The sequence below is a fragment of the Colossoma macropomum genome, unplaced genomic scaffold (genome assembly GCF_904425465.1).
Source record: "Colossoma macropomum unplaced genomic scaffold, Colossoma_macropomum, whole genome shotgun sequence".
NCBI classification, from domain to species: domain Eukaryota; kingdom Metazoa; phylum Chordata; class Actinopteri; order Characiformes; family Serrasalmidae; genus Colossoma; species Colossoma macropomum.
In genome coordinates, this window is record NW_023494793.1 from 19,629,393 (window position 1) to 19,701,481 (window position 72,089).

Consider the following 72,089-nt stretch of genomic DNA (forward strand, 5'->3'; position numbering starts at 1 on the left):
CACACACACACACACACACACTCACACCCACTGTTAGCCTCAGGGACCAAATCTAACAGTCCAGCAAACAGCATTCCATCATGCTCATGCACACACACACACACACACACACACACAGACACACACACACCTAATTATTGACACTCTGTTGCTTAATAATTCTATTTCTTAATGCTGGGATAATTGTTTGGAGCTGGGCACACTTATGAATCACACAAACGCACACACACACACCTACAACAAAGATGGGGACTCGAGTGACACTTGAGTCGCATGTTAACTGACTCAAAACTTGGAGTTACAGCTTGTGAAATTTCAGCCTGAGAAAAAAACACAAATGAAACTCTCTTATTGCCTGCAGCTGATGATGAAAGTGAAGCTCTCTACTAAAAACTGTTTTACCTGTCAGTTTTGCTGTAGCCATGGATTACTGCAGTGCCATTCTCCCACAGCTCACAGTGGCATCAGGGCATCAAATAATGAGTCTTTCCTTATGGAAAACCTTTCAGCCAGGGCACACTGACAGGCCTAAAGTTTTACTATACACTTCTATAACCTAGGAATAACTTAGCTAGTCTACATTGCAGTCTGTTTAGTTACTGAATAATAAGTCTTTGTATATCACAAGGCTGAGATTTTAAGGAGTTAAAGGAAAGATGAAAAGCAACTTGGTAACATGTTGTTTGGATGGCAAGTTAGCACTAACTAGCCAGCTCAGTAGTTATTATAGCTGAAGTTTTTCAGCTAACGTACTAAAACTTTAACTGGATTAGCGATTGCAGCATTGGCTAGCTAGCATAGACTATATAAACTACAAATTAACTAACTATTTTGAGTCATTTTGCTTTCTTCCAGACTGAATGTTTTTCTATAAAGAAGAGCTTATTATTTTAAGCCATGTCAAACCTGACAGGTGCTTAGTCGGGGTTTACTTCTGTAATTTGTACTGCCTGTGATGAAGAAAGTAAAGTTCTCTACTAAAAACTCGAGACTTGACTCGCTCATGAGCATCTCGGACACACAGTACACAGGCCCTGTGCCTGTTACTCATAACAAGCCAGTGAGTGTGTGATAAACAGCACTTGCACATGTGGATGGTGTGAAAAGAATGTGAGTGTATTTGAGCTCAGAGACAAACACAGCAGAGCCTGAACAGCAACATGCAAAATGGGGTTCAACTGCAGTTTTACACAACTACTAAACCACACTTACAATGAAATTACATCTCTTTTTTTCAAATGTTTAAACACAACTATAAAAATCTGCTACATTTGTCAAAATCCATCTCTGTGGCTAAATAAATAAATAAATAAAGCCTTTAAAGAGTAACTAGACCCAAAGACCTTTTTTTCATTAACAGCTGAAATGCACAGCTCTGTAATAATAAAATATACCAGCCTTGCTTAAAATGTGAACACAAACCCTATTATTAGGTTATAGAAGTGTGTAATAAAACTTGGTGCCCAATAGTGGGCCTTGGCCATTTAAGGGGTTAAAAAATTAGTTATGTTTCATAGTCAATAACATTATGGCAGCACAATATTAATATTTTTTTATTAAAAAAAAAACATTTTTAGTTGGTTTAAGCTTAACCTCGTAAATGAAATGAGATATTAATTTCAGCTAAAATAGGCCACCTTATGAACTGACCTTAAGTAGGCATTTTTATGGTTCTTAGTAAAAATTTATTAAAATTTTTTAAAATTATTTGATTGAAAATATTTGACTGAAAATTCAAGTGTAGATACGTCATACTTATATTAGATAAATATATATACGCTCATAAATATACACTCATTCATATGCAGTCATGCACACAACAATGTTTATTAAACAATGTTTATTGACAATGTTTATTAAATTAATTACATTTTTTTTCACGGTTTTATTTTTGCATTATTGCTGTTGTATTTTAATGTTATTCCTGTTTGGTAGACTATATATATTATTGATATTGATGATCTTACAGTAAAGGTTCACTGGCACAAAGCCCATTTTACCTGATGACAGTGAGGTTGTGTTGAAGGTGGACATCTGGTATTTAAATGGCTGCAGGACTTAGAAATGTTTCTTCTAATATATTTTCAACATAAACCGAAAAATAAATCCTGTCTGAATAATTTAACACACACCTGAATGTGATGCATTTAAAAATTACCTGACTTCACCTTTCATACACTTGCCAGGTTGCTAGGTCACAAATCAGGCAGTAGCCCAGCATGTGGTTTAATATGACGCTAAGGCATAAACTAATTAACTGACACACAAAACATCATAGCTAGAATAACAAAATATTTAAAATGCTTCAATCATATGTTAAGACAGAAAAATCATGAGAAGTGAAATGAACTGTAGATGAAGAAATAAAAGTTTATCAACCAGATTTAACAAAACCACAATGAATACAATGATGCTCCGCCCTCAGGTTTGACAATATTCAGAGACAGGCTGGTCAAAGTACCAGTCACTTTCCCAATATGCTTTGCAAATAACCATTAATTAGTGTAAAATCCAACAGGAAGCTTGATATTTATCTCCCATAATGCATCATTCTTCATATCACCCTTCCACATTTAAAGAATACAATAGATTGCTGCAATGTTTCTGCTATAAAGGAACATAAGAACTTCAGTTCTTTACAGTGTACAGTTTAAAGAACACAAGGTTCCTTTGGTTCCATGCACTCCACTGTATGCATTCACTGCATGGATCTGTTAAATTCCATCAGCAGGTCACCTGATTTAAATGAAACAGTAATTCATTAGTTGAAGCAGGTACTGGACAGTAACTGTAAATAGCGAACTTCCTCGAGAAATGTTTTGAAAACTAAGCTAACATACAATCACAATGTATTGTTTATTGTTTATTTGCATTTATTATGGTAGTGTTTGAAGATGTGCTTACAGCCCAGATGAATGACTTTACATATTTACTCTGAGCTATGCACAACATTGCACACTTAAAGAAGAAGGTTCTTCATGGGTTCTTTAAAAAAGGTAATGGTTCCATTTAGAACCATGAGTTCTATTTAGAACTATTTCGTGCTTACGTTCTCTATAGAACCATATACAACACATTCTCCATCAGTCTGAAGAACCATTTCACCATGCAAAGAACCATTTAGGCATGAAATTGTTCTATATGGAACTTTATTGAAGAACCCTTAATAAATGTGTGTACATTTAAAACAAACAAACAAACAAAAAGCATAACGTATTTCGTTGCAGCGACTACAGCTTTGTATATTGAATGGAGACACTTTCTGCATGACAACATTTTGCTTTGTCCTTCCAGTTCAAGAAAAACTATCTAGGAAATATGCAATATGTTTATATCAGGAGTTTCTTTGTGTAACTGCGTAAAAGATCTGAGAAATTTTACGTGCTAGATATTGAAAAAAAAACTAAGAGAGCCTTTTACTGATTGACAACAAACAGATCCTCTCTCTGTATCCTCCTCTCCCCCTCCTCTCCCCTCTTGAGCCCCCTCCCCCCATTGTGTCGCTCCATCCTGAAGTAGTGCAGGTATTGTTTTATCCAGATGGTGTGATCATGCTGCTCTCTGTCTTCCTCTTTCCATTTGCTCAGCCTGCTATTAATAACTCTCATCCTTCACTTCTCTGTCAACAAGAGTGACACGCGCAAAACATCCAGGCCCCAAGCAGACAGAGAGGGGGAACAGGGGATCCCCTAAAAGAAGAACAACAGGATGGAAGTGAGAATGATTTACAGTAGGCAAGAGAGGGGATTTCTCCTTGGGAAGGTGAAGAGAAGAGAAGAGAAGAGAAGAGAAGAGAAGAGAAGAGAAGAGAAGAGAAGAGAAGAGAATAGAAGAGAAGAGAAGAGAAGAGAAGTTCCTTTAGTGGAGATTCCAACAGCAGTGTAATTTACTACAGAGGAAGCACAGGTTTACAGCTGTGTGCTTCAACCATTTGTGACCTACAAATGGGCCTCAGAGGAAGCCAAGGACTTCAGAGAGAGAGGGGGGGGGGCACAAGTGAGATATGACAAGGGTAAGACATATAGAAGGGAAAGAGTGAATAACAGATCCACATACTTATGTACTTACTACATCTGTACTGATGTAGTAACATAACTAAAGCATTGGGCATAAACTGTAAGTGTAAACTTTCATGTATAATTATTGGCTTATCCCTGTTATCAATGCCAAAAGAAAACACCACCCTTGCTGCACATTAACTTAAAAACATGAACATAAAAATCTTTAATGGCCAGGACCCCTACAGGACCACCACAGAGCAGGTATAATTTGGATTGTGGATAATTCTCAGCACTGCAGTGACACTGATGTGTTGGTAGTGTATTAGTGTGTGTTGTGCTGGTACAACTAGATCAAACACAGAGTTTTTAAACACTGTGTCCACTCACTGTCAACTCTATTAGACACTCCTACATTGTCGGTCCACCTTGTAGATGTAAAGTCAGAGACAGTAGCTCATCTGTTGTTGCACAGTTTGTGTTAGTCATCCTCTAATCCTTCACCAGTGTCCACAGGATGCTGATGGCTGGATATTTGTGGTTGGTGGACTATTCTCCGTCCAGCAGTGACACTGAGGTGTTTAAAAATGTGTCTTGCTACTCTGTGCTCACCAACCAGTATATGCAGAGTCTCCTGAAGCCTTGAAGACCAAATTAGTCCAGCTGTGCTGAAGGCAAACGATTAGTATGACCCCACCTTGTGGACAAATGCTAGGACTGCATGTCTAGGCTTTTTTTTTTAGCAGAATCTGGTCCAGGGGTTCTCAGTCTCAGTCCTGGCACATTTTTTGCTTTGTCTGATTTAACTCATTAACCAATTTACATGCTCCTTGTGGGCTTGGTCAAGTTTGTAGAGAAGGGAAAATATAGCACAGAGCATGGGGTTGCCAGGCCTGGGTTTGGGGACCCTTGCTCTTGTCTGTTCCTAAGCTTGTTCCCCAGTTCAGAAAAATCATGAAGTTTAACCTGTCTCTGCATCTGAGCACAGTGCAAATTCTGGCAACCATAGTATGGCATCAAAATGATGAAGCAGGTTAGGCCTACTTGCGGTTGGACTTTGAACACTGGTAAGCAGTCACTGAAAAACAACTAAACATCCCCATCTAGGGCTTGATTTAAGTATTACTCCATATGTATTTGTCTCACACAGACTTGCTGAAAGAACTCTGGATAGGTTAACAAAAGTTATGCTCATATTCCTCCTTCAAATGAACACTAAAAGTGCCAGCTAGAGCAACAGTGGCTCTGCTTACCTGGAACATCAGAAATGTAGTTACCAAGTTTGGCAACCTAACAAGTTATTCCTTTGGTATTAATAACTCACTGGAGTTAGTATCATATTTAGTGAAAACAAATTAAATTTATGTGAAGCTATACAACTCGGTTTAAAAAATCTAAGCTGGGTTAGTGAAGAACCAAGTGTTTGAAATCACTTGTCATATTAACCATTTTTGTTATTTTATGTACAATAACAACATATACAATGTGGATTGACCCCTTAAAATCCCAGGCTTGTTACATACTAAGGCTTATTATTCAGTAACTACAGGGACTTCAGTACAAACTGGTTGAGATATTCTTAAGTTATAGAAGTGTGTAATAAAGCTTTGGGCCTGCTGGTGGGCACAATTTAAGGGGTTAAAATATTACAAACTACCAGCCAAAAAGTATTTTTAGATGTTTTGTTCATGATTTCAGCAATTCTGTGAGCTGTACTGTACACAGAATACTGTAATGATCTATTTACATTTTTTTTGCCTTGGTCAGTTTTGGTCATATAGCTTTTTCAATAATTTTACAATCTTCTCCTTTCATCATTCTGGACACATTTAGAATGCCTTAATTTTTATTTCTTCTATCTTCTACTGTCCTACTCATTATTTAATTATTTGAATGTGAAGTTACAGAGGACTAGCATTTAATAATTACTGTTGAAATATTATCTGTAATCAAATTTTATGGTTTTATATTATTGAAACCAGTGATTCCAAACTGTTGAATAGTGATTCCAAACTTTTCAACACTACACTGTTAGAAAATAAAGAAAGGACATACATAGCAAAGTTGTATTGAAAGCAAAGACTAGCAAAGACACTGAAATCACAAATAAAATCTGCTTTTAGATAGATATTCAATACGAAATATTCTCTGTGTTAAAAAGGCACAATACAATTTACTTGCTACACAACCGCAACTAACTGGCGCCCATTTGACTAACAGCTTTTAACCTTCAAACCAAGAGGTGCATCTTGCCTAAGACAACAGACATCATTTTTACAAAACATATAGAACTACCAAAGCAGCAGTGTAGCCATAAAATATTCACTATGATCATACCGTAGCTAAAATAACCAAGTTTAGTCAGACAAAATAACTTCAAGAGCAATTCATTATGATTTTTTTGCCTTAAAATAATGAATACATAAATACATTTGTCCTAAAATACTGTAGATTTTGCTTTTTTTTAGAATAAAGTTGTTTTCAACATATAGCTCATCTGAAAATGCGTGTTTAGGCTCGAAATACTCACAAGACTCTAACAATCACAAAAATGGGCACAACTTTTCTGTAAGGGGGGAATTCATGGCTAATGTTTGGTGAAATGGGCAGAATTTCCCGCTTGTGTGAATGAGGCTCTGTTGTCTGCTTGAGGTGAATGAATCCCCCCTCCCACTCACCGAAACCACGGACACGGCGGCTGTCGGCTTCACTGTCCAGAGCCGTTGTATGAGGAGCCTGGCCTTTTCCTATTTCCCCATTATGAACAACTAGGACTGCATAACGCCAGAGGGCGCCCGCGAGCGAGTCCTCAATGAATCTCAATGAACGGACGTGAGTGGAGCTGAACGGCTTAAAACGACAAGTTAAATAGTTTTAACAGAGCCTTCCTTTAATTTTAGAAAGTTTAAGGATGTATTTCACTGAAAAAGTACAGAAAACCTATATGTTTTGGGCAGGAAGGCGACTTTACTGCTGCTGAGTGCTGATTGGTTGGCGAACGGAGCAGCTCGTAGGTGCCGTTTTAAACCCCTGTAACTGGAGTTCGTTCAAAAATATAACAGCGGTATTAAAGTGATTTATGCTGTTCTGTGTTTAGGAAATGAATGTATTAAGTATTTATCAACCATGTTTTTGCTCAAATGCTCCATCTTAACCCTTTAATTTTGGACTTGCTTGGGAGCGTTTGAGACACCCGGAAGACATTACAGAGTGGTAATTCTCCCTTCTTCTGGTCCCCTGATCAGCTCTGGTCAGACGCTGCGAATAAGAAGCCGAACTTTATTCGCCACAAAGGAAGATAGACAAATAGGAAACGGCGAATAGCCACGTCCTGATGACGCGGCGAACAGTGAACAGTCTCCTGACCAGTTTCACTTTGAATGTTTCCTGCTTCTCTTTTTTTAAATACAGGGCTGTTCGTGAGTAAAGTGAAGAAAACAACGAAAATGCAACAATATTTCAGTAAGTAAGCAACCCACTGTCGTGTAGGCTGTGTCCTACCTCACTGTGTTCATTGTGTACACCCTGCAGCAGAAAAAAAACTATTTAAAGTTTCTTTCGGTTTCTCTTGGTGTCTAATAGCCACTAATGATATTTTGTTGTTAATACCTACTGAAAAAAGTGCAGTTTAGTCAGGTTTGAGCAGAGGCATAGCTAGAACTTTTAGTTTGGGAGGGAGGTCAGACCCTGAGATTTTACTGGGGCAGCACACTGCTAAGACAAAAAAAATGAAAGAAAGAAAACAAATAAAATAGCGTTACTGCATTTAAACGACATATAAACTGATTCCTTCTCTGTACAAAGCTAAGCCTGTCCATCATTTCTACATTAATAAAAATTATATCAATATAACTTTAGACAGTAGGCTGAAAGACGAAACTGTGATGACATAACATGTTTTAGTCACTCATGAGGAAATGATGTGTGTGATTCAAATGAATCATGTGCACCACTTCTTTCAATACCCAACGAAAATCCTTTCACATAGACAGACAATAGAAGTTCTTAATGTAGGTTGCAGTCACTACACAGGGTATGCATGAGTCTAATGATTAGAAAACTAGTCAGACAGCACTTTATTAGGTAATGTATTCAACTGTAAAAAGTAATTCGTTAAAATGATCAATTATTATAGGTGACTTATTTTTGATAGTTATCTTACCATCGGATAGACCACTTCACAATGTAGCTCTCAGAGCAGCACTGCTGAAGGGACCCAGTGCGCATACACTTATCTGTTTGGTGAGTAAATTAGCCAATCACAGCAGGATATGCTAATTATTAAGCGTGGCATCATCAGACTCTCATAACTGATTGGTAACTACCCTGATGGCAGATTTCTCCTGAAGAATAATTGATGCTTTACTGCTGATGCCTGACTGTTTGCATAAGTGGGGTGGCCAGAAGGCTGTCCGTGCCTCATTCTTGGGTGGCACTGGCTACACCTCTGTGTTTAAGATCGGTTCCTCAGCCGAACATGTTTTCTTTGTGTCCTTACAGTGCTGCTTTTCATTATGCTGCTACCTCAGCTGTCTCTCTCTTTACAAATCCCATGCCAAGCTCAGTTGGAACAAGGGGTCCAGTATCGTAAAATATTTTGGTATAAGGTCAGTAAGTTACATTGTATGTCAGCAGTAAATAATCAACCAACACAATAACAAACTTGCACTGCATTATTCTGTTTCCAGGTAACAGAGTCTAACTCGGTTGTAGGTCTCGTCATGAAAGACCTCCGCAAAAATACCACATCTCTTTACAAACATGCTAATCACTCGTATCAAATCGGGGACGATTTGTCTTTGCTGCTTCTGTCCGAGCCCAGAGAGAAGAGGGAGACAAAGTGTGAAACTTACCGCTGCTCTGTATGGCCACCTGCAGGTTATCACATTCAGGAGAGTGATTATAGCCTCCCACAAGGTCAGAACTGATGTACCATGCTGTAAAACGTACACTATTTCAGATTTTATCATTTTATCACACTCTGACGCACTGATTTTGTTTTCTCCTGTGTGCAGGTTGCCAAAACAGTTCTGAAATGATGCCAGAATTTGCCAGTCATGCAATGGGCATAAAGATGACCTCTGTGTCACATACTCATATTTTAATTCCAGTTGGAGTTCTATTTGTGGTTCTTCTGTGTTGTTTTGCACTGCTGTACAAACAGAGAGAAAAATACACCAAAGTTTCTGTGTGAACAGCACACATACCTGGACAGTGGGTCCTCAAGACTGGAGCTTGGAGCCCTGATGATTTAGCTTGCTGTTATTTTGTGAAATACATATAAAAAAAACAGTCACACTTTATTTTGAAAGTCCTGTGTAGATTATCTAAAGATGTTGTCTACAGATAACTATCTGATGACACTCAGCAGGGTTAGGGTCAGGTTTAAGATTATGCTTAGGTTGTGGGTTGAAGTTAAAATCTATTAAATTCAGTGTAAAGTGGCATTTAATAGATATTTAGTTGGTTGTTAGTCAAAAACAAGTTGAATGTCTATAAAGAAAAACTGTCTCTGTACATGTTTGAATGAAAGTAAATAAATAAATCAATAACTCAAAGAAAGAATAACTGACTGTTTTGTGTACAGTACTGTGCAACGGCACCTAAGCAAACTGTTTAAACTTATTTATCTTAGCAATAAGTGTGTTCTGCTTGGAAAAACATAATATTCAAACCAACATTAATGCAGGAAGAAAAAACTTATTGTATTCAAAAAAGTTGTTGAACTGGTTAGAAGAACAAAGGTTCTGGATTTCTCTGTAATATATACATATATATATATATATATACAACCCCATTTCCAAAAAAGAAAGTTGGGATGCTGTGCAGAATGTAAATAAAAATAGAATGCGATGATATGCAAATCATGTAAACCATATTTTTAAAGGAAAATACTACAAGGACAACATATCAAATATTGAAACTGAGAAATTTTGTTCTTTTTTGAAAAATATATGCCCATTTTCAATTTGATGCCAACAACATGTTCCAAAAAAGTTGGGACAAACAAAAAAAAACATTTGATATGTTGTCTTTGTGCTATTTTTAATGAAATATTAGCTGTTCAAGGTGAAAATAAGTATTTCATACTTCTATTTATTTGCTGACATATTTTAAACATATTTTTCCCGATTAAACAGTAATTGTGCGTTAAAATGAAATGCACAGAAATGTGTTCACTATAGAGGATGTGAACTTATTTTAACTTAAAAAATTAGTAATTTAACCAGGGTGACCTGGGGCTCAACCTTTGCATATGACTTTGTATTTTCAGTTATATACATATATAAGTGCACGTTCCATATACAAGAAATGATCTATACCACCTTTATTAGAGAAATAAAAATGGATTTTCCATGATACTTTAGCTGGTTCTCTTTTCAAAAATACATTATTTCTAAAATGATCACAAATAAATATACATCATTTGGAATGGAACTCTTCATTTGTATTTATTCTAATGATATTACATATAAAAGCTTGTGCTAATAAATGCTTACTGCCTAGTTCAATAGCGTGTTAAATCTCATTTTGTGTTTGGACAAGTGGCCTCTGAGTAAAGAGAATGCATTCTGTGTTTCCTTTTTTAGCTATAGATCATAATCTGATGCATAATGCATACTGTTGCACAATTGTGCTCGTAGGACGAAACTTACAACAAAGGAAGTTATTCAAGTGTTTGTAGTTGTTGCTGTCGATTATACAGTCTGACTTTTGTTGTGGGTTGTTGTTGGCAGGAACAGCGATTTACAGCAGTGCTTTTCATTATAAGTTTAGGAAACTTATCAGTGCTGCACGGTAAGTGGTTTTCTTTGCTCCAGCACACCTGAAACAGGTGATCTATATAATATATATAATACTCCTACTTGTATGTTGCACACAATATATTTATTTATTATGTATTACCCTTAGCATTTCCACACAACAGACTGTTCACTGTATATTGAATATAACTGCTTACTCTAACAGTACGTAACCTACCATATATATTGTGTTCATATGAATATAATATTCATAGATATATTTGTAATTGTGTATTTATTGTTCATATTTTTATATATTTCGTAGGTAAGTTATATTTATGCCTATTATTGCACATTTGCACTGTCTATTTTGCACGATTGCTTTCTGTTAAAGCAGGGGAGTTTGGACTTCCAGTACTGAGACTGAAGAACTTCTAGGTTTAAACAATTAAACCTAAATCTGGTGCATTTGGCCACTAGAGGGGCCTGTTGGGGGGCCAAGGGAATACATTTTTTTTGGTGTTTTAATATGGGAGGTCCTTCAGTACATATTGGCTTTCAGTAAAACAACCCACTCACATTATTTAACACCACCAAATTGTCTATGGGTGCTAAAATGACAGTGAATATATGAACAAAATGTAGTTTCCTTCTTCTAATCTACCCTTTTTTTTGCTATCACAAAGAAAGGTCACCTCGGGACATCTCGCATATGAGAAAATCTCAAGATGCATGAAGGATTTTGGGGTAAGTTAACAGCTGAACAGCAGTATTTCGTCTGGTAAGCAGTGACTTTTAGTGTACACTTATTGTGTACAGTAAAAGTCTTACCATGTACAGAAAAATGTAATTGTGCTAATCATGTTATTTTTTCTATTATGTAACATATTTATTTAGTACTGACATATCTAACATCAACAGAAAACCATGTTCAAGGAGGAACTCCTGTCTTAGGTTGTACTAATACTGTAAAGTTGAACTTTTCCAGAAACAAGAGGGGGACTGTTCATATATAGCTAGACTGTGCGGTCAAATCGGGAATTTCTTCACAACTCAGGCTCCAGGCTCCATTCACAGAATGACAAACTAGTCTGCCTGTAATTTATTAGTTTATGAAAAAATAAGGAAGGATGAGATTCTAAGGAAGCAATACTGAAATATGCAAGTTCCCTTCTACTTTTGGGGAATTTGTTCAAAACAAAACTATCATTAAACAACAGGAGCTACCACAATAAACCTGTAACCACTATTTCAGTATTTAATTTATATTCAATATTTTGCAAGAATTCATTGTGTGCACACTCACTATGCATATATATGTTCACAGACAGGCACATGCAAAAGTTTGGGCATCCCGGTCAAATGACTTTTTGTTGAAGTGAAAATAAGTTAATTTCATATTACAATTTACAATTTGTATTTATTGGCTGAGTTTAATATATTTGAAACATATTTTTCCCAATTAAACAGTAATTGTGCATTAAAATGAAAGAAGTGTGTTCTCTGTAGGATGGATACTGACCAGGGTGTTCACTGGTCTAACAAACTCAATAATGTACTGATCAACACTGTTTTATTTTTTTCTTTAAAAACGCATATAAACAAAGTGGTAGTGGTCAATAGTGGTCAGTGGTCAAATGTCCCCAAAATGAAGATCCAAAGAGCAACTTCACAGTTATCTTGAAAAAGTCTTATTCAAATCCTTATTAAAAACATTTGATGTAGCAATTACTTCTTTTCTATTATTTTTAAAAGGTAATGTTGACAGTGGGCCTTTTAACCCAGACATAATCACCTCAGTAGATGATTCTTTTTGTACAAAACTGTCAATTTAGCTGCCGGCAGTAAGTGGAGTATTTCTTCTAAGATTGTTCTAGTAACCGTTTGTTCATAGGTTTATGGGTCTAACATAATCACATCACATAGAAAAGTTTTGAAAATGTTTGTAAGTGCTCTGGCTCTGATAATGAGGAATAATTTCATGAAGTGCACTTCTAAAACTAAAAGTGCCTAAAGTTTTTGGGTTGTATGAGCAGTTATTTGAAAACCTAAATAATATAGATACCTCACATTTTTGGAAGTCTTTTAATCTTTATAAAAAGTTCTTCACAATCGTGCGTCTCATTTACAAAAACTATCATTCGAAGAACCACCCACTGAAAGGTACTTAAAAAGTAAGCCTGTTTGGCATCGCTCCAAAGACCCCTTTTGGTACCTTTATTTTTTAGGGGGGTTTCCATCCGTCTTTCAAAAGTTCTTTGTTCTTTCAATTGTTTGAGTCTAGAGCAGTGGTTTTCAACCTGTGGGCTGCGGTAGTACTGTTTGGTGGCCATGGCCTCTTGTTTGTTCCCTGCAATTTTGTTTAACAATAAGTAGACATTTAACCAAATTTTATTTTAAATATAACTAATTATTTGCAAAAATAGAACATATTTGTTTACATTTTCAGTGCAAGCCAAAGAAAAACATTTCTCTTTTTGTTCGTATGTAATTCCTTCAGTATGAATTAGTGGTTACAAACAGGGTATTTCAAAAAGAAAGATTCTGAGGCTGGGCAATCTACAAATGAAACAGCCACCACATCTCAGACTGAGAAAACCAAGAAAACATAATATAAACCGAAACGAAGAAACACTTTTTGTAGCCAGCTAGGAGTCTTTGTATCCTTTTTTTTTAGGAATTTTCACCCACTCTTCCTTGCAGAGCGTTTTCATTTATGTGATATTCTTGGACTGTCTTGCGTGCACAGCATGTTTAAGATCTACCCTCTTTTCAATGATGTTCAAGTCAGGGACCATGTGGACAATTCCAAAAGCTTCAGCTTGCATTTTCTGAAGTAGTTCATGGTGGATTTTAAGGTATGTTTTGGATCATTGTCCTGTTCAGAAGCCAGCCTCTTTTCAGTTTCACTTTCTTGATTGTGTCACATTTGCTTCCAGAATTTTTGGATATTTAGTGGAATCTATTCCACCATCTACTCAATAAATTGTTTGTGACACTGGCTGCCACACAACCCCGAAGTGTAATAGATCTGTCCCATACTTAACAGTTAGCAAGGTGTTCTTTTCTTCAAATGCTTCTCCTTTTACCTTATACTTTTGGTGATCATGGCCCAAAAGTTTCATTTTTACTTCATCAGCCCACAGCACGTGTTTGTAAAATGGCTCTGGCTTTTCTAGTTGTCACACTTCAGAGGTTGACTTTTGAGAATGACAGAATTATGGTTTCCTTCTGATGACTCTTCCATGCATTTGATGCTAGTGTGAGCATCACTGGTTAAGGTTAAGTGTCAGCTTAACCTTTCTGCAGGTCCTTTGCTGTGGGAGTTTTGCTTTACCTTGCTGGCCAGCATATAAGCAGTACTATCTGAGTTTTCTTGGCCTTCATGTTCAAAGGTTTGAAGAGTCAGAGAATTGTATTATGTTCTGGAATTGTCATCAGCTGACAATTCCTAATGACAATTCTTGGCCTGCCTAACTAGTCCTAATTGGTCAGTGAGTACCTAGCAAGTTAAATACGTCCTGAGACTTCACAACTGGACAGATGTGCACATGTTAGCGCACGGTACGGTTTCTTAAAGTTATCAAAAATGAAGTCAATGAGTACTTACATTTGCAGAAAAAGCTGTGATTTTTTTTAAATACTCAAAAAAATTAGCATTAAGTACAGATTGTACTTAATTCTTTTTCTCTTCAAAAATTAATTCTCTTCAAAAATCAATTCTGTTCAAAAATCAGTTCTCTTCGAAAAATTGACAAAATATGTCATTTGGCCAAGGGTGCCAAAAACTTTGCATACAAATGTAAGTTGCCTGATGCCTGAGACATTATTTTATGATATTCAGGCATGTGAAGGTTCGCTGTTCATATTGGATAACAAATAAAAATGCTGTATTTGTGTTGTACACATTGGGACATCTAATTCCAAATACCACCATTGTAAACTGCAGTTGCATTGTTTTCATTAATTAAAAATAACTCAACCTATGTAGGGAAAAGGGAGCTATTTGATATTCTGCCTTAAACAGTTTGCAGCAGTGTTGCATCACCTGACCCGAATTCATCAGGTTCTGCTCGAGAATAAAACTGCTGTTTGACTGTTTCTGCTGTAAAACATGAACTTCCAATGCCTTGGCAACGGACAATAACAGATTTTGTGATAAAACCTATGTAGAGTTCCGAATGTGCTATGTGTTAAGAATAACTCACAACAGTCAGCTTGTTTTTTTAAAGGATGTTGTTTATCTTTTTTCAAACAAACTTTTCATATATACCATCTTTAAAATAAACACCATCAATGGTTATATATTAGCCATTTTAAGATCAGCGTACAAAAAGACATACTTGAAAGAAGAACAACTTCCTTACAAAGACTGAAGTTCCTCCTAAGGCCTGAGTAGACTGATAAATCAAAATGATGTAACACTCATTCATCTCAGTCTTAGTAAACTCCCTTGAGGGATGTTTGAACTGAACAGTCTCCTCAGTAGTGGCTGTGTTCACAAGTGATAATCTTAGCATCTGTGTTATACGGGACTCATGCATGTGTTTCATGACAAGTTACATACATGCCATAAAAGGCAAACCATAGCTACCCATATTATAGTCAAAATTGTAAGATATTGTTATTGGGATATGGTGAATTGTTTGCTAAGTTTAGGAGAAGGCAGTCTGATTATCAGAGCAGCAGTGGACTGAAGCAGGTGATGAGAGCCAAAATAATGTTTGAAGTTTATAACTTTGTTTAAATAGGTACATTTTTCATGAAACATATCAACAAAAGAATCACATGAAGAAATCAATCAACAGCAAGGAACAGTGTGGATTAAATAAAGTGCCTATGTGCTAATCAATATGCATTCTAAATGTATTCTAATTGTATCTTGAATACAATACTTTTTATGCATTGTAACTGAATTTGTTATTGAATCCATTTAGGACAGTGTGTTCAGTATTCAGCCATCACTACCTTTTCAAAGCATCGTTCTCATCCCTGACTGTGAAGAACTGTGAATAGGTTTCTCTAGAACAAAAAAAAATATGCTAGAATTCCCCTTTAAGAATGTACACAGAAAGGTTTCGTAATAATGGCTCATGCAGTTTCTGTGAAACACAACCTGATTTCAGTGAAATGCAGCAGCTCATGTAGAACTGAAAAGAAGTTGTGGTCAGTCATTCAGTTAGTGCTTTTTTTAAACTCACCTTCTGCTTTCTTTGTTTATACATATTGAAAGTTAGTTACTAACACCTACAGGAGGGGCTCCTGACCTGAGGCCCCCTGCTCTGCACAATTTAGTGTTTCACTTCTGGAATATCACTCACTTCAACTAATGAAGAAGTGAATAAGCTGATTAGTTTGATCAGGTGTGCTGAAGCAGGAAAAACACTAGGGCAGGGCCTCCTGGACCAGGGATAAAAAACACTGAACTAAAGTATGTGCAGTGGTGTGTGTCATTTAGGGTTGCTGTTGTCTTTTTGTCTTTTTGGTAGTATTTAATAAGTGAAAGTTAAAGGAAAAGTTCACAGGATTTTGTAAATTTTCACATAATTCAGTTGCTAAGATTATAAGTGAACAAAGTCATTCTGAGTGGTTTGATATGAAATGGCTCATTGTAGAGAAGATGATTCCTATTTTTTTATAGTGGTGGTGATAGGAACTAGGGGCATGCCCAATCTCAAAACATAGTGCACGGTTTTGCTACGGTTACTGGGTTGATCAACATATTTTGTCGAATTGGTGCGAAACGGTGTGCAAAGGGCTTTGAGGTACCTTGTCTCTCATTTGATGGGTGTGTCAGAGGTGTTACCCAATCAGCAGCAATGTGTATATAGACTCTGCCATATTTAAAAAGGCAGTGCACACAATGGATTCTAATGAAGTCCTTTACAAATGAGGCCGCTGCAGCTTGGTGTACGCAACAGTTGAAGACATTAGAATATTTATATAAAGTATTAAACACATATTTAAACCCATTTCATCAGGCTCTGAAAATTCTTTGAAAAGAACCCTGGGAGTCATCATGCAGGCCAGCCCACCCCAAACTCGACATAAAGTGGGGAAGTGAACTTCGTAGATGGGCCAATCTACAGGCCATTCTACAGAACACTCTGCATCCACTTTTCTATCTTTCCATAGGTGTCACTGGTGTTACCAATCCTCTTTGGTGTTACATATGAGAAAGGTAACACCAGAGACATTTTGATGAAAAATGCATTTTACAGAATGGCTGCCACAGAGCATCAAACCACATGTCATCAATCATGGAATATCCACTAAAATATGTAATTTAATCCATTTGTATTCTATTTTTTCACAGTTGTCCAAGAATAAAGTGTGCCACATCAGTGACGTCAACTAAAAGCTTCATATAAAATCATGAGCTAAACGAGAAAATTTCTGATAACTGAAAAGGCACAGTGGACTTACCATGTGCTTTTTTCATGGATCCTCAGAAAATAAGTAAAAGGAAGTCAAGTGATGTCATCAGTGTGATTTCTAAAGTATTCAGTAGTATTCTAAAACTTCCATGGTGATACTAAACAATAGCAATCAACCAGAAAGCTGAAATCACATAAACACAACAAACACTGCAGAACCTTCATCAGATAAGATGATAAAATTAAGTTATAATCAGAGGGTTGAGATGCACAATGATCAGGACAAACAACACAACAAACTTCAAAACCTAAAATTAATTATTGTGGGTAAAAGCATATTGCCACAAAGGACATGAAACATGGTTATGGTCCATTTATGTCTTACTTTTACTGTTAGACATTTGCTTTGCCATTTTCACAACTCACATGCCAGCTTTTATTGTAGAAGAGTTTTGTAATGCCAAATTCACAGAAAACCGATGACGACAACGTTGTTTACCATTTGTTTTCAGCTTTGAATGGGTAGAAAATTACATACTATAAGAGACAAATGTTCCTTTAAATGTCCCAGTTACATCTTTTAACCGCAACTGGCACTTCGATTCCAAAAACGGGCATGTGATAACAAACTGACAGGTTTAAACAAATGTAAGAAATTGTTGTGTCAGCCAGTACCAGGTTGGATAATATTGCAGCCAGATTCACACAGTCATGCTGAATTTGATACTCTAATCTCTGGAGTCTGATGTTAGCTTCTTATTCTAATTTCTGTTCCACCTTAAATATTGCAGCAATTGCAAATGCAGTTATAGCACCCGTCCAACCGTCTGAACATAACTGCTGCATCATAAAAGGCAGAAAGGGGAGAGAATGAGAAGCTAACTTCACCTTCATCATGTCACATCAAGCATCTCTGAATGACCTTGTTTACATCTTAATGTTTATGCAGATAATTCTTTAAAATGCGTAAAAAGTTCCAGAAGGAGTTCTTTGCATTATGCCATAGAAGAAACATTTTTGGTTCTCTAAAAAAAACTTTCAGTGTATGTTTTTTTTTCTTTCTAATTGAAATGTATGAGTGTGAAAAACCTGTTTAAAGTTGAAAGAACCTCCACATAATGGAAAGGTTCAAGTTAGAACATCTAAACTGGTAAAGCACCTTTGTATTATGTGATGGTTCTTTAAGCCTTTAAAAGGTCCTTCACACTCACAAATCTTTTTTTTTCAAACATTGTTCTTTAGGGAACCAAAAGTGGTTATTCCTTGGCATCTCTCAAGTTTTAAATAATCTATGGAAATCCCTCTTCAAGGGCTTCATCATCTCTCCTGTGTATTAAATGTCTGTTTTGTTGTTATATTTTAGCATGGCTTATGGTGCTTGCTTTGCACTCTGGGATAGTGGAGTGTGGCGACTCTGTCCGGGCAAGCTGCAATGATGATGTTACACTGCCCTGTGCAGTAAGGGAACAACAAAACAAGTATCGGTACATTGTCTGGTATAGGCAGAACATTGCCATCATTAAAAGGAAGAACAATGAGGTGACATTTTATAACAAGTCCTCTCCTGCATCTCTGGGAGTACGCGAGGCCCTGGTGTTGCAGCAAGTGCAGCCCAATGACTCTGGACAATACCAGTGTTTCTTGGCTGCAGATATTGGTGAGAAAGACGCAGAATCGTATGTCTCACTCAATGTGTCAGGTATGTGAGCTCTCCATTATTGTGTCCCAGATCTAATCCCTGAGTTAATGCACCAAATCCAGTCAAGCAGCTGAACAATGCAATTTAATTAATTAAGTGGTATTGCTCTTGTTTATTATTATGTATTAGGTTTATTTCATATTTATTCTGCCTCCATGACTGTACATGCATAGACATTACAGGTTTCTGGATTGACCTGTAATGTTAACATATTAGAAATAATAATCACATTCTCTGTTTTTCAGAGTGTGCGACTGTGCATCCAACCTGGCCCACCACACCAAACCAGTGCCTTTTTGAAGTGGTGGAAATTCCTGCTCTCTGGGCCGTGCTGCCGTTTATTCTTCTCTGTCTGGTTAAAGTCGGCATTTGCTTCATAACTATTCTTGTAAGTACAGCCTAGCCGCTCACTTCATCTGTGGTCAGTTTCTGTGGCTCTGTGGTCAGTTTATTATTAGTTTCTGACCTATTTTAGTTTGGATTTTTCGGATGGTGCCCTACTTAGCAGTGATACTGGCATATGTAAAAACCCCGGCAATACTGCTGTGCCTGCTCTGTTTATACCATGTTATTGTTCACACCCTTTACCATGACACCAGCATTAGTGGGTGTACGTATAGGTGCTAAGTGACAAATGTGTGTGTGTGCAAAACTGTGCCAGTGGCAGAGACTACCCTTTATTTATTTATTGTCCAGTCAAAACAGCCATTGAGTACAATTTTTTAGCACCAGAAAAAGAGGGAAATCCTTTATTTAACAGACAATGAAACGGAAGCATCAATAACTAAATAAAGGTTTTTTTTCACTCAATATTTCATGTGTTCAGCCTTTGCCTTTATTGTGGCTTCCCCTCTTTTCGTAAGACTTACTTTCAGTTTTCCAAAGAAATCTGCAGAGATGTCTTTTAGGGTTGCAGGGATGTCCAAGTAATCCAAAACACGTTCGATAATAATAATAATAACAACATTTTTTTATCATATAACACCTTTCATACATATATTGAAACCCAAAACTCTTCATGAAAGTTTTAAAAACAAAGATGAAATAATAATAAAAGTAATCACACAAACACAAGTGTAGCAGGAAAATGATGAAATAAATGATGAGTTGCCTTCTCACAGTAGAAGAATGAACAGCGACATTAGTTTTTTTCTGAAGTAAGAGTGAAGCTTGATTTTCTCTTCTGTCTCAAAGATGAAAGCTTTAAGTGCTGTTTATGTGAAGGGAACAGTTTTGGTGGTCTACCATGTCTAGCACAGTTGTTAGGAGTTTCACGTTTAACAATATTTGAACTCCAGCTTTGAGCATCTTATCTCTTTATCTAATCTCTTCAGAATTTTCTCCCGAAAACTGGATAAACTTGTATGTAAGGTCTGAGAGAATGTGGTTCAAATTATTAAAAATGTTTCTATGATACCAAAATTGCAAAAGTGCACCAAGCATGGTTTAAATATTCTGAAGAGTAGTGTTAAACTGGCACTCAGTCTCGTCTCGGTCTTAAAAACATTTGGACATGGTCTTGTCTCGGGGTAAGGTGGACTCGGAAAGAATGTGATGCCTCTACCTGAAAACTGAATTATTACTGAATTTCAGCAAACCCAGAATAAACAGAATAAAACAGTCCTTCCTATAGTATCAGGGGTTCCCAAACTGTTGCAACTGACGGCCCACACAGATGACCACAAAAGTTTCGGCAGATTTAAGTAATCAGATCATCTTTTTTTGACTCACCTAATGAGAAGGTTGATTTAGCAGCTGCTGAGTGCTGGATGTCAGACTGTGGAGAGGAAAGCTGCTGTTTATTCTCCAATCATAGCTTCATTTGAAAGGACACCTGAGCAAACAGCACCAAGCTGTAGTTACTTGTTTTCAGTTCTCACGCAGGTGAAGCCCAGTGCTACATATTCACTGCTGTATTATTTTTGCAGATAAACAACAACATTTGTCATGTTTAAAATGACCTTTGTTTCAGTGTTTGTATTGTAATTAATTTTTGCATAAAAACTGCAGTACCACCACGACCCACTGGGGGCCGCAGCCCACAGGTTGGAAACCAATGTTACAGAGGTGTAAATGAATTTCTGTTTTTTGAGGGTCTCATTTACTATTTCCAGGAAGGCTTAACTGAGTATTACCTGTTTGCTGATGTTCATTGGTTTCAAAGTTCAAACATCCCCTGAGGGCAGATTGGAATGCTATTATTACTGTTTTCATGTAATGATAAAAATAGAGGTAATTTATGTTAATTTGACTTTAGGTGGCGATTCCGAATAAGTTTTGGAGAAGAAAGTGAAAGAGTATAACCTTATCATTGCTTCCAGTCAAAATGCAAGGTTTGACCAAGACTATAATATAATAATAATTTATAATGTTTTAGACCATATATGATTCAATGAAAAATCTTAATCTGGTCTTGGTTTTATCTCTGTCTTGGCCATTCCAGTTCTCAGTCTTGACTCGGACTTGACTGCTGAAAGCCTTGGTCTTGACTCTGACTCGATGTATCCAGGTTGGATGTATTCCGGGCTCGGCCTTGACTCATATTCTGCTCTTGCGGTCTTGACTACAGCATTACTGATGAGCATGCGTGATTGACAGCCCTTAGTCCAAAACTTCCAGCCTCCCAGATTAACCTACTTCAAAAGAAAACACATATTCAGCTTCCCTGGGTCTTTAATAGCCATTTTGACTAAATATTAAATAAATGAAGGGTGGTCTCTGACTTTTGCACAATACTGGATACAGAAAAAAAACTGAGTTGCTAAGTGACAAAGGTGTGTGTGCATAGAAAAACAGACTGAGAACTGAAGAACAACTTTCAACAACTTTTTCCACCAACTTCATTATAACAATCTTATATATTTATATAAGTTTTATGTACTGTATATAAAATTATTCATTATATATATATATATATATATATATGTAATTGTTTTACTGTAATGTATTGAGTTGGACTAAATCAAATGAATGTCATAGGCCCTATTGCCAAAACATTGCAGAAGTCATTTCCCTTTAACATGTTCAGCAATAATAGGAACAACAAGTTGAGTGTTGAAAAGTGTTGACATATGAAACTGCAAAAGGAAACGTGTAACCTATAGCACCCCTGCCTTTTTGTCTATGTAAGTGTTTTTTTGGGGTTTTTTTTTGGCCATATGCACCTTGCTGATCTGACACTTTCATGTTTAGGTATGCCAGAAGATAAGAGGAAGTGGAGATGGTGGTAGAAAGCAAAAACACACAAACCGTACATATTCACAGCAGAGCGACTGCAGTTCACGCAACAGGAAGATCTGAGTTTGCTAATGTGCACCTGCCTGTTCTGTTCTCTCTGTATTTTACATCATTGTATATGCAATTATTTGCTCTTCATAACATCTGCATACACACAGAAATTGTATTTGTCAAATGCTCCTAATTTTTAACTCTGTGTGACAACTCTGCAAAATATATCAGTCATTTCTTAAACTTTTTCATTTTTCAATCATATAATCATAAACATGTCAGTCAAATATAGCATTGTATTACAGTGCTTAGTGTCCAGCGCTACAACAGTGCAAATTTCTACTAGCGCCACAAGAGCTTCTCCCCTGTTACATTAGCATTAAGCTAATGATTTAATGCTACACAGTTCCAACTTATGCAAGGAAACAGGAAGCTTGTAATAGATTTTCAGGTAGCAGATTATTACTTTATATATGTTCCAGTTGTACAGGAAATCTTTAACAGTAAACAAAACTTGAGCAAAATTCTTCTGCCATATTGGCAGGGTTTGTTCTTTAAATGCTTCAAATAGAGCTTGAAGAGATTGTTGTTTCTGTGGTTCTTCAGGCTTGTCCTGCTTAAAAGTGAATCAGATGAGAAGAAGATGTTAAACAGGGATGCCAAACAACAAAATATGCATAAAACTAGTTTTATTGAATGTGAAATATGCTCAGCCACTGAGTTTTGACATATTTCTCTCAGTTACTGCCATATTTTACTTGATTACTGGCATATTTCATACAGTTATTGGTATATCACTCTAGTTTAGGGAACACTGCCAGCCTAGTTTACACTGAGAAGGAAGTCTAAAGTCTTTAAAATAAAATTAGAATGCAAATCGTCTTTTACCTCAGCTAATGTTACTAGCCTGCTCAATTCACATTTTACTTCCCTTCATACCTTTTAGCTGGAAAACAGGAATACCCTGTTTACACCTGGTCACTTTATGTGACTAGTATCAGGTTTGTATGCTGATAAGATTTTAGCCACATGCATTTACACCTACTGGTCAAATGTGCCTCAGGCTACTCAGACTAAAAACTGTTTGCTGTGAGGGTGGAAATATGCAAATTTGCTTGTTATGCAGCAACCAATTACCAAGTGTTTATCCATTCCGCCTCTATCTCTGCAGTTTGTTTTGCACCTTAGTTTCTGTCCATATTGCTATTAAGCATTTTGTCTCGTTCGTTCCCCAATCATGTGTGTCCCCCATCACATGCACAGTGACATACTGCATGGGGACGAGTTTTGGTTGTACTGGGAGGGGTTTTAGTTGTCATATGTCTCTTGGAGAGACGGATGCCTAATTAATTAGTGCTAGTCAGCTTTGCCAATGTATTTAGTGAGTTGACAGGTTTGGCAAAATCAAGGAAAGTAAGTAGGAAAGAAAGATTCATTCAACTAAACTGACTAAATCTTCTAAAATGGTGGATTTCCCATAAGGCACTGTGTCATGATATGATATCATTCAAAAGCTATATATTACTGGATAAGGATAGCCTCTTAGCAGTATGCAGCATAGGGTTGTGTTTTAAGCATTGTACTTCATATGCACACAATCTGTCAATGCAATCGTACTATGGCTTCAGTGTACAAAAAAACGGAAAACACTGCGCTTTCAGGCTCTTTTGTTGAGCAGACCACAAGGGAAAACCACTTCTCAGCAGCGCTGAAATGGCGGACACAACGGCAGAGACAGCCATACACCTCCCCCTCATGGCAAACACGAACACCGCAATGACTAACCCACAGCCAAACACAGCGAGGCACGAGCAACATATCAGCACCTTATTAAGCTATTTAGAGGAAATGTCTCTCCTGTCTCAAGCATGGCGCCTCCTGATAGACTCTGCGCAGTTTAATTCTTATTGTATGTTAGTCAGTTTGTTTGTTTGTTTTTTTTTCCATTTCTAGGGGTCTTGAAAACTGCAGAGGTTACTTTCAGGGAACATATCGAGGGTGAAACAAAATACACAGAGTTCAAAATTTCATTTATAAGTTCCTCTGACAGGCCCTAAGGTAGATGTTGCAGGTTCCAGTAAATTCTATTCAAATACAGAAGGGACATTTAAGGCCTTACTGGTCACATCATAGATTTCCATAGAAATATTCATATAAAAACTTCAAACGTAGAATTTCAAAGCTATTAGCAAAACATAAAACATATAATAAAACCTATATTTTTTTGCATAATACAAGTTCTGATAACACAAAATAGAATAATATATTACCTCTCAAAAACAGGAAACCTGCATTTATTAAGGGACTGAAAAAAACACTAGTATAACTGTTAGGAGTGCGGGAAAAAATCGATTCTTAGATGCATCGCGATGCAGACGTGGACGATTCTGAATCGATTCATAAATGTCAAAAATCGATTTTCTAAATATTTAATTTATAACGTAATGTTGACGGAACGCAAAGGGCGGAACTTGGAAGTGGGTAAATGTGGCGCCCGGACAGTCTGCGGCGGCACATAACAAAAACACAACCGGATGAGCGAGAAATCCGACGGGCTCCCTCTGCATTAAAACCAGGTTAGGTCAGGAGTCACAACACAAATGATAAGAAGAGACATTCTGTCCTTTCAACAAAAATCAAACCACGCTGGGAGCCACAACATTTATGTCCAGTATGTGATAATGTGCTAGTTTAGGCTAAAAAATATAAACGAAAACACAGATTTACTCTGCTCTGCTTTAAGCTTTAGCTATAGCCGCTTTTCTTCCAACTCCGCCACAAAACTTTTCCTCAAAAATTGAATAGTTTCTTGTAAAATGTCTCTCAGCTTTCCGCTGTTTTACGAGGCTGAAGTCGCTTCTCATTCGCCAGCTTCTTGCTGAACTTTCCGGTTCCACCTTAAATTCTGACTGAGGCACCGAATGTAAAAGCGGCACCACTTAAGGTGGAACGGGAAAATTAGAGAAGCGACTTCATCTTCGCAGCTTCGCATCTTTTAGTTAGTGTTTGACAGTCTCTCGTTGCAGATTTAACGTACCAGGAAACCAACTGCGCTGCGTCGTCCCCGCCACATCACTTCCATTTGTTTTATTAATAAAAGATATCGGATGTAAATGCATTATGGATCATTACAAATACTTTGTTTTAAAACTTCCAAGTCCCCAGACAGTAAGAAAATAGAAAGGATGTATAGAAAAAAAAGATGCATCGAGATGCATCGATAATCGTTTTATAATCGCATCGCAGCCTCTGAATCGTAATTGGATCGAATCGCGAGGTGCCTAAAGATTCCCACCCCTAATAACTGTCATCCGAGGTTTAATCAACACTCCAGGAGGTTAAATGCTAGCACTGTTATCCCATGGACTGATTAGTACCTTATCTTCTTCACTTAGGGTGCTCAAAAAAGTTTTATAGACTTAATTTCATCTGATGTTCTGTTTGCTTTCATTTATGTGAAGCATGTTGAATTGCCTTTATGTAGGACACATGCTGCTTAAATAAATTTGCCTTGCAAACTTTCAGTTGTATTGCACCTGTCATTACACATTGCCATTGTCTGTGAAATAGCAATCAAACCAGTAGCTTATTTTAAAACTAAAAGTCTCCATAGGCTTCTTTTAATATGAGGAGAAAGTTGTTGGAAACTTCCTGTGAGAGCAAGCACAAACTACAAAGACCATGAACCTTTGCCACAGGAAAAGGTGTGGCTAATGGTGTAAAAGGTCACAGCCAGCCATTTTTGTGCAGTTCCATGTGGACCGAGGATGGTTTAGACCGTTGTGCCTCTCGGGTGCGTAAATATGCAAGTTTGTTTCTTTACAATAATTAACGCTTTCACTGTAAGTAATTGGTTTAACATTGTCAATCTGTCTTTTTTGTTTATTGTTGCTATATCTGTGTTATTGCTATCATTAGTTGTGTACTCAGTTCTCTTCCATTCTGTGTATTTCCTTGTCGGTGAATCGTGTTCTCACTTCTTTTTTATGTATTGTTTTTGCAGATAATAATCATCCTCAACCTCACACATAGCCTCGTTAGCCTTCGTTGCTCTGCTCTAAGTGAATCTGCTTATTTAATGTCAACAAGTTCAATGCGGAGCAACTACCTGTATCTGGGTCATTCTACAGAAACGTTCACTTTTCTATCTCTCCATAGGTTGCTGGTGTTACCAATCCTCATTGGTGTTACACATAAGAAAGGTAACACCAGTGACCGTAACCCCAGTGACATTTTTGATGAAAAATACATTTTACAAAATGGCTACAGAGCATCAAACCACATGTTGTCAATCATGGAATATCCACTAAAATATGTAATTTAATTCATTTGTATTCTGTTTTTTCACAATTACCTAAGAATAAAGGTCACATCAGTGACGTCAACTAAAAGCTTCATATGAAATCATGAGCTAAATGAGAATTTCTGATATCTGAAAAGACACAGGGGACTTACAGTGTGCTTTTTTTCATAGATCCTCAGAAAATAGGTAAAAGGAAGTCAAGTGATGTCATCAGTGTGTGTGGTGTTTTAAATATTTTTTTGTTACGCAGTAGCATCAGTGACATGACTCCTGGTTACAACTTTCATTAGATATTTTATAATAGTTATTTATTTGGCATTTGTTTTTTCATTTAATATATATATATATATATATATATATACCATGGTCATGTATAGATTTATTGTAGTTAAAATTGCAGATTTTTTTTTTTCCTTCAAAATATGGCACTTATTCTTTACACGTTACTGTGAGGACGTGCATTTCTATGGTGCTTGGAATTCTAGATAATTGATTTAAAAACCGATATTGCTAAATTGATGGCTGAAGGTGTAATTGTTAAAATAACTTTATTTTTATTTGAAAATGTAAAAAAAAAAATGTAACCCTAACATGTTTTTAAGTGTAATATATCTATAAATGCTAGGGACACAAAAATGGACATTTCTGTAGAATGACCCATCTGTCTCCTGTGTTTTAACAGACACACTTTCATGTTAGCTTGCCTCCAGCTATAGCACCCTGTTATACCACAACTATTTCATAATGGTATTGTTGTCCGCTGTGGCGTCCATCTATTAAAATAAGTAGAAAATGTGAATAAATGTAGAGAGGATGTGGACAACTACACATTACTTTGTGTAGCATGTCTGAATGAAATGGCCTGCTGATAGATTTTGCTCCAGCCTCTGACAAATAGACTCCAATATCTGCTGCACCCTTGTTCTAATAAGCTGCCTTGAATGCTTCCTTCTATAGTTGACATCATGTTTTGTGTCCAGTGCTCCTCAGCTGATGCAGTTTTTCCTTTGACTGTTCTTCCTCTTGACTGAGAGCAATGTGACCCTTTTTTTGCCATAAGATTGTCTTCTTCTTTCCTATTAACACAGAGCAGAGATGCGTAGTCTAAACCAGTCCAGTGTAACAAATTGCCTAAAATAGCTGACCGCAGCACATTTAAAATTAAATAGTTTGCAATGAGCCATACTATGCCCTAAACAATGAAAAGTCTGCACGACCTTAATGAAGACCAGGAGCCTCATTTATAAAAGATTAGCATGAACGGATTTGACCTTAAACAATTCATACACGGAAAAATCACATTTAAGTGACTTAACCTGATTTTGGTGTAAAAATGTGTGTAGACTGACCCATGCCTGACCTGATGTACAAACTGTTGGAAAGTAGGAAATACCAATTTACCTACTTGTACATTTCACTTTGACAAAGCTGTGTTTACATACTTGTACATTTCACTTTGACAAAGCTGTGTTTACATACTTGTACATTTCACTTTGACAAAGTGTGAAAACTGGGGATTCCACCACACACTCACACACACACACACAGTAAAATTGAAAGCATGTGAAGTGAATGCTTTCTCTAGACCTTTACAGGCGTAGTGTGTATGAAAACAAAAACACTGTCCTTGAGTTTTGTGTGAAAGCAGCAAGAATTCACACAATGTGGAAAGAGTATACAAACCAATGCTATGGTTCACCCAAAATATATTACTAAATGACATTCAAGTGGGATGTTACTGCATTACACTGACCCAGCTCGCATCATCTTCTAGCTCAGCGTGAACTAGTAGCCTCACCAATGAGAAACAAATGAGAAAATCCAACAAATACAGACAGCAGGAATTGGAGAGAACATCACTCATACATGTAAACACAAAATAATTAATTTATTGATTTTACTGTGTAGAACAACCAGTGAACATACACGTCTTCTTAGTTTTTACTTGTAATATTGAGAATGATAAAATCTAAACCTATGTTTTCTTTTGGTACTTTCTTTTCTTTTTCTTGGTTACTGCTTATTTTTCAGTTTCTTTTGCTCTGTTTGTTAATTTTGACATCTTTTCATTTTAATCTAAGCACAAAGCACTGTCTCTAATTCTTGTGCTCTTTATACACTTTGAATGGCCTTTACCTCTGAAATGTGCTTTATAAATAAACTTGCCTTGGCTTGTTGTCTTATTTTGCCTTACAAAGTCCTGCAGGTAGCCAAAACCTTAAAACTACGATAAAACAGTCTTGGGTCTCACATTCAAAACTGTTTTGTGTAATAGCTTTCTTTGAGAGTTATTGGAGGCATTTTAGAGCTTTATTTAAAATGTTCATTTGAGAGCTACCAGAGGTATTGAACACTTCAGACGTCTGGTTCCTATCATCTCCATTGCTAACAAGTCTGACTCGGTATGTTTTTTCTAGAAAGGCGCACTTCACATCAAACTACACTGAAACGCTTTGTTTACACCTTAACGTCATAATTATTCAGAACTTCTGGAACATCGTTGGATTTCCTCTTTAAGCTGTTGCGATTCCAGTTTGGGTATTCACCGGTTATTTTCTACACGGTTGGCCGGTCAGAGTCTTACTTTGCCTCTGGTAATCATTGTTGTCAGCTGCTTTATGAGCACCGGCCAATGAGAATGCAGTATCCTGACGCAGGCTTGGTTTCGAGGTGCTCGGGCTGGTGCAAAACAGGACGAACTGCAGAAAAAAAGCAAGACCAAAAAAACTGAATATGCAACGACTGGGCATCGCTTTACGTAAGTTGACGGGATGCATCATTACTATGCAACCGTAACAATAACATGTAAATTTAGGCAAGAACGGTTAGCTTTGGTGCAGGAGGGGATTTCCCTGCTGAGACAGCTTGAATGTAAACAACAAAAGCGAAAGATCTCCAACCAGGAACACTGTGTATCTAGAACACAGAGAACATGTTGGTAGCCGTATATAACCGTGTACTGTGTTTAAGCACAAATAGGGTCAGAATATTGAGAATGTGTTGATGTCCACTCATAAACGTCTTATATAACCGAAACTGCAAATAGTGTTTATGAATTGTTTCCCTCAGTGTCCAGTCTGCTTGGTCTGAGCGTATCGGTACATCATGAGAAGCCCGTCAAACGAATACCGTGCCAAGCAAACGTTGAACCCGGTCTGCAGTACCGGAAAATCAGCTGGTACAAGGTTTGTTTATTAAACAGTTTATGGGGTTATAATACGGGCCTTTCAGTACATGTAGACCAGTGCCTACCAGCAGAGTGCAGTATATAGGCTGTTTGTACAAGAACATTCTGGTTCCTGTTTTGATGTGAACAGCCCCGCCCTGTGGAGCATTAGGAGACGTCTGTGCGTTGTCTTCTATAGTTTAGAATTAAAATAATCATATCTGAGATTAAAAGAAGAAGCTTATTGGACGCTTAGACAGGATGTCCCAGCCACAATAATGGAACAGTGTTTCACAACGAGCTAGGTTTAGGTGCTGGATCAGTAGAGCCCATTACCAGAGGACTTCCTGTAATGTCATTTGTAAGGGAGCTGACTGGCTGGACTAATTGTGTGGGATAAAGTCTGTGTAATTTCCCCAGATTACCCCAGAAAGTCCCGATCAAACTGCCACAGCCCACATCACTTTAGGGTTAAGATTAGAATTAAATGGATCCAAACAAACAACAAAGAAGAACATATCAGATTGAATAGCATTAGGCTAACATTAGTAAAGTGTGCTCATTTAATAGCACTCAAGAGGCAGGACAGAAATTGCTCTGCCTTGTAAAAGGCACCTTCAGATATTTCATTTTCATTCTCTGTTCAAATTAGCCCATCACCAAAAATGTTTTAGATCATGATAGTCCTGTTTTGAATTTGAGAAGGAAAAAAAAAAACTTTACTAAGCGCTCCATGTTAGTGGTTAGCCTCATTGCCAAAAACAGGTGAAGGAAAACTACTACTACTGATGGAGCTCCAAGTTTGATCAGTTATAGGTAGAGGTGGAGAAAGTACACAGCTCCTTTACTTGAGTTAAAGTATTGATACTCCTGGTCAAATATTACTCCACTACAGGTGAGAGTTGTGCAGTCAAATTTTACTTAAGTTAAAAGTACTGGAGTACTTGGTTTTAAGAATACTTAAGTATTTTCATTTTAATGTCAACACGCCATAATCACAACCATTCAAAAATGCAGCATGTACTTTGACCTTGACTGACAGTGTAGGAGTAGTTCACTGTGATTGATTTGTCTCCTGTGACAAACGCAGTATGGCGTTCGCGTTTTATAATTTGTCTGCTGACTTTAAAGCTATGATTCAAAGTAAGTAATAACGAGAACCATCACAGAAATGTAGTGGACTCAAAAGTGCAATATTTGTCTTTCAAATGTACTGGAGTACAATTTGACAATGTGCAAAATGTAAATAAAGAAAATGCAATCGTGCAAATCATTAAACCCTATATCTAATTGAAAATAATGCAAGGGCAACATGTCAAATGTTGAAATTGAGATTTTATTGTTTTTTGAAAAATAAATGCCTATTTTGAATTTGATGCAAGTAACACATTCCAAAAAAGTTGGGACAGAACAACAAAAGGCTGGTAAAGTTGTGTAATGCTAAAAAAAAACACCTGGTGGTTAATAGGCAACAGGTCAGTAACATGATTGGGTATAAAAAGAGCATCTCAGAGAGGCAGAGTCTTCACCATTGAGATGAGGAGAGGTTCACCATTCTGTGAAGGACTGCACAATCAAATAGGTTATTCTTGAATTGTTGCACTTTCGTAATGTAAAATAGCAAAGAATTTGAGGATTTCATCATCTACAGTACATAATAACATTGAGCTCATTTAAAATGGATTGAGGGGAAGTGGAAAAGTGTCCTGTGGCCCGACGAATAAACATTTGAAATTCTTTTTGGAAATCATGAACGGTCTTCATGATGGTATAGGGGTGCATTAGTGCACATGGCATGGGTGACATGCACATCTGTAAAGGCACCTATTCATGCTGAAAGATATATACATGCTTTGGCAACATACGCTGCCATCCAGACGACATCTTTTTCAGGGAAAGCCTTGCTTATTTTAGCAAGACAGTGTCAAACCACATTCTGCATGTATTACAACACCATTGCCAAAGCATGTATATATTGTTGCTCCATATTAAAAGGCTGGGTGCTGAATTCAAAATGGCCATATATTTTTCAAAAAACAATACAATTTCTCAGTTTCAACATTTGATATGTTGTCTTTGTAGTATTTTCCTTTAAAAATAAGCATTTACATGATTTGCATATCAATGTTTTACACAGCATCCCAACTTACTTAAGTACAGTCCACCCCTGATTATAGGAGGTACCTTGCTCTGGAATTATTGCTTAGCAGACTTGCAAAAACTACAGATGTTGCAGATTTTATTCATGGATCCCATCTGTGATCACTCAAATTACAGCACCTCCCAGATGAAACTAATCTAGCTCGAATCGGGTTAAAATGATAGATAATTAGGTTTACGAGCTGAATGATTTTGAGTGTTGGTTTTACTTTAGCATTTGTTAAGTATGTTAGGACAAAGCCTGTTTTAAACACTGGTTTATTTTAATGAGAGAATAACACAGCTCTAAAATTTTGTCAGAAGGATTTTAGGTACACCCAGAAATATCGTCTAGCCAGAGTCTTCATCACTGAGGGAGGAATATGAACTGTTTTAATAGCTTTGATTCCACTGATTGTTGTACTTTATTGTATTGTTTACAGGTGAAAGAGGAATCTGATGGATTAATTGGTCTTGTGATCAAAGACTTACATACCCACGAGACAGTCCTCTATAAATTTGCTAATCAGTCCTATGAAGTAGGAGATGATTATTCTCTGGTGCTCCCAGAGTTCAGTGAGAAGGACTGTGGGCATTACCGCTGCACTCTGTGGCCTCCACTGGGGCATTACATCCAGGATGGAGACTTTGAGTTCTATCAGTTTGGTGAGTTTACCTCATTGTCTGGATCAAATTTTTGGTGGATCAAATTTTGGTGATCCCTGCCTGTGTCTGTGCGGCTAATTCTTGTTAAACATAAAGACAGTGGTCTTGTGTCCACTGGCAAATGCAACGTTTCTTTTGTCCATGTACAGTAAAGGAAAAGGCACAATGATGGCAGTTTATAAACATACTAGCGTTTCAAAGTAGTTGAGAATATAATGTCCATGTGGGTAGCTTGTAGCATAAACATGCTTCTTCTGTTTAGATAAAGGAGAACTTCACAAATTTTTCAAAACTTCTACATAATTCAGTCATTGAAGTGTAAACAGATTAATTCAGAGTGGTTTAATGTGAAATATCCAAGATGACCAGTGAACCTACATGTGTCTTTTGATCTTTTATATATAATATTGGCAATGGTAAAGTACAGATAAAGCTGGAAAAAAGTTTTCTTTGGGTACAATTTTGCCTTACAACACCCTGCATGTACCTATCCACCATAAATATTTTGTGGTGTTGTGCGAAGGAAGATCCAGAGAACGCCATATTTTGGTCTTATTGAACAAGGCAGAACAGGCCACTAAAATACAACTAGAATAGGTTCTAGCCATGTAATTTCACTCCATGACAGACAACTAACACTCTTTAACAAAACCCACACCCCAACACTGTGGGGGGGTGTGGAGGGGAAGATAGAGCACGGTGCACCTTTGCATACCATGCCTCCAAAGCCTCCTCTGCAACACAGGAAGTGGAGGCAGCTGCAATATTTTCAAATATGTTTTAGACCAAAACCGGATCTTGAAACTATTATAAATCAGTGTCCCAAGCATAAGGCAACACCTTCTGTAAGCGTTTACATAAGTAGGGGCTTTAAACTCTTTACATGTCTGGTTACTATCCCCACTGCTGTGAACAATTTTGACTCCAAGATTTTCTAGAATGGAGCATTTCAGATCAAGCATGGATAACCTCATTTAATAGGGAATTTGTAGGTTTCAGTGCAGGTTTTTGCATGTAATTTCCCTTAACTTGCCCATTAATAAAACTTTACTAACCATTAAGATAATTCACATGTGAATAACTGGGTTATTTTGAGTCTGTCGATGCACAAATTTGTGTAAATCCATACTTTTGTGTGTGGAACTCGCAGAGCTGATATGCTTTTCTGTTTTATTTGCTTTTTCTTTGCATCCAGGATGTTCCAAACCTCCGCAGCAGAGTAAAACAGTCACAGGTGAGAAGACCTGGCCAAGTGTGAATAATATTCCTCTGTTCCTAATAATCTCAGGCATCCTTGCCTTTGCTAATGTGGCGATTATTTACCTTAGCTGGAAAAGGATAAAATGGAACAAAAAGGCAAAGCAAGTGTATTTTTGTGATTCATTTAAAAGAGATTCAGTCAACTGCAGTGAAGATATTTCAAAATCTTGCTCAGTGTAATGATGCTGGAGGTACTCTGCTGAAGTTTCTGTCTTCATTAAAGACCTTTCGTTTCCTGTGTAGCATATATATAAAAACTAGGCAGTTACTGACACAAAAGCCACACTTTCTATTACTGTTCTATACATGGAACTTCTTTAATGGAAAAAAATTCTTTAGTTGTTTCATAACTTAACAAATCATGGAATGTCTTACAAGAGCACTTTGCTATTAAAAGAATATGTGGTTCTCCTTGTCTTGTCATTTTTGTGATTTTTTTTTTTCCTTTGTGGATTCACTTGGTTTTCACAGTGAGTCAGATATCAACCTTCATTTATTAAAATAACCATGGTATTAATGGTATTAAGTACAAGTTATTCATTTTTCAGGAGATATTTCTTAAGAGACTGGATATAACATAATCCACCTACATAGATTAGATAATAATTACAAAAAATAAGTGGGTGGGGGGAGTTTCCAAAACTAGATTCCAAAAATTATGAAAAAAGTATAGAAAAAATTGGACTTCTAACAACCATGCAAAACCTGGTAGACCACAAAGCCATCAGATAAACAGCACTTAAAGCTTTGATCTTTGAGAGAGAGGAGAAAATCACCCTCCACTCTTGATTCAGATCTGAAAAAATCCACAGGTGTTTCTGTCCATCCTTCCACTGTGAGAAGACAACACAGAACTGTAAGTCTAACAGCATAAAAAAGAAAATGTGTAAGAATCCTCTGGTGTTCTCAGAACAGTGGACTGACCAGCCCAGAGTCCAGACCTCAACGTTGTTAAATTAGTTTGGGATTACTCGGATTGTGAGAAGCAGAAGATGAAACCAATGTCAAAGACTGAACTTTGGAGGAGTAGAAAAATATTTTAGCAGGTTTCTTTAGAAAACTAAAAAAAAAGTCTTAAGTCTTCATATATGTTCATATATTCTTATTGATTCCTCATGTTTACATCACCTTATATGCCTCATCCCAATAAAAGTATCTTCACTCCTTCTGAACGTTTACTGCTGAGGCTTTGTCCCCTCATGAGGCTTTTTCCCCTCAGTTTCCTGTTGTAGTTTGTGTGTTACCAGGAGCTGATTGCTCGACATTTTGCTCCTCCCTCACACACAGTAGTTTGTACCCAAGCTGCAACAAATATGACTGAAGTTAACTGAAGAAGAATGAAACATGAGCACAACGATGCACTGGAGAATACTGAGTAAGCAAATGTTCCCATTTTCAAATCTTTCAAGAATATTTATTGATTCACTTTTTACAAACTTATTTATCAGTTTAAATATGTAGGACATAGCCATAAATTCTACATTGCAGCATATGGAGCTGTCATTCAATATTCTTAAGGATCCGTTAAAAATATTTAAAGAAACAGTTATGTTTGATATTAATATTTGTTGCAGTTACTGTATTTATACATATGTGTGTATTATCTGAACATAAATCTGAAGATTAAAAGTAACAGAAGTAAACTTTATTCTGTCTATACACTTTACTGTATTTATGACAGGAGATCTTCCAGGCATGGTTTAAATGAAGACATGTAGGTTTAACCCTAGATTAGTCTAAGGTTTAAATGATAATTTGTTTTCAAACTTAATGGTATTATAAAAAATGTTAAATTTGTTTATATGTCCACTTAATTTTTTAAAACCCTGAGTACTATTCTTTTATTTTTTTATTTTTTAAATATTTTTTATGATTTTAAATCATTGTAAATGCCATAAATGTGAGAATTTAGAGTTGAGTTGGCTACACTGACTGTGGTTTGTACAGTGCAACGTGCTGATAACTACTGTACAAATAGTTAACATTTGTTTCTGTAAACTGAAAATGGTGTGAAACAATATTTTATGTTTTACCTTATAAACTTTATTGTTTTGGGTATATATGTGTTCATTCCAATTTGATGCCTGCAACATATTCCAAAAACTTTGGGACAGGACCATGTTTACCACTGTGTTACATCATGATCTCTTTTAACAGCTCTTAATAATTATTTATTGACTGAAGGAACAAACTGATACAGTTTTGAAAGTGGAAGTTTTCAATAATACCTAAACGGTGCATACTGATCCCTCATTGTTCTATTTTACATGTTTTCAATGGAAGAGAGGTCTGGACTGTAGCCAGTTCAGTTTAGCACTTGCACTCTTTGATTACCCAGCCATGCTACTGTAACACGTGCAGAAGGTGGTCTGTCATGTTGAAATAAGCATGGACGTCAATGCTTATGTCGTAGAGTAAGCCGTCTTTTACACACAGAGATTTCACCAGATTTGCTGAATCTGTTGATGATATTATGAAAAATAGAAGGTGAAATACCTAAGAAATACCTAGGCCAGGGCTTTCGCGCTATGCTGCACACTGTGGAGCCGAGATTCAGCGTCCAGTCTCGAAAATACCCCCCCACTCTCTACAACGAGACCAAAAGGGTGGCTGTAACGTACTGCGTGGACACCCATTGCCACTGGATCTTATTTCAGGGCAACAGCGCATTTTATCGCAGATGAGTGGCAGCAGCGTCTCTGAATGAGAGCCTTCTAGTTCACTTGCCACATCACTTCCATTTGATTTATTAATAAAAGATATTTTAGATAATTAAAGCAAAGTATTTGTAATGATCCGTAATGCATTTACATGCAGTTTAAATCATGGACATCACTTAATCTGTTACAAAACACATTAACTCACCCAATATGTGTATGTAAAGCATGAATACTCTATTTTATCCTGTAAAATTGTATATAGCAGAAGTGAAAGTTATTTTCTGTTTGGTCTTGGGTACATGTTGCTGTAGTACTATGGTGGGGCCAGGAGTGATTCTTTTAGTGGTAAGACCCTGGCTTTGTAGACTGGTTAACTTCCCTTTTGTGCTCTGCTGACATGGTTTACTCAGAAACAGTTGCATTTTTAATCAGAAATAAAAGTGAAAAGGATGTCATAGCCTATATTTGCTTTCCACTAAAATGGGGTTGTGGTCAAAAAACAGGACAAAATGTCCCTTTGAAGTTAAAAAAGTCCTGTAAACATAATGGCAATATGAAAATGAGCAGTGTATATCTTATCTTTAAAGAACATCTTATTCATTAAAATTTTGTTAAAACAGTAAATAAGTCTGTTCTGAGAGGAAAATTAAGCATTTTCTTTACTATTTCTCCAGTCTTGTATGTTGGCATGTGTACACCTCTGAGTTTCTCCAGAGAAATCCCAGGCGAAGCCATAGTGATCAGACCAAACTGCAACAGTGAAGCCGTCCTGCCCTGTGCTGCCAAATCTTATAGTCATGCATACACCTCCATCATCTGGTACAAGGTAATATCCAAAAGAATCATCTTTGCTAAACTGGTTCAAATTGACAGGTGCTGTATAGATATACAGGACTGTGCAAAAGTCAGAGAGCACACTTCATTTATTTACTTTTTGGTCAAGTACAAGTTATTGACTTCACTAGACATTTCTGTGGTGATAAGTGAAATAACAGCTTCAAGCTTTCAAGACTAGAGTTCAAGACCTGGTAGACCACCAATACAGTTTTTCCCCATCAGATAAACAGCACGTAAAGCTTCTTCATTTTTGAGAGAGAGGAGAAAATCAAGCTCCACTCTTGATTCAGATCTGAAAAAATCCACAAATGTTTCTGTTTGTCCCTCCACTGTGAGAAGACAGCTCAACGTTATGAGTCTGAAAGGATGTGTAGCTGTACAGAAGCTGTTACTGAGAAAAAAAAATAGACAAAAAAGAAGAACATTGTAAATCAAACAAAGAAGCTGCTGGTGTTTTCAGAACAATGTACTGACCAACCCAGAGTCCAGACCTGAATGTCACTGAATGTGTTTGGGAGTCCTTGGTTCATGAGAGGAAGAAAATTCAACCAGCTTCTAAGACTGAACTTTGGAAGTGTGAATAATTTCTTTGCAAATTCCTTTAAAAACTGACAGCAGGTCTCTCAAAAAGAATGGAAGGTGTAATAATGGCAAAGGGTGGACACACTAAATGCTAAAAAATGATATTATATTTAATGACTTATTAATGATTAAGTAAGTAAGGTAACTTGTACCTAATGGCTGTTTTGACTGGAAATTAAACAAAGTGTTTGTTTACATTAAATATTCCCACTGATTTCTCATGTTTACACTATGTTAAATGCCACCTTTTCCATAAGTCATATAGACTGTAAAGGAAATAGATGAAGAGGTGTCTCTGACTTTTGCACAGCAAAAGTCATTCATTCAAGTCATTCATTCAAGTCATTCATTCATTGATCATTTTGAAGTAAATATGTCTCAAATTCTAAACAAAAATTAGTATGTCACATTAAGAATAGTCACTACCAAAACATATTTTTTTCTGCAATTTATTATTTTTTTATGTTTTAATAAAAAAAATGATTTTATGTCTATTCAAAGCTGTGATTGCTAGTCATTTATTCGTTGAATTATGCTCAAAGTTAGTTAAAATTTTTACTCCTGAAACAGTCATTACTGAAATAACTGGTACATTTCGATTGTATTAGTAGGAACAAAATGGAATGTTCAATTTTTTAAAAATAAAATAAACATAATTAAGATATAGAGTCAGTCAAAGCAAAAATATTTTTGTCTAAAGTCAGTTAAAAGTCTAATATGAGTGAAATTGGTATAATGATGTTAATGAACTAAGGAATTAATACAACCACACTGGTGAGGGCAACTGGTTCTAGATCAACTCTCTTATTCTGAGGGGTGTGATACTCATGTACCCCTGCACTTTCTTTCAAACAGGAAACTCTTCATGTCAAAACAAGCCTGCAAGCGCTTTAAATGAAGTCATGCGACATAACATTGTGTTTGATTTTTGATTTTCAGATCTACCAAAGCAAAGAACACGGCATCATCATACACCAAAGAGGGGAATCAACCCCATATTCAAGATACAAAGGAATAGTGTCTCTCACAAAGGACTATTCTCTCGTCCTGAAGAACGTCACTTTGGAACATGCAGGGATGTACAAGTGCCACATTACTGCAAAAGTGGGAGAGAAAAATAACAACTCGCAAATCATGCTCAATACCTCAGGTATGAAAGTATTTCTGCAGGTTGTTGGTAAATAGATGCCTTATTTTGGGTTTTCAGTTATGATTTTTTTTTTACTCAGAGCTATGAATCTGTTCATGAATTAATTTGCTAAACCTTGTTCTTGCATTGCTCCTGAGTTGGTGCTTTCATTTTTTATAGAGTGTATCACGGAGACAACCCCAGCTCCAGTCTTCACAGCTCCTGTGTTGAGTTTTACTCATTCAGCTTCTCATGGAATGAACTCTTCTGAGATCAGTGTGATTCAGCCGGTGGAGGTGACCACCTTGTGGGCCTTTGTGGGTGTCCTAACTGTAGGCCTAACCAAAGTTCTGCTCTGTGCTCTCTGTGTGTGGGTATGTGTTCTTATAGTGCTGGAAAATTTGAAAAGTCTTATGAATAGCATGCAAATTGACCAACGTTACTTCAGTTTTATATTAGCAGTGATGGGCTCTTCACAAGGAATGTGATGTATTGAACTGACTCAGATGCGCATGTGGTATAACCAGCCATAGAATGATGACTGATTTATGGCAGACATTTTGAAGCTAACAGTGAGGCTTAATCTGACATCCTGGTTTTCCCCATATCTACTGTTTTCTCCTTGTTGTTAATATCCAGACTACTGAGTGTTTGCTTATGCTATGAGTAAAATGTGGTTGCACCTTACTTGAGCCCTGAACATAGCAATGGCATAACCATGTTCTAAACAAGTCATGGAAGATATCATATGCTGAGTTATCATGACTGATTATGTCCAGCAGCATAACAGTGTCATGTTACCATTACCATTAACTGTTGACTTATGTAATAATGTTGGTGACACTTTATACCAAAAACGGTTTAGGTTTTTGTTGAGGTTAAGGATTAGGGCCATGGTTAGGATTAGGTACTGGGTAAGGTTGGGTAAGGTTAGCTTTTGCGTAATGGGAGTAAGATATTACCAATACATCTACTTAATGTAAGCAAGATATTAACCTCTATGTATTCAGATGCTTCCCTACTGCTACTTCACTGATATGTTGTTGATGTATTACTGGTACTCTGTTAAGAGTTTATTAATCATCTACAAAGGACCACTCCAAATAAAGTGTTACCATAATGTTTGACATCCTGATGACTATCTAGAGTATACAGCAAAAAAATTAGCATGTGTTATCAGCTGTCTTGATATCAAACATTATGGCATCTATTATGACGATTACTAGCAATATGACACTGCAGTATTCCTGGACAAAATATGTTGAGACATCTCATATGACATCGTCCATGGCATGTTTATGGTATGCTGTTGCTGTTGTTGTTGTTGTTGTTGTTATGATAAATGGTAGAATGCGGCCAAGCTTTGCTAAACGTGCAAGAAATGTCTGCATTTAGCTCTGCAGTCACAGAATCAGTGTTATACAGCAGGGTTCAAGTAATGTGATACCCAAAAGTGAAAGAAAAAGAAACAGAGTTCAAAAACAAAACAGAGACTCATCAGTTTCATGAAGTGAAAATAAGAGTATAAAAATAAACTACCTTGAATGAATGACACTGACAGCATCACAGCTTGAGAACTTTGTAGTATCATGCCTGTTGTAGGTTTTTGTCTGAAGGTTAAGCCACAATTTTAGTGCATTATTAATGGGAAAAGTATGAAACCCAACAGATCAATGCACAAACAATGTTATAGGTGAATAATGAACTACCTAACTCACAAGGTGAGGTAAAATAGTCAAGGAACACCTCTGCAGATTATTATTATCACCAGGAAAAATCTGCATCTACAAGTTACAGTGGTTGTAATACACAATTTAATACATATATTCAGATCTCTAGTGGCATTATTGTAAAAGAAAGAATCTTAGGCCACTTTTGCCTTTTAGAGGATTAAATGAGATTTGACTGATTTCCTAACGCAACAAGCTAGTAACTGCTTACATCGCATCATTGCACAGAGTGTTTGTTGTTGTGGTAACTGGTAGAATTTGCCAGACTCTTGCTTTTAGTTCTACAGTCAAAGAATCATAAAAAAATTTTGCTTTAGAACAATGTGAAGCAAGTGCAGTTCTAGCACTCTACCGCAATGCCAACATGCCTGGTTCTTACATTCAGATGCACCTGAAGACGTTCATTAACCTAATCAGGTGTGTTAGATTAGGATTGGAACTAAACTTGGCAGGGTGGTAGATCACCAGGACTGTGAGCACCCCTGCTTTAGAGTGCCACGCTGTCGGAAATTGTGAACAACAAATGTAGGTGTGAGTAAACATCTAATCTAGCTCACGCCTGTAGTGTCGGAACAGCTTCCTGTCTATTAAAAACAGAAAGGTTTTAAGGTCACCAGTCTCTTATCCACACCCTCAGAAAAACGAAACTGTCACTAGAGCAGTACTCTTCTTGTCACTGGGGTGGCACCCTCAGGGGTACATCTCAGCACCTTTAGTCAGGGAACATAATTGTACCATAACCCATTGAAGTTATATTTTTTAAGTTGTACTGACTCCAAACACCCCGTCTTGTCTCCAGGCTTTTATTTTATTGTTCTGTTTTAAAACATTAGATTCTGAAAATAGATACAATTGAACCTTAAAATCACTGTTGTACATTTGAGGGTACATTCATATTGTTTGCACCTTGATGAAAATGGACCTGCATAGTGCCTTTATTTCTAACAGTGGATTGTGTGGGGAAGAAGAAGTTTAAATGGAATGTATCTGTATTTCATATATGAAATCTGAAGCTAAAACATTTTAATGATTTGACTCTTTTAATGCGAATTGTCACACGTGTCAATTCTTTTAATCAATTTCCAGTCAAAACCACCATTAAGTACACATTTTTTAATTTTCAGTGTCAAGACAAAAAGCAGAAAACTGTGTAGAAAAAAATGGACTGTAACTTACTAAATATAGTATTTAGTGTGTCCTCTGTGTTTGCCTTTATTACAGCTTACATATTTTTCAGGAGACTTATTTTCAGTTCCTCAAAGAAATGTCATTTTTACGTCAGTTCAGTCTTACAAGTTGGTTGCATTTTCTATCTCTCATGATCCAAGTAATCCTAAACACATTCAATGATATTGAGGTCTGGACTCTGGGGAACTCAGTACATTGGGCCTCATTCACCACTGTTCTTAAGAAGTTTCTTCTTAAAACCCACTTAGGCAGTTCTCACTAAGTTTTCACAAAGTTTTCATCGGTGTGTTCTTATTTGGGATTTGTTCTTAGGTAAGAACAGAATCTGCACACACAATAGCACAAAGGTATGAACAATGTGTGGTTTAAGAACATCATGAATCTGACAGACTTTTTCTCAGGACCTTTCTCAAGAACACATTTAGAAAGTATTGAAAAAGAGAACAGCAGCCTGTTTGGTTTACAAATGTTTTTTTTTTTTCTTATTTCCTTTTCTCAGTAACAGCTTCTTGGCAGCTACACTTTTCAGACTCATAGTGTTGAGCTGTCTTCTAACAGTGGAGGCACGGTTTATCTGATGGTGACAGATTTGGTTGTCCACCAGATTTTGGTTGTTTGGAGTCCCTTTTTCTCTACATCTTTCAATAATTTTTTAAACTCTAGTTTGGAAACTTCAGTTTTTTTCACTCATTTTCATTTGACTTTGCCTTTCTTAAGCAAATAGATTATCTTATATATAAACTCCTCAGAAGTATCTGCTGAAAAATGGATTGTACTGAATGAGTATTTTCACTGGAAATTAAGTGAATCAAGGATGGTCTCTAACTTTCGCACCCTACTGTACACTGCTGATTCTGTTACGTGGGCAACATTAAAATAGAAAAGCTGGTGACAATGCATGTGAAAAGCCTACATGTGTCTGGTGTAGCAGGTCATTTGTCATGCAGAAATGTGGTGGCCTGTTTTTTGGGCATTTTATTGCTCTACATGTAAAAATAGACCCTGGATATTTGAAAATATTCCATTGGATAAAAGAGATCAGATATGTAAAACAGTGACTAACAGTGTTAAATATTTCCACACCAGCCCCTAACCCTGATTCCACTGCAAAAATAAAAGTTGCGGTTTCTCTACTGTCTTACATAGTTGACCTTTGCATTTTCCAACCTATGCGGTAAGAAAGGTGCAAAAAAACATTTTCTGTTGTGTAGTCTGAGATCTGTTTTGATGACTAAAATCTTTAACACACCCACTCTAAGATGTTGTAAGAATATCCTGTAACTCTCTGTGAGCAACATTGCAGAGATTAGCATGCATATGCGTTAACTGTTTCTTAAGTCTTTTCTTGTCAATGTCAACATGACGGTTCTTTTAGGCTGAATTTTCCTCTGTTTCATCTGTTTAGATGGGTAGAGTGGGGGTGGCAGTCTGAGATGACTGATACTAATGATAAACGTCTGATGTTTCTGTTTCTAGGCGGTGGTAGCGTTTAAGAAACGCAGAAGAAGGAGCCTATGGAGTTAAAAAAGCATCACAAATAAGAACGGCCACTAAAGCAAATGATGTACATTCCTGCCACAGTGTATAGATTTAACATTAATCACTTTCCAGAGATGCCCAGTAAGACTTTTGTACTGTAACATGAACTTCAAGCTACTGTAGACTAACATCAGGTGCTCTATTAAGCGTACAAAAGGACATAGTTGTTCTTTAAGTAGTTCATTATTCATTTCTTACAGCTAAATACTTTCTTTGTTCTTTATTTATTATTTTGGTTATTTTTTCTTTATTTAAACTTGACTTTTTAAACTTTACAGTTTTTGGCCTTTTCTGAGTAGTATCAACTTTTGGCTATTTATTTTCAACTGTTATTTATGTTTTTTTTTTTTCTTTAAAAATACAATATTTATTCTATCATTTAAGAGTGGATACATTGTATGTTGCATTACAAACTTTGAGAAGAATCCGTTAATAAACTTGTTTTGTCTTTCTATTTGATATATATGTAATTTTAGTGAGAAGTCGTTCATATAATATAATCTAAGAAAAATCAAAAGGTGCCAAAAAGGATTATTTGCATGATGCCATAGAACCTCTTTTGGTTCTCTTTAAAAAAAAAATAAATCAGTGGGTGATTCTTTAGAGAATTGTTTATGTAAATAAGATGAGTGAGTGTTAAGAATCCTTTCACAGTATACATAATAATTGAATCATTTAAAGAAGATCCATGATCCATTAGATTAATATGGAACTTTTATATTATTTGAAGGTTCTTTAAACCCTCTTCACATTCACACATCTCTAAGTGTTTTGGAGATCATGACTATATTGTGAGAATGAGAATTCCATTAAAGTTCCATAGTTACACCTCATTAAACTACACTGATAAGGCCATTTACTCCACTGTCAAGCAGTTTAAACATTATTCAGGTCATAGGCAATTAAAGTTAAAAATGGGAATTTTGATAACTGAGCCTTCCTTTTTTATACAATAGAATATCATGACATTAATTAAATCTCGTGGGGCAATGACAGACATGTCTTTAGCAACTGAGTGTAATAGGACATTCAAAATAACTCAGCTTTGTGATTTTTCCCACTGTAACCTCTCTGGCCTCAAACTTTCCTCCTCTCATCTTTATTTCTTCAGTAGTTCTGGGTTTTTGTGAGCCTAGCTTTGGCTGTTCTACAGATGGCTCTAAAACATAGTGGTAAATGAAACTGAGTTGTGGAGGATAAATAACTTTAGCATATTCTGTTAAATATAGATAAAGCAAATGTAGTATTTATTGTATAACAATTTTCAAAAAGGTTGGGATGCTGTGCAAAATGTAAATAAAAAAGAAATGCATTGATGTGCAAATCATTTACACCCTATATATAATAGTACAAAGTCAACATTTTAAATGTTGAAACAGAGAAATGTTTTGATTGGGTGACAAGTCTGGACTGTAGGCAGGCCAGTTTAGCACCCAATCTCTTTTAATATGGAGCAATGCTGTTGTAATATATGCAGAATGTGGTTTGGCATTGTCTTGCTGAAATAAGCAAGACCTTCCCTGAAAAAGACGACTCCAAAACCTGTATATATTCTTCAGCATTAATGGTCCCTTCACAGATGTGTAAGTCACCCATGCCATGTGCATTAATGCACCCCCATACCCTCACGGATGCTGGCTTTTGAACTGTGTGCTGAAAACAAGATGGATTGTTCCTCTCCTCTTTAGCCTGGAGGACGCAGTGTCTATGATTTGTAAGAAAGAATTTCAAATTTTTGGTTTGTCGGACCACAGAACACTTTTTCACTTCATCTCAGTCCAAATGAGCTAAGGCCCAGAGAAGGCGATGGTGTTTCTGGATCCTGTTTATATATGATTTCTTCTTTCCAAGGTAGATTTTTAACTTGGATTTGTGGATGCAGCAACAAACTGTGTTCACTGACAATGGTTTACAGAAGTGTTCCTGAGCCCATGCAGTGATTTCCACTACAGAATTGTGTCTGTTTTTAATGCAGTGTCACCTGAGGGCTCAAAGATCATGTCAATCCAATATTGGTTTTCGGCCTTGTCGCTTGCATGCAGAGATTTTTCCAGGTTCTCTGAATCTTTTATTCTTATTATGTACCAGAGATGATGAAATCCCTTTGCTCCCTTTGAAAGTTCTTTGCTATTTTACGTTGAGAAACATTATTCTTCAATTGTTGCACTATTTGCCTGCCCAGTCTTTTGAACCCCTCACGATCTTCTGAAAGACTCAGCCTCTTTGGGGCACTCTTTTTATAACCAGTCATGTTACTGACCTGTTGCCAATAAACCGAATTAGTTCTGCGATGTTCCACCACATGCTTTTTTAGTGTTACACAACTTTTTTCATCTTTGTACAGTGTTTGTAACACTTTTTAGATACAATAAACACAGCATGTCAACAACACATCAATGATGAAGCAGCAGTGAATACATTCAGTAGATTATCAAGATACTTGCGCAAATACAATTTGTTTACAAATCTGCTGAATTTAGTTGTTTTTCACATTATTAGTTGTTTTTTTTACTCTTATCTGTAGATGTTTAACCTGAGAGGTCACTGAACATGTAACGGCTATAATACAGACCATCTCGACATCCTCAACAAGCTGTTACAGACATGCTGCTGACACCATTCTGTAACTGGAGCTTAACTGGATTAGGTGTATTTTCCAATTAAATATGGAGTTCAAATGATTTGCACATAATTGCATAATGTTTTTATTTACATTTTCCCACAGTGCCCCAACTTTTTTGGCAATGGAGTTGTACATGTTTAATGTTAATGGAGTAAATTTTGGACAAGTTTTCTCTAAACATCACTCTTAAAAATATGTCAGACAGTGGTTTTATATAGAACCATGAACACTCAAAACTCAAACAACCATTTGCTTGCTTGAATACTTCTTTGTGTCATGAAATGGTTTTTCAGATTAATGGAAAATGTGTTGTATATGGTTCTGTATAAAGCCATTTTGAAAAGGGTTCTTCTATTCTTACAAGCTTGTTCTGTAACATTCATTGTGTGTTCATGGTTCAATAGTGTTAGTCAAAAGTGTTGCATTTAGAGCTAGAGTGTAAAACACTGCTGTCTTAACTGGACCAAAAAAAATTGCTTAGCTGGCAGCGATTTTAAGTAAATGTCAACTTAACAGTGCTCAAAAGGTGTAGCAGAGTATGAAACCGTCAATCAAAGACACTATTTTCATTTTCATTAGTACTGCACATGTGTTTTCAGTAAATCTTTTTCATTAGTCTTCTGTACTTCACTTACATAGTAGTCTCTACATCCATATTGTAGTTGTTCATTCTCTTCACAGAACAGAATCAGGTTTCAGGAAAATGTCACATGACAGAAGTAGAAGGAGTGTACCTAAAAAAAAAAAAACATAAAAAACACAAACATGTTTTATGTAAAATGTAAAAGCCCCAGTAGCTGTATTTTCCTATATCTGATCTTTGGTGTATGGAAACCCTGACTTTTCATGAAAATGACCAGTATCTAGAAAATGACTGAGACTTTGTGTTATCAGAAATTTTCAAGTCATCTTAGATTCACTAATTCAGATAAAATGTCTGTATTTTTTGCAGTGCTAACTATTTCATATTGATGCTTTTCCAATAGGACTGAAGAAGATGATGATATGAGTCTTTCGATCAGAATGTATATCATTATCAAAAATGCATATTCTATGAGGTTTGTCTAAACTTTTGGTGCTGCAGCTTATCTTAAAATAATAACCATTAAGGTGTACTTGTACTCATTTTTCTGTATCAGGATCAGTAGCTCTCAACATACTTTATTTACTGCAGAACCAAAGCTCAGGTAAAAGTGCCTTGCCTTGGTTTGGCAGCAGGTTATTCCTAGACTACCAAATTCAACCAGATTCTCTTAATCCTTTAGGCCAAGGTAAAACACGCTGTTGGTGCTTTTATTGAATATGTAAAGAATGTGATCTAACAAAACTTAAAGTTCTGATATTAATAAATATTCTGATTCTATATTTATTATTTGATTTCATTTTTATCGTTGTGAAACAAGAAAACACATGAATGGGAATGAGTTGCATGTCAGCAATGGTTCTCAAAATGGTCCTCAGGGACCACAGATAGTCCCTAATTGTCCTCTATCTATATGCATTTGTAGAGTTGGAGCAAAAAAAATGTGGACCGTTTGGGGTCCCTGATACCCAGTTTTAGAACCACTGTAATGAAAGCAGCCTCATGCATATTTTACATAATGATAGAAAACACACAAACACGCAAAATATATAGTTGCCAGTGGCCACAGTCATGTAGCATAAGTCTTCAGGAGGTATATTTAACCCCTTATACATCCAGGGCCCAGTGGGCCCAATCTTTCATTATGCACTTCTATAACATAAGAATAACCCAACCAGTTTGCAGTGATGTCCCTGTAGTTAAGAGGCTAAATGGGCTTTTGTCACTTTGAAACACTGATGCTTTATAGGACACTGTAACTTTGACATGGACATTCTTAACTTTCAATGCAAGTTAATGTAAAGACATTTTATTCCAATTGATTTTGGAACATTTCTGTTGGTCCATTCATCATAAAATTGTGACACAAGGTAAAGGACAGCTGCTGAGGGACCAAAACAACAGAAACTGAGGAAGCCCCTGGGGGTGACAGTGGGCAGAAAAAAGGAAAGAACCTTAAGAGGAACCAGTACTTAAAAGTAGAACCCATCCTTGTCTGGTAGACACAGCAATAAAGAACTGAAAAGTACAAAGACCATGATTACAGAAGTGAGATTAAACAGGTTAAACAGAGACAGGAACTGTTCAGACAGAGGAGAGACAAAGATATCCTAATGATTTCCTTCTCTAGAGCAAATTATACTGCATACATGCTGCTATTCTGAGGTCTATGATTGATTGAAAAGCTTCAGCTGCACATACTGAACTTACAGTTGAGTGGCTCTTTATTTGAACTAAGTTACTAAAGAATAGATTCAAGTTGCATGAACCTCTTGTTCATCATAGCAGACGTCAAATAAACTGCTTTTGCGTCATTAAAGGAAAGCTTAACAGGAACTGCCTTGTTTTGAAATGATAGAATCTGTAAACATGTTTTTGTAAGATGTTCCAGTTAAACCACTGTAAGCACTGACTTGCTCTATATTTCTGTAATTGAGCTGTGGTGGGTGGAAAACTAACATGTCTTGGTTTCTATATGTTAGAAAATAACAAAGCTTTTTTTTGTGTTATCAGAACTTCTCATCTATTGTCAAGTCAGCTTAGATTCACCACTGTGTTCAGATAACATAAGCATATTTTTTGTAGTTCTTTGCTATTTTAGGGTTAGTAATCTATATATATATATACATATATGGTTTAAATTTAGGCGGTATAGTGGCTGTATAATGCTGGGAAACAGGAAATTTGGTCTAATAAATGTTCCACATAAACTTTGGTCGATAATTCTGTCACGCTTACTTTTGTTTTTCACTTTATTTATTTATTTATTTACTTACTTATTTAAGCAGCCTAAAATGAAATCTGGTAAGACTGAGAATAGTGGGGTATAAGCATATACTGATCTAGATGTTATACTGTAATAATCAGATTGTCATTCAATCTGTTAGTTGCCGTGTCTGAAGTGCAACTTACACTGGCAAAGATACATTTGCATCTCACCCTAAATATCAATTATAACTGTATAAAACGTGGATAATTGAGGGCCGAAGCCCAGCACAGTTTGGATCTAGCACACGAAACAAACCTGGTTATTAATCAGGTGTGTGAATCAGGTGTGCTTGAGCAGGAAAATCATCAAGCTGTGCAGGAATCCAGCCCTCAAGGACTGCTGCTCCCAACTCCTGCGCTACAGCTTCTAAGACTTATCTTTCAGAATGCAGCCTGACTCTGCTCTCTCTCTCTGATTGTCTTTAAATGTGTTCGTATGTGTGTTTAACTGTGTGAGAGACTGTTTGGTGATTTGACTCTGAAATACTAATATAATAATTAAAAAAAAAGATCAAAACAGGTTAAATTACTGTTGTTGAGGTATCAGTGAATTTGTACAGTGTGGAGGCTGTGAATATATGGTTTACTGGCTCTAGAGATTGACACCTATGCAGTTTCCACTTTTCATCACAAATATCCAGTGACGGCAACAGTGGCTAGATGTTCCGACTCCTCCATGATTGCAGCCTCTCGTAACCGGAAGGTTATGTCTTGTTTTGAGGGAAACGGTAATTTTCCACTTTCTTATTTGTTCTCTCACGAGCACTGCCCGGTGTAGTCTGCTGAAGGCGTCCTCCAGTGCTAAAGTTACTAATATTGCTGATATCGGCAAGTTAATGGTGTGTTTTGCTTGTAAGTGATGCTTCAGATGTACTGTGATGATAAATTCAAGGCATTAAAAAACTTTTATGTTTTATTTGACAGTACATATACATTTTGTCAAATATATATTGTCCCATTTCTGCAAACTGTACTGTGTAAAAAATAAATATTTTCTGTTAAAAAGTTATCATATATTATTTACAAAATCTTACAAATTTGACTATAATATGTGATTTTCAGTTAAAGACATGTGTAACACTATGCACAACAACACTGATACTAAGCTTATTACTCATGAACATGTCCAAAGAGACTGTTCAGGTCCATCATCCATCTAAACTACAAACTTAACTGCAGCTTAACTACAGTCAGTTGCTATGGTATCCCAGGTGGTTGCTAAGGTGCTGCTAGGGAGTTGCTATGCTTCCTAATGTGGTTACAAAAGTGTTACGAGGTGACTGCTGTGCCATCCCAGGTTGTTGCTAAGGTGTTGCTAAGTAGTTGCTATGGTATCCCAATTGGATGTTAAGGTGTTGCTAGGTGGTTGTTATGGTATCACAAGTGGTTGTTAAGGTGTTGCTAGGCAGTTGCTATGATATCCTACATGGTTGCTAAGGTGTTGCTACATGGATGGTATAGTATAATGATGATATGTGGAGTGTCCAACAACTTTTGTGCTACAGACTGTAAACTGTAAACTGTGTACAGATATAAGGTATGAGGTGAATATAGTATATATAAGAACCATGAGAGTCTATTCAGGTATGGGATCTATGATCCTGCAAATTTTTGTTGTTCTGTAGGACAAGAAACATCTTGTAGTTTGAGCGTGGAAGAATAAGCAAATAAAAAATAATAGTAAGTTGGCTTTTTTTTAAGCCAACTTAATTACAAGCTCATCACATTTTAGATTTATCAGTCTACTCAGGCTTTAGCCGAAACTTCTCGGGTTGGTAAAGAAGCTGTTTGTTAACTTCCTTTTTAAAGTCTGTCTAACAAACATTTACTACGGGCTGTGCACTGATTTTAAAATGCTTTGATGGTGTTCCTTTTTTCACAATTTAATTTTATTATTTTGTGGGAAAGTATGCTTAACATATTGTACTAAAAAAGTAAAAAGTAACTATATTCTGAATACTGCCTTTATAAAATGTAAAGTCTACTGAATACAGATAATTATTCTCGGCAGTGGCGTCTCTGGCACAGAAAGCCTGGTGGGGCACAAAAAACTCAGGGGCAGCGGACTTGTTTGTCAACGAAACTACACACAAACCTGATCCAAACCCAAAATACAATTCATCAATGGAATCACAAATTACCATAACGTTGTGCAGGAAGTGGAGAATATGAGTGATATGATAACAGATTACATCTCACAAAACCTTGTTATACAGCTCCATATTACCATTTCAATGTTATCTATCAGTATACGATCATTGTGTACATATTCAAAGCAGCATATCAGAGCAGGCGAACACATTGCTTTCCAGGCATTAGGAATAACATGCCTTGTAATAATGCAAAATGACTCACCGGTGACGTTCACTGCTCGAAAAGAAAAGATGCACAACAGTCTTTCATTGGGGCAAACTTGTCAAAAACTTTTCTCTCAAAGTCCACCAATCCATGAATGAATTCGACTGATAGCACAGCAAGAGCAGGCAAGGAAAGCAGAAGAGTGTTTTTAGCTACACTCACAGTTAGCAATGTTTTTCTCTTGAACCTCTCTGGATTGAAAGAGAAGTTTTTGTCCTTTCCAGACTGAATGTTGTTGAAATCCTCTGGCTGGTGTGTCCCAAACGTTTAATCTCTAATTTCTGCTCTAATGGCAGGGTACCAAATTTAACTTTATAATATTTTTTTAGACTTGAGTCATTATATTGTTTTGCTATTAGGAGTGGCTACCACAACTGATGAGGAACTATGGCTAGCTGTGTCACAACGCCCACACCGTACACATCGTTACTAAATGCCTTAACATAATCCTGCCCCACGGCTGGTTATGGAAAACGTGTTGAACATGCGCAGAGTGTTTTTAACCGCTCACTTTGTTAGACGAGCGCTGGTCCCACGATCACCAAACAAAGACTGCTAGGAGAAGTAGGTAGGTTACTGGCATTTACACAACAGGTCCAGGAAGATATTTGGAATGTATCGGACAGCTCTACCACGGTCACATGTAATAAACGCGCCACAATGTTATTTATTATACTGAATTGATAATCCACAGCGACATCTGGTTGGGCCAGGCCCCACCGGCCCCTAATGTAGAGATGCCACTGATTCTCTGTATTGCAGATATGCATTGTGAATACTTGTAGTCCATTACATCCTAACCCTGTATGTGTATATATATATATATATATATATATATATATATATATATATATATATATATATACTTTTTTATTACAATATTAGTCATTCAGGTCTTCAGTACCCATCTTTCTGCACCAGGTTCTGAAGCTCTCCACAAAAGTTATTTATTGCAGTTACCCAAGAGCTTTATTGAACTGAGGCTTGGGGTTAAATGCCCTGTTTTACAGCAGGTTAATCCAGGGCTGATTTTGGCTGATGTTACACCACAGATTGCATGATTAAAAGGAAAGGCAATAGCTCCCCCCTGTGCTCATTATCTTTAATGACCACACTGAACGCCTAAAAAAAGGAACACATCCACTAATGTGTATGCTGGACTTATCCTGTGAGTTTGTTAAGCAGGAAGCAGCGCCTCTTCTAAGAGGAGGTGTAATACTAAAGAAAAGCTTCATTCCAAAAAGCAAACAAGTTTTTGAATGAAATAGCAGCTGACATGTTACGGAAAACACATGCATTTCTCTAATAAAAGTGGTATTAATAATAATTTCATAATATAGCAATGATATTTAGATGTGTAAAGTATGCATCATTTAAAAAAACATCTTGAAATCTTGAAAGTGGTCTGTAATGCATTATGGAACCAAAACAGAATGGATGTCATTATGTGAGGCACTGGTGTGTTACTAACGTCAGACTAATATATGCTTTGAGATTCTAGGTTCATCAAAAACTGATGATTTTAGTTAAACATCATCACACAGTGTTTATACATGGGCTGGCTTTTGCAGTATGTTGACCTTTGCCACTTTTTTACACACATGTATAGATGTGTAGATGTATAGATAGATACATATACAGTGGTGTTGGTGTAGCTTGAGAGGTGGGAAACACTACACAATCAAGGTGCCTGATCTTTTATTGAAAACACAGCAAGGGAGAACTGTTGCTCACAGAAAAGAAAAATAGAATTACAGAATAAACAAAGTAAATAAATAAATAAAACCAAATAAATTTTAAAATGTAATTACATAAAATAATTATATATCTTCTATATTATATCTAATATACAGACACACACACACACACACACACACACACACACACACATATATATATATATATATATATATATATATGTGTATATATATATATATATATATATATATATTTTCTCCTAATTTCACTTTGGTTACTGACCCTAATCATACATTTTCAGGATTATTGAGACTGATATTGAGTTTTGATATTAACAGCTGAGTTGCCAACACCTTTAACAAGCTGACTTTCTGAATAATAATAATAATAATAATAATAATAATAATAATAATAATAATAAGAAGAAGAAGAAGAAGAAGAAGAACAATAATAATAATAATAATAATAGCTTTTAATGATAAGGTAAATATGATTGTCTTTGGTTAAATAACAAGTTTGAATAATATTAGACTATCGTATTACACTAATTCAATAGGATATTTATTAGGATTAAATCTGTACTTCGATCTTGCAACAAGAAAAACTGAGTTGAATATACATTATGTTTGTGTAGATCTGTGTTAGGAACACTTCAATATTAGAATAACCTTGTGTATAATGGTATTTTCATATAATGAAAACTCTTCCAGTTTCCTTAAAAAATACCCTTTTGAAAAGCCTTAGTCTCTGTCCTTATTGATGTTGGTGCACTACTGATGTGAGGTGATAATGGAAAAACTTTAGTTTGTTTTCTGTAGTTTTTTTTTTCACAACTGGTACTTTTCCTTATAATCATGACAAGTTCTTACTCTTAAAAACTAATCACAAACACAGAGAGTTTGTTTACTTTTCTATTGTTTCCAAAATAGGTCTAATTTTAGGAGCCACAGTACAAGTAGCAGCATGAAAGCAGACATGATTTAAACAAAATGATGGTCTTCGTTTAGAAATAGGCATATTTTGAGGCTTTATCTCTGCAGCAAAAGGCATGTGTTGCCTGTTATCTCATGAACTGCAAAGGTACAATTACTAAGAAGAGTGCTACATAAGCTTTTCTTCATTAAATATGTGTTTAATGTTATCTTAATGCTGTCAGTTCACACTTAACTGGCATCACTGACATGCAAAGAATATTGTGAGAACACTGACTAGAGATCAGTGAATCCTCTCCAAAGACATTAAGTAGGGTCCAAAAAGTACAACCTTTCACTGTCAAATCACATGTTCTGAAAAACCTGATACATCTGACCTACGTTGACGTTGCTGAGGCGAACAACCTCAGGGCTTTTCTTGTTCTAATTTTATAGCAGAGATGTTTCACATTTTAAAAACAAGGCAGAAAACATGAAAGTAGAATCAGGACATAATGGGCCGCTCACATTATTCATTAGGCCAAAGCCGGCTGAATAGATAATCTGCGTCATCATTAAACCGCTAATAGAGTGCATCTTTCTTGATATCAGACTGTTTATGACCAGAAAACCTGAGAGATGAGTCAGATAGAAAAGCAGTATTTCGAAGTGAGGTCTGGGCCAGTTTGGACCACTGCGTATTTTTCCTGTGATTTGTAGCGCCATTTTATATGAATCAGTTTAGCTTTTGAAACCTTGCTCATATAAATGGTCTAAACAGCACTCTAGTGATGACTAATATGATGGATGTGATGGTCAACTGCATCTGCTGAATTTAGTAGTTAATAATATTTGTTACCATTTCACCAATTTTAGATTTTTCCATTGAAGACAGACTAGCTGGCTAGCTCTCACTGTGCGTTATTTACTTGCCTTAAAACAGTACTACCTAACAGCTGCAAGGAGAGTGAATAAAATAATATGTATCCAATTTATGTGATGTATACACAGAACTCCACAGGACTTCTCAATTTCATGTTTCATAGTAAACCATATCCAGCTAAGGGAAGCGTTAAAAAAAGTATGAATATTAAAACATGTCAAAAAAGCATGTTCTCCTCTATAAAAGTGCAGTTGTACAGTAGTAGCGATCCAGTAAAGGCACAACAATAGCTAAACCTACCATTCTGATACATCATCAGTTCCCCAATTTGGTCTTTTCTTGGTTTGTGATTCTCAGGTTCAAACATATGAAGTCGTATTTCTTTAATACTGGCATTTTATAACAGTGTAGTATGGCAAATGTAATAGCATAGCATAACTAAATAATGGTGGAAAGTAAGGAGTTTGCATTAGGACATGAGGGCATATTCAATTTGCATAATCATGAATATTCAATATCTTTGCAATTTGTTACATGAGAAAGGTGTAGAGATGCTCCTAGTCCATTTTCAGTCATTTATTGGGCATAAACATAAAATTAAATTATATAATTTAACAAATTATTCTTTAACATATAGTATTTTGACTGGTTTATATTACACCTTTACAGGTATGTTAAAGTGTCTGCAAGGAGTTTTACTCACAGGCATTTGAATATCAATGTGACAGTGAAAGTAGTTTAGAGCCCAGAAATCTCAGAGCATGTCATGAAACAACCAGTGGACTGGAACCAGATGAGCAGTGGCAGCAAACAGGTCTGCAAGCTTTATTTCTGCATTATATTGCATAATAAACATTATAATACTTCATTTCTGCATTATATTTCATCACAAATATTATAATAAGCATCAAGTGAAAGCAGAAATGATGACATCAAACAAGTGATTCATCAGAAATAAATAAATAAATACATACATACATACCTGCATACATACATACATACATACCAAAAATAATTAAACATGACATGTTTAACAGGATGAAAACATCAGTTTCAGCACAAAGAAACTATTTAACATTGTTTTGTCTTTTCGATTTTTTCTCCTTTAAGCACACAAAAATCTATGAATGATTTTAGTGAGCACTCTATATATGACGGTAGAAAGTGAGTGCACAAACGTGCAAACATTAGAACAAACTGTAAGCAGAGGGGTGTATAGTGTGTGTTCTAGATGAGAAGGGTCTATAGTGTAAGAAACCTTATCGAATGACAATGAGCAAAGTGAAGAAAGACAGAAAAGATTAGTAGGCAGTGAGATGCTCACACACATCACACTAAAACACTTACATATTCTGAAGCCCACACTGAAAATAAAGACCATTTATCGTTTCCCCCAGAAAGAAACCAGTCACACACGAAAAAAGATGCACTTCTGTATTCTTGCCTTTAAAAGAACTTATTAGAATAAAATTTGAAACATTAGGGGAATTAAATATTTGGGAAAAAACATTAGTAAGCATCCCTGCGATGGACTGGCGATCTGTCCAGGGTGTATCCTGCCTTCTGTCCAATGACAGCTGGGATAGGCTCCAGCACTCCACCGTGACCCAGAAGGATAAGCGGTTTAGATGATATATGTATGTATGTATTAGTAAGCATGGAATGTCAAAGGGGAATTCCACCACTTTTTCAAAATTTTTCAATGGTTCAATTGACAGGATGTAAACAGAGACATTCAAAGTGGTTGGATGTGAAATGTGGTATTGCAGAGAAAATTACTGACTGAAAGTAAGAGTCAAGAGTGTACCGTGCAGTTATAGCTATTTCATTTACTATCCAAAATGACCACTGAACCTTCAAACGTCTTCAGAGTTTTCATATGTATAGTATAATCGTCAAAAAAAATCTGAAAAAAAAAAATAAATAAATAAAAATAAAAATAAAAACTTTCTTTGGGGGCTTTAGAAATTTTGCCTCAAAACACCCCTTGTGTTCCTCCCTGCATGAATGTAAAAAAAAGAAAAAAAGGTACTTTTTATCAAGTTTACTCTCAGAACAATTTCTCAGACATATGGCAGCATATTCATAACCATTTCATGTAATAGCTTTCCCTGAGGTAGCTTTTAGAGACTTTAAACGTCAGGTGTCACCACCACTGTGAACAATTCTGTACTTTTATAATGCTGAATGCTCTATTACTCTGAAAATGGACATATTAACATGTTAACATAATCAGTTAGGGATGTGCCAAAATTTCAGACGCATTTCAGCTGAAAAATGCTATTTGTTCTCTTCGCTCTGCTGCAACAGTCAGCACAGGTGCATTCAAACAGTTTGAGCAGCAGCGGATCAACACTGGACAAAAATGTACACCATACAGAACTATTTCACAGTTTCCATGAAGGACATTAGACAAGCCATGTATTTGCTGTTAATGCCGAGAGTAGAAAGCACAATGCTCAAGGACTTCTTCACTGCAAACATGACAGCCTGCTTAATATGCAGAATACAGCAAAACAACATCAACAAAAAGTCCTGTTAGCACACTGACACCATCTGTAGCTGTAGTTTTTAAAATCACACAAAAAACCCCAAATGATAGTGTGGCACAATATGTAGCCTAAATACTGTAATAAATTTAGTGGATTTATTTTATGTAAAACGGTTTTATTTTTGACTCAGTTTTGTCCTATTGAAAGCAGATTTTATCAATAATGAATCTGTATTTGCTTTAAACTTTGTAAGTTTTTTATAGTTAGTATGTTAACTTATATTTACTAGTTATCAATAAATAAAATTCACAGTAAAAAAACAAACAAAAAACTTTTGGCTTTCACTTAGATGTGTCTTGACTTTAGATTTTGGCCAGTAATTTTCATTTCCAGTTATCAATCAATCAATCAATTAATCAATTGTTATTTTTGCTGTATTGACAAAATGTATTCACTCAAGACACAGCCATGCTGAGAACAGTTGAGGAGATATTCTTAAACATCATGAGTCCAGACATGACTAAAGTAAAACTTTGGCATATTGTTCTTTAAAGGAATGTATCTGAAAATTCAGAATTCCTTATGAAGTATCCTGAATGGCCTGTACATATAAATATTTAACCACTAAAGTTCCAAAACCCATATATGCAAATTTTAGAGTTTATGTGTAATTCAGCCTTTTCTAGATCACTGTACCGGTACAGGCACTCTTCCACTGAAGCTATACATACATCATTTTTATGCATCAAATCATCTGCAATATGGCGATACAATATACCATCTCATTTGTAGCATAAGCACCAAATGAGCAAGCACAAGCAAATCTGTGGGTCCTTTCCTTTAAAGCCTTTTGCCGCTATCCACAGAGATATCATAATAAAAAAAGTGGTCTTGATAGCACGACAGGAGTCAGAGATCAGCTCAGAGATCTATGAGTCAGGAGGAAATAAACTCTTCCATTCTAGCTTCTGTTACTCTGTGTCAGTAATTCAGAGAATATTCTGACAGTTAGGCAAAACTAACGTGAGAGTGCTATCTTGTAAACGAGACCACAATCATGACTATAGCCCAAAGTATATCAGAACAGCAGGCAAAAGTGGGGTGAAAGTTAACAGGTTAGCAGAAATATAGTTCTCAGTTTGTATAAAATTAAAACAGGATAACAGAGAGAATCGCAGACATTTCTCTTTCTTCTTCAGAAATATACACATGTATAGACTTTCATGTCCTCAAGTATTTGTATTTAAGTTCTCTAAGCTCTATTGCACCATCAGCTCTATCAGTTTGACTAGTATAGTTGCAACTTGTCATTTAGCATGAAAAATAGTGCAAAAAAAAATACAGAACAGCAGAGATATGCCATTCATCTTCATAAATATATGATTGTGAGCACCCTGTCTTTACTTTAAGCAATCGATTTGACCATTTCATGTTTGGCCTCCATCACTCCTCTAGGAAACCATTCTGATTTTCTAAAACCTCTTGTATACCATCATCAGCTTGACCAGCATCTTTAGTGCACCCAGTCCTTCAAGTGTCTCTCTCTGCTTGTTCTCATCTCTCACTCGGTCTCACTGTCCTTCTCCCTCTCCCGCTGCCTCTCTCTCTGTCTTTCCGTCTCCGTCTCTCGCTCACTCTCGCAGAGTGGTGCTTGGCAGCCTGTGCCAAAGCAGCAGAGGATCTCCTTGAAGGTTTTCCTCATCTCAAGGCTGCGGAAAGCATAGATGATTGGATCGATGACAGAGTTGCACATGATGAGCACCAGGTAGGTGGTGAAGTGGGACATGTAACACAGGCAGAGCGGGTGCTGGGGGCAGGCCACAAGCAGGATGAGGTGCAAGAAGAACGGCGCCCAGCAGCACACGAATACGCCCAGCAGGATGGTGATGGTCACTGCGCCCTTCATGCAGGTGTGTTGCCGCGGTGCTGGGTTGCCACCAGCGACAGCTGCTGGGGGCAGAGCAGCAATACGCTGAACGTGGAGCCTGGCCAAGAGGAACATGTGCACGTAGAGAGTGGCCATCAAGGCTAGCATGGCAAAGAACATGGTGATCAGACAAATAATGACAGTTTTGCTCTCTGAGTAAACGATAAAGACGATTCCACAAATGATGCACACCAGCCAGATTGCAGCGATGGCATTCAAAGCTCTCCGTACAGTCACAATGCTGTGGTAGCGCAAAGCGTAAAAGATGGTAACATAGCGGTCAACGGCAATGGCCAGGAGGTTGCAGATAGACGCCACCAGCGAGATGCAGATCATGGAGTCGAAGATGTTGTCCATCAACCTCACGAAATAATCGCTCAGTTCCAGGAGGTTGCTCCTCAAGACCGCGATCACGATCGTCTCTAGGGAATTAGAGACGCTAACTAGCATGTCCGCGGCCGCTAAGCTACAGAGGAAAAAGTACATGGGTGAATGGAGGTTCTTGTTCTTTGCCACCGCTGAAATCACCAGGATGTTCTCCAGCAGGCTGACGATGCCCAGGGTGAGGAAAACCTCCGCCTGGATTTGAACCTGCTGGCACAGCGCCCCCGCTGGCGGAGGAGCTGTACTGCTGTTCGAAAGCCAAGATGGTGCAGTTCCATTGCCAGATTCTGCTTCTGTGGAGTTGATCTGAGAGCTTTCCTGCGGGAGAATCACGTGTCTGAAAGAGCCGTTCATCGGGAGCCACCAAGCGATAGAAGTAGGTGGAAAAATAGAGTCAAAAAAAAGAGAGAAATAATGGCAAGAAAGAGGGCAGAGAAAAAGGTAATGTGTAAACACAGAAAGAAAAAATAAAGTAAAACAGAAGAAGAGTGAAAGAATAGAGAGTCAGGAGAAAAAGCAAGAGAAAAGAGAATGATGAAATAGAAGAGAAAGAGGAGAGGAAAAACAACAGAACAGAACAGCCAGAGAGACAAAAAATCAGAGATTGAGAACAAAAAGAGGAAGACAGAGGGATAATAAGGAGCGATGGAAATTGAAGAGTGAACACATAAATAACTAGCGAAAAATGAATGAGAATAAAAGAGAAAGAGGAGTAAAAGATGGAAACTTTGAAGGTTGAAAAGAAAATAAAAATACTATTAAGTAAAAGAAAACAGAGAGAGGAAACAGAGAGATACAAAGAGCCAGAAAGAGAGAGAGAGAGAGAGAGAGAGAGAGAGAGAGAGAGAGAGAGAGACTGAAGTTGATGATGGTAAAATGATAGAAGAAGACGACAGAATGTGAATGATGAAGCTGAAATGATTGAAATGGTCCAGTGGTCTAGTTGAAAAGTCCTCCTGCACTGTTCTCCATCAGGTCCTCTTGATGTAGTGATGCTGTCGTACTCTGAGCCTGTGACTCAATCTCTCACTGCCTGACCCTGCTACAGACTCTCTCTTTCTCTCTCTCTCTCTCCCCCTCTCTAGTGGGTGTGTGTTTGCTGAGTGTGTGTTGCAGGTGTGTGTTGAATGTGTGCGAGAGGGAGGTGTCTCTGTCCTTGGTGAGATGAATGTGCGGTGTGTTTATAAATGAAAGAGAGTGGGAGAAAGATAAAGAGCAAGGAATGTGAAAGTCAAGTGGGCGCTAATTAAATTCTTATAATATAACACAATAATCTTTATTCATGTAACACTTTTCAAAACAGCTTCACAAAGTGCTTTACAGAAAATAAAAGAATAAAAAATAATAAAAGGCTAATGAGGTGACAAGTCTAATAAATGCACTTATAAGTCAGCTTTCAGTAAACATGCTGATAAAAATGATGTATTTTGTATTGTAATATGTTGATGTGAAATAAATGATAAAATATAACATAGCAATGTTATATTTTACTAACTATATGTATATAGACTGACCACCCTAGAGTCCAGACCTCAACATCATTAAATGTGTTTGGGATTACTTGCATCATGAGAAACAGAAAATGCAACCAACTTGTAAGACTGGACTTTGTGTCTCCTGATAAGTGTAGAAGCTGTTCCACTGAAAAATGAGTAAGTTGTGCTTAAAGGCACAGTATACGATTCTGGAGATCGATTGTTGATATTTGAACTCAACAGCAAAACAAATACATCCCTCCCTTCAGTGCTCTTCAGGAGCTCTGCCCCCAAATTCATGGATGCACATTACCAAGGCGAAAGCCACCAGGCTAGCAAATTCATTTTCTAGGTCTTCATGGCCATAAAACCCTTCACAAATGTTTTACAGACAAATACCATGATAAAATGTTAAAGCGAACAACCACACAGCAAGTAATGTAACTAACGTTAGCTAGGATGTTGGTTAGCAAACCATTGATACAATTGCTGCTGTGGAGCCAATCAGTTGCTATCACAAGCATTAGCAAACAGAACAAAAACTACTGATGTATTGGTTCAGTGAAGCAGCAAAAACAAGTTAACGTATCCCGCCTGTCAAGCAGGAGCAACCTGCTCTTCCCTTTTATGCCTTTCAGCTCTTGGTTTTAACTCTCGGTGAAGTTTCTTTTTACCAGCTCCTTGTTCAAAATTTCCCTTTTCATCTTGAATGGTGCAACAGTTGGACTATATTCAGGTGCCTCAGCTTCTTGTTCAAATTTTTCCGTTCTACGTTATATGATACAGCAGTTACACTCAGGTGCACCGGAATGGAACTGCAGCATGATTTAAGGTGGAATGTGAAAATGTAAATAGGAAGCCAATTTAAGCCACGTCAACTTTCAGAGGTCTCTCCACTGCTGAAATTCACTCTACCTCTAAAATGCTTCACCAATGTTAATATGGGTCTTCGCCCTTTCTCGATCTAAGAACTTCTTTGTCGATCTTTGCTCTTCACCTTGTCTCCTCTTTGGCTGTTTCTATCTTTCCTTCTTGACACTGCGTGGAGTCAAAGTTCAGCAAGTGGCCCCTCCCATTTCCCCCCCTTGTCCTGTGCATGAGCATGAATGCTCCTGTCGCTGGTTTTGTTTATTTCCCATTTACAGAGCTAGGGCTGTGTAAGAACACCATAATTTTTCCAGCACACACATAGAACTAGCTAGCGGACCATAAGAAGAAATACAAGACAAAAAGTGCATTGAATTGAAATTGTATACTGCGCCTTTAATGGTCAAAAGTAGGTAAACTGAAAGACTGAATTATGTTAATGTAATATGTTTTATTCATGTGAAAATAATGGAAATGGTGTACATGTGAATCAAGTAAATTAAATGCATCACTTTTTTCAGTGCATATACACCCACATATACACAAGCTGTAGACCTTGGCTAAGGTAAGAATAAACTCATCTTACCTGACTTTTACTGACTTTCTACTGTAAACTGCAATTTTGCTGTTACAGCTGTACCCCCAACATGAAAAGCATAAAAAATATGACTCAGATTTTTATAAATAAGATATTTTCTAAAGCTCCATGAGAGCTTACAAAGTACAAAAAAAGCCTGATTTCCTTTACATCCATAAAGCCCACAAATGTGGCAAAAGCTGTGGCAGAGCACAAAACACAGTGATGACAAGACTGCAAAAGAGCAATATTAAATATATTAATAATTATAATATTGTATATGTGCAGTTTGGTTACATCATTAATGTTTGTGAGTCAGTTTTGACCCTGTATGGCTAAATCAGCTCAGAACAGTCCTAGAAGATATGTCACTGTACAATTTCATTCGACTCTACTTTACTGTTCATAATTACTTTATTTACCTTAAAATAAGACATTCATTTTTCACAAAACACATATTGTAGAGCATTTTATGAGTTTAAATTGCTACTGTGATGTAGGAGCCATATCATCTATTTGATTATCTCATGTATGTACGTCACAGATATTTTACTTGTGCTGATTGGCAACACATTATGAATAAATTTACAAATTTTATGTTACAGGTCAAAATTGACCCTTACAAATTAAAACCAAAAACCAGTTATCAAGTTATCAATTTTCTCCTGAAGAAAACTTTGACACTGGTCACTGTTAGTGGGCCCTGGGGTCAATCTGATTATATTCTGAAGTGGGATGAGGACCATGTTATTTGGACATTTTTTTTTACATGAACGCCACCCTGTCCTGATCAAAGGATAATTCTCATGCTCTGAATTGATTTCAACACTGTCCTCTGTTTCAGATGTCTCCTTGATACTGATAGATGTAAATCTTGATACTGTACATGACATGATAACTGTATGCGTGTGTGTTTGCGTGTGTCTTTATGTGTATATGTGTGTGTGTTTATGTGTGTGAGAAAAAGATAGAAAAACAGGGAGAGAGATAGACTGAGTGTGTGTGTGAGTCTGTTGTATGAGTGGGTGTGTGCAAAATCATACAGGTTATTGTCATAAACTTGATGTGCACTCTATATTGTCCCTCTTCTGATAGGTCTGTATTATGCATTCCTGTGAGAAATATTTACTTTCAATGGACAGTGTGTGTGTGTGTGTGTGTGTGTGTGTGTGTGTGTGTATGCGTGTGTGTATACCAGGTTTATGCTGCATTGCTGGGAACCAAAACCTGTTTATACACTCACGTTGTGGGGACCTTTCTTCCTTGCAAATCATTACATTTGAATGTGAAGACATGTTTTAAGATTGGGGTGAGGTTAAGATTAGAGTTAGGATTAAAATAAAGGTTAGGGCTAGGCTAGTAGTAATGGCTAAGGTTTGGGTAAGTCTCCAGGAAATGAACGGAAATCTATGTAATGTCTCCACAATTCACAGAAACAAACGTGCGTGTGCTTTTCTTGCTATCCTTGTGAGATTATAGGACAACAGGACAATTTTTTGCAAGTGTGGACATTTTGCTGTTTTTTCCGTTTTCCTATCTGCAAAATTCTGGTGCCGGTGTAAAATGCGTTTGTTCATTTTATCATGTAGACCCATCTACACATCAGAGTTTAATTAAGAATTCACAGGAATTAGTGTCACTGCAGGACACAGTTTTCAAATAGACTTGCTTAGGCAGTCAAACAAAATGTATTGTTCTGCCGATAATGTCAGTGGATATTAAGGTTCTGTGGGTTTATTCTTATGTTAACTCGGCAGAAATCCTGCTCACAAAGCACCGATAAAGTCTCTTTGAACAACAATTAGAAGTAATGTCTAATGGCTGCTAAAGGGACTCTTTTTGAAAGCTCATGGTATTATTTGTTTGGTAATACTTTACTGTAGGCCAGTGTTCATAAGGCAATATGATATCCCCATAAGCCCTTCATGACAACCGACATAGACATACATAAACATCTATAAAGGCTCATGCCAATAGATGCTATTTGTCACAGAGATTGCATTTGCTATCAATGTCAGGTGGCATTGATTGTTTTCTGATGTTTGTGTCCAGAAACCTTTTTGGGTGAAATGACATAGACTTTGTAACTCGGCATTTTCCACAGTGACACAATGCTGATAATATGACAGCTTGCCAAGTCAGGCTCGTTAAAAAGTGAGTGTTTTCTGCTGCCATTAGGTAAAGTGAGTCTCATTTTATTTCTCATTGGATGTAAGCTAAGTCCTTTCATCAGCATTACACTCTCTGTTGTGCTATGCTACGTAACTTCACCCCAAAAAAGTGTCATGTCAGTGTCCAATGTCCAAAGTAAAAAAAAAAAATCGGTCACCTAACATAGGTGTTATTTTAACTTGACATCATAGTTGATAAAAGCAGTCATTAACAGCAATGCCTACTGGAATAAGCCTTAATAAATCTTTATGAGGGTTTATGACAGCTGTCAAGATGAGCTTATTTAGGTGTAATGCTTTATGAGCTGATAGGTCTTACTGCCCTACAGTTAAGTGTTACCATCTGTTTTAAGACTAACTAAGTGACAAGATTATTTAGTTGTTTTATACTTATTTATGTAACGGTCGATATAGTGAAGTGGGTAACATTATTGCCTTCCACATAGCAGACTGGGATTCTCCACCTGGGCAAACACAGTGCTATATCAATGAGTCCTCAGGCAAAACCCCAAATTCTGCACTTACCTCTGTAACTTGATTAAATTGTAAGTTGCTCTGGATAAGGGCATCTGCCAAATCACATAAATGTACAGTAACATTTGAACAGCCCTGGTCAAATCACGTTTTGTTGATTATCTAAATGAAAATAACACATCATCTGCAAGGGACAAACGTAAACATTTAACATTAAAAAATTTACTGCACAACTTACTTATTTTTGGCAGAGTTTAATGTAGTGGAAAAAAATAAAACATGAAATTTTAAAAATTGCTATAACTTTTGCACATTTTATGTTTTATTTTTTCCTCCAGTATGTTAAATTCAGCAAATAAACAATAACTGTGAACTGTAAGAAATAAAGGTTCTGTGCAGGTACATTTTTCATTTGTCAAGGTACAAACAATGCAAATGTACCCTCAAAGGTACAACAGTGGTTTTAAGGTCCAACTGTGTGCCTTAAATAAGTTTCTCCCAGATGAAAAGTACATATTTCTATCTTTTAATAGCCTAATATTTTAAAACAGAACAATAAAATAAAAACCCTGGAGACGAGACAGGGTGTGTGAAGTCAATACAACTTAGACAAAATATAATTTCAATGGATCATGATACAATTATGTTCCCTGACTAAAGGCACTGAGATGTACCCAGTGACAAAGAGGGGTACTGCCCAAGTGACAGATTCTTTTCAGAAAATCATCTAAGCATGTCATTTGACCAGGAGTCTCCATTTGCATATGACTGTAAACGTAAATATCCAAGACTTTCTGAGTTTCTGCTGCTTGAGTTTGAGAATTGAGAACTGACATAATCACATTTGACCAATGATAGTTTTGTTAGTCAGTAAAACACCCATTGAATAAAATTTTTGAGACATTTTTTTTACCTTATTTAATGTAATTCAGTCAATATTATCAGTTATCAGAATTCTTAGCTCCTTAAAATCAGTATTGCTGTTGTGACAAAAGTTGCATATTGAACAAACCCTAATACGCAGAGAGAGAGAGAGAGAGAGAGAGAGAGAGAGAGAGAGAGAGAGGCAGAGGTGTCTTGGAAAATGCAGTAAGCCCCTGTGTTTATGTGCACACTACCAGGTTATTGATCACATGTTCTTCTCACCTCCAAGGCTCATGGCTTCAGCATCATTCAGCAAAGCTCCAGACCAAACAGCTCCACAACACACTCACAGTCCAGTGCATAATCCTTCATCAATCATGCTGATTCTTACTGGCTGCCTTCTGAGAAAAAGCATCCAAAAAAGAAACAATCTAGCATTTAGACAAATACTCCAATCTAAATGGCAGGTTTGATGAAGCATGGCAAATCAAAACGAATGCTTTGGCCTAGTCCAGCCAACCCAGCTGCAAGCACTCGATTAGAGAGCATGGAGGTTTGAAATGTGAAACAATCTTTTCTTTCGGTAGTCTGGGCATGCGATCCCCAGCAAACCCTAAGAACCTTCCCTTTACACTCGGCTCTGAACAGAAGCCAGAAGAGACGTGACATTTAAAATAAACTCTGTCTGATTTAAACAACGTGAAAGGTGAGTGCAAGTAAAGTGCATTGTATGGTTACTGTAGTCTAAAAAAAGAATAAATCTTGGTCTTGTTGTTTCAGCACATCCCACAGACGGATTGAGATCCAGAGAATTTGGAGGGCAGAGCAACATCCTGAACCCATGGTCATGTTCAAACCAATCCGAAGTGTTAGCAGAGTGGCAGGGGGCCATTATCCCGCTGAAAGATGCAGATGCCATCAGGAAATACCATCGTCATGAAGGGGTGTATCTGGTCTGCAACAATGTTTAAGTAGGTGGCACGTGTCAGTCTGATACCCACATATATACCAGAGTATCCCACACCCTCCACCGACTTTTTCCCACAGTGTATCCTGGTGCCATCACTTCCCCAAAATGCAATGGTTCTATTTACAACCATGTATTCTTTTTTGGGACCATTTGCATGCTGAAATGGTTCTTCAGGATGTGTTGTACATGGTGCTATGTAAAACCATATTGAAAATGGCTTTATATAGCACCAAAAAAGTTTTTTCAATTGTTTAATAGCATGATATCGAAAGAATAGCAGAACCATTTTTGGTGTTACATATAACCACTTTCAAGATGATTCCTTATAGAACCATATCAAACATGTATAAATCTGAAGAACCGTTTCACCAAGCCAAGAACTGACATGCAAATAGTTCTATATAGAAGTTATGTTTCAAAATAGAACCATTGTCTTTGCTGAAGAACCCTTGAAGAACCATCCTTTTTAAGTGTGCAGGTGAATGGTGGACATGTACCTGGATGTCTATGTGATGAAAGAGAAAATGAGACTCACTGGACATCCTTCTACAGTTCCAACACATGCGTGCCCATTGTAGGTGCTTTTGATGGTGGACAGGGGATAAAATGGGCTCTCTGACCAGTCTGCAGCTACACAGCCACATATGCAGCAGAAATTGATTTATTGTAACTATCCTTCCATTAACTATCATATGACTTGTGCCACTAGCCATTATGATTTGCTCAGGTTTTCATGCCTTGTTATTTCTTCCACATTCAACATGTTTACTACAAGAACCAAATGTTTACTTACTATCTATTACTGTATATCCTAGACCTTGACACATGTATTCATGACATAATAACCAACATTCTTTGCTACATCTCTGAGTGGTCTTATCTAGGATAGGGGCACTGTTCTCCTGGATGACTGCACGTCCATCAGGATTAAAATGTTTAATCCTAGGTTAAAAGTGAGCAGTCAGAACTTTATACTGATTTGCAATAACCTTTCCTTCTGAGGGGACAAGTAGACCTGAACCATGTCTGTAAAATACCCTCCACAGCAAACCAGAGCCTCCTCACTGCCTCAAGCAAGCATTCAGGCCTGTAACATTCTCTTGGTGTATGCCACACATGCACTCACTCACTAGTTTATCTAGCCGAACTCTGAAATGTAGGTTTGTCTTTATAATGTGAAGTTTATGCAGTGCAACTCTACGATACTATCTGTCTCTTTGTAGATATTGACTGACTGTTCTTGCTGACACAGTCTGATCACATCCTGCATTGGCATTCTCAGTAACTTAAAGATCAGTTCTGTTGCTCTGTTTTTCCTTATATGTCACACTAATGCACACACATCATGGTCAGTGAATGTTCACTTTCAGACCATGTAAAACCAGCCGCCCTGAGTTAAACTGAGCAGAATATGCAATCAACCATACGTGTAATATCTCTGTCCACTCAAATGCATATGTGTGCGGAGGAGAGACGCATTCTTCCTTTTTCCATGCACACGGTCTGAAACATTTAGGCTTGCATTGGATTTGTGCCTGAAACTGCCGCAACAGTCGATTTATTCGACAGACTTTTCATTTCTGGTTACTTATTTCCAAAACTTGCATGTTTACCTATGAATCATCTTTACTTTTGTAGCTCTAATTTGATAAGAAAAATGATAACATCCCACAAGCAGGGCTGATTCTACAGCAATGACTATATAAATTTAGAAGAAAATCAAACCCTCATATTATACTATCAAAAGTGGCTTATTAGAACAAAACACAACTAAACAACTACAGCTTATAAAGAAAAGGTATCAATAAGTAAAATAGCAAGACATCACAAAAAAAAGAATATAGTGAAGTCCCAAGCAACATCTGAGTGCACATAATTCAGAAATTCTTTAATCTGTATCCTGTAGTAAAGGTTAATATATGCACTTTCAATAGTCTAAGGGTCTGTTTTTATTTAATGCGTGACCCTGAATCATACTTCATGATGTCATTTACTATTTCTCCACTTCAGACCTGTCATAACAGATAGCTATTGGTAGTGACCTAACCTTTACATAGCAGTCCATTCCTGTCTGGTTCAAAACACGCTGACATTCCTTTCTCTGGCTGCACAGGGATATTTCAGTGGCGTTCCTCAGGGCACTTTCACAAGCCAATGTAGACGAGACATTAGCAGTATGCTCCCTAAAACTGGAAATTCACTACTGTTTACCTTCATCAGAGGGCTGTCAGCCACTGTATTGTGTCCCATTTTGAGCAATTTACTATGTGTTTAATGTCAGTTTATGTTATAGTCTTGTCTGGGGTCATATCTACTATCAGCAGAAGATGATAAATACTGTGATATTAGTCTTCATAGCTAATCATAGTAAAAGTGAGATTTCACAGGGCCTGTGGCAATGGCTGACACTGCGAATGAACCGAGCTAGCCAGCAGCTTCGGATCTGGTTATGTATGTACATGTTATGACACTGCTGGGCTGTTTCTTTATACATCAAAATTAAAGTAGTCCTGACGCGTGCCACATCATATTTAGACCACGTTTCTTTCAGCTGCATGTTAAGACATGCCAATATGCTGGTCAAGAAAACTGTCTGGAAACTGCCACATTTCATTTCTTTCCAATTTTAAATATGATGATTAGACACATGAGCAGTCACTGTGCTTTTCCAGGAATGATATATGAAGGGGACAAGATTCCAGGCAGGACCAGTGAAGCATAATGCCCAGCAGTAGTGGTCATGACCATGATATCAGAGCTTACTGACCCAACCATTAAAAGGTGCTGATTTGTTTTTGTGAATTTACATTCTATTTTTGTAACTTAACAGTGTTAAAGTATGTCATTTGTATGTTTTATTTGCATATGTATTGATAATTTTACAGTACTTTGACAGTGAAAATCCTTGTTTTCATAGTGTATACACCTCTTGCTGCGATGTCCAGTTGATGCCGTATGAAAATCTGAGAGACACCATAAAACACATATTTTATATCTTACATATGTATAAAATATTATACATTTGTAAAATTCCACAAGACTTGTTAAAGTATTTTCTATCGAATGAAATCTTGATTGCATATGAAAATGTAGTTGTCAGTAGTGTTACTGATCACATGATCAGAACCACTTACTTTAAGCTATGCCTAGGTTTAAGGAAACATATAATAATACAGCTACATAATACAACTGTCATATTTGGTAGAGATAATCTTTAAAGGGTATGTTACTGACATTTAGTGAGATACTGAGATTTGCATAATGCCCACAGGAAATGTGAATGGTTCATAATTGAGACTGATGGTATAACACAGTGGATCACATTTGCTGCTGATTTTCCTCACTATGAATTATGTTGTTTCATATAGTTTTACTTTATCAGATGTTTTGGATGAGCTAGATAAACGTGATCACCCAATAAAAACTTTGTACTTCACTATATCTGTATGCTGCCACAGTACAGTTGAAAACAATTCCTTTTATAATATACAGACAGGGCAGGTCATTTTGTCCCTACTGACTATAACTAAACAAAACAACAAGCTTTAGATTGTAGGGGAATAATTGCCAGCTATAATAACTGATATCTGACAGCTCTTTTGCAACTCAACTTGACCTCCCACCCCTCTGAATTTGGACCAGTGCTTTTGGTTTTATGATTAACTTCTGTCTTGATGTTATATAGTTTTGTACATTATTAGGTATTGTTCCATTTAACATTATTGCTACTTGAGATTTCAAAAGGCTTGTAACATCTTTTCAGATTTGATATGTGATTCTAAAAGTCAGGATTCACTTTATTTCTTGATCTGAAAAAAAAATACACATTTACAGAAGTGCGAATACAAATTTAGAATTTATGAGCAGCCTCTGAGAAAAAGTTGTTTGAGTGGGGATGTGTGTATAGCATAATCCATGTCCCTTTTCTGCCCACTTTATTCTGATAATATGCACCCAGGTGCCTAGTTTTGGGAACTGATGATGGTATTGAAATCATTACACCTTTCTAGCTAAGCTGTTTCCTGGTGGAGAAAGCTCTATGTTATGACAAAGCTATCAATAGGCTCTAATTGAAGTACAGTACAGCTATCAGAACAGCCTCATACAGCTGTCAAGCTCATCTAATTTAACCCATCATCTACTTATGAAGTTCTTTGTAAGGTATTCAGCATGTGCACTAGAAGTAAGATATTCCTCATATATACCTTATCTTACTCCCTTAGCTTATTTCTAGTGCACATGCTATCTGGCATCACCAAGCAACTAAAGCAACAAACCGATTGAGCGTTGAGCCAGAAAAGAGCTGTCTTTCTTTACAAAATAGCAAAAATAAAAGAAAGACAGCAATAAGCAGAAGCAAATGCATGTTAAAGGATGTGAAGATAATTAAAAACTGAAGTAAAAATGAAGAAAAAATCCACATAAGAGCCTTCTAAGTAACAAACACACATGCATGGCACACACACACACAAACCTTTACACACACACACACACACACACACACACACACACACACTCACGTCTTGCCACTGGCAGATCTTCTTAATCTGTTGTCAAGGAGAAGTTAACACAGTGCTGTGCCTATAGCTGCAGTTGACCATGTGTCTGACCCCTGACCTCAGATACACTTACACACGCACTCACCACCAAAACAATTCCATGTGTACTCACATCACTCCAGGGCAGCCAAATCACATAACTGCTTTAACCCTACAGTCTTACTGTTATCATGTAGCTATACTTCTGTTGTCATAACACATCACATAATTGCATAACTGATGACAGCTGTATGCAAAAGTTTGGACACCCCACATAAAATGGCATATTTTGTTGATCTTCTACACTCTTCTGCACATTTTAATGCACAATTATTGTTTATTTGCTGAATTTAACATAATGACAAAAAAACATAAAAATGTGGCCTGTGCAAAAGTTCTGGCATATTTTACATGTTGTGTTTGCAGAAAAATGGCATATTTAAGCTTGTTCTCTGTAGAGAATGAAAGAAATTCAAATTTTCAATTTTCAAATGTTCAAATTTTGGCATATGACTATGTAATGAATTACACATTCTTTTCCTTCACATTTTATATTAAAACATTTATGTCAATAAAAGACAAAAGCACTAAAATGTAAAAGATGTTCTTTCCACAAAACAAGACTGCTAACAGAACCTTATATCATATTTCAATTATAATAACATATAGTTCAGAATCTGCATGTTCAAAAGCATTTCATAGCTTGTTTTGATCAGCTACTGATGAGGAAAACTCAAAAAAGCAAAAGTAAGATGTGTAGAACAAAATGTAAGATGGCTTAC

At 36.7% G+C, this 72,089-nt stretch overlaps 4 protein-coding genes across 6 annotated transcripts; 3 read left to right on the top strand and 1 right to left on the bottom strand.

The window, feature by feature from the left end:
• Nucleotides 1-10,606: 10,606 nt before the first annotated feature.
• LOC118813428 lies at nt 10,607-22,695 on the top strand. The gene is made up of 5 exons (XM_036578756.1): nt 10,607-10,796; nt 11,428-11,488; nt 18,482-18,817; nt 19,063-19,205; nt 22,010-22,695. Exons 2-5 carry the CDS (start codon nt 11,470-11,472, stop codon nt 22,115-22,117), a joined length of 606 nt encoding a protein of 201 aa, XP_036434649.1. The 5' UTR covers nt 10,607-10,796; nt 11,428-11,469; the 3' UTR covers nt 22,118-22,695.
• Nucleotides 22,696-28,927: 6,232 nt separating this feature from the next.
• Nucleotides 28,928-33,990, top strand: LOC118813427. The gene is made up of 4 exons (XM_036578755.1): nt 28,928-29,106; nt 29,418-29,533; nt 32,097-32,319; nt 33,515-33,990. Exons 1-4 carry the CDS (start codon nt 29,082-29,084, stop codon nt 33,757-33,759), a joined length of 609 nt encoding a protein of 202 aa, XP_036434648.1. The 5' UTR covers nt 28,928-29,081; the 3' UTR covers nt 33,760-33,990.
• A 478-nt stretch (nt 33,991-34,468) lies between these two features.
• On the top strand, nt 34,469-43,733 carry LOC118813425. Of its 3 annotated transcripts, none has more exons than XM_036578753.1 (5): nt 34,471-34,954; nt 36,914-37,065; nt 38,598-38,808; nt 38,968-39,161; nt 43,182-43,733. In XM_036578753.1, exons 1-5 carry the CDS (start codon nt 34,924-34,926, stop codon nt 43,227-43,229), a joined length of 636 nt encoding a protein of 211 aa, XP_036434646.1. In that variant the 5' UTR covers nt 34,471-34,923; the 3' UTR covers nt 43,230-43,733. The 3 variants fall into 3 exon arrangements, with proteins under 3 accessions (XP_036434645.1, XP_036434646.1, XP_036434647.1); XM_036578754.1 differs by having other exon boundaries at nt 34,472-34,954; nt 38,968-39,157; XM_036578752.1 differs by lacking the exon at nt 43,182-43,733 and having other exon boundaries at nt 34,469-34,954; nt 38,968-40,129.
• A 14,888-nt stretch (nt 43,734-58,621) lies between these two features.
• On the bottom strand, nt 58,622-59,725 carry mc3r (melanocortin 3 receptor). Its single transcript, XM_036579727.1, has one exon. It carries the CDS (start codon nt 59,723-59,725, stop codon nt 58,622-58,624), a length of 1,104 nt encoding a protein of 367 aa, XP_036435620.1.
• Between the last annotated feature and the right edge of the window lie 12,364 nt (nt 59,726-72,089).

Coding starts and splice junctions, on each gene's coding strand:
- LOC118813428 (XM_036578756.1), top strand. Junction 18,818..19,062: donor TGTCTCACTCAATGTGTCAG/GTATGTGAGCTC, acceptor TCTGTTTTTCAG/AGTGTGCGACTGTGCATCCA. Junction 19,206..22,009: donor TTTGCTTCATAACTATTCTT/GTAAGTACAGCC, acceptor TTTCATGTTTAG/GTATGCCAGAAGATAAGAGG.
- LOC118813427 (XM_036578755.1), top strand. CDS start 29,082: ATGCAACGACTGGGCATCGCTTTAC. Junction 29,107..29,417: donor ACGACTGGGCATCGCTTTAC/GTAAGTTGACGG, acceptor TGTTTCCCTCAG/TGTCCAGTCTGCTTGGTCTG. Junction 29,534..32,096: donor GGAAAATCAGCTGGTACAAG/GTTTGTTTATTA, acceptor TATTGTTTACAG/GTGAAAGAGGAATCTGATGG.
- LOC118813425 (XM_036578752.1), top strand. CDS start 34,924: ATGAGCACAACGATGCACTGGAGAATACTGA. Junction 34,955..36,913: donor GATGCACTGGAGAATACTGA/GTAAGCAAATGT, acceptor CTATTTCTCCAG/TCTTGTATGTTGGCATGTGT. Junction 38,809..38,967: donor AATCATGCTCAATACCTCAG/GTATGAAAGTAT, acceptor CATTTTTTATAG/AGTGTATCACGGAGACAACC.
- mc3r (XM_036579727.1), bottom strand. CDS start 59,725: ATGAACGGCTCTTTCAGACACGTGATTCTCCCGCAGGAAAGCTCTCAG.